Below are 72,089 nucleotides of genomic sequence, written 5' to 3'. Positions count from 1 at the left end.
GCTCATGATCCTATCCTCACTTTGACCATTCGGAATCACCTCACTACCAAACTTCTTCCCGCCCTTGCATTGTTACACGAGATGAAGGGTATTTCGGAGAGATTTATTGCTCCAAAACAAGGGGGAGAGGGTGCTCCTCAACCGAAGGTTAAGACTGAAACCGAAACTGCTCAACCGAAGGTCAAAGTTACAACCGAACTGAAGGATAATGTAGCTTCAGGTTCTGGTCGACAAGAAAAGCAAAAGGAGATTGATGATAATAGCAGTAACGAATCTGGTGAAACTATTGCTGAGGCTCTTAAGCGAAAGAAGAGAGATAAAGAGCTTGATGAAACCTTGAAGGTTGCAAGGGACGTAGAGGAGAGGGAAAGGAGAAACAAGGAAGAAGAAGATGCCTTGAACTGCAAGAAGGCCTTGTTTCCCTTATAGACTAAAGAGACACTTATCAATCAAGCTATAGAGTTTCCAAGTGTTTATTGGTTGGAACCTGTTGCTTCGTTTGACTGTGATAATTCTAAGGACTCGCAGTTCGATATGCCGATAACAAGAAAGGCGTTCACGTTTCACTGTTTCGATTCGACTGCTGAGGTTCCTTTTCCTCATCCAAAGGTTGACCGAGAGCTTATTGATTTCTATATGAAGTATGGACAACCGCAGTACTTGACATGGAGCACACAGAAGATAATCACTGCCAAGGTACTGAAACCTACATCTGCTGGGAGGTTTATAAATGTCAATTTTAAAATCACACGAGGCTCTGCAAACTCGGTGTCGATTATTTCCCTAGCAGACCTTCCAAATCTAAATCCTCATGATTGGATTTTATTATTCAATATTCTGCTTACAAATCCGAGGGAATATGAACCGATTTTGGAGCACTTGAAGAGGATGTTGGCTTCTTACATCCATGAGGTTGCAGCTATGGATCAAGAGATAGAGAAAGTAATGAACAAGAAACCGACCATCAAGCCTACACCGAAACCAGGAGATGTAAATAAAATGAAGATGGGGCAAATAGATTCAACACATCTTACTGTGATGTTTACAAAAGGCGAAGCTCACAGATTTTTATTCGCTCTTGTTGATAAACATTTATTCTCAACTGACTGCTTGGAGCACATCATTAACATTGTTCATCGGTGCAAGCAGAATTCAGAAGCAGACAAAAAGAACTTCACGGACATGCTTCGGTGGTACATAACGTTCTGTCATCATTTGCTGGCTATCATACCGAAGGTGTTCAAAACAATAAAGAAGTCTTCTGCAGCTCAGCCGAAGTGAGCTTTCGGTTCCATTGACGCAAAGGGGGAGATTGTTGAGTTTAATTGTGTTGCGTCATGGGCTTTTTTGTATCCGGATTGGGCCTGCCAATCCGTGATTATCTAGTAGGGTTATACTATAAATATGCATGCATGTATGCATTAGTTAAGGTTGATAATTACGTTCATTGTTTTGTAACCCTAAACACCTCTACAGTTGAAGTTCTTAATCGAGCTCTTCTGAGGTGTTGAAGTATTAATCATTCGACATATTCAAAGCCATTCTTGTGTTCTTGATTATGTTCTTAATTGTTTTCTTGCATAGAATCTAACGATCCTAAAGTAACTTTGTTCTAACACAGCAGGTGTGTGACTGGCTGCGGGTGGCGCAGAGTCGTCAGAAAAGTTATGCCGACCTGCGACGATCGGATCTTGAGTTCCAGGTAGGGGACTTTTTGCTACTAAAGGTGTCACAATGGAAGGGAGTCATCAGGTTTCAGAAGAGGGGAAGGCTAGGGCCCCGATATATTGGACCGTTCAGGATCACAGCCCGGGTGGGCAAGGTGGCCTATCACATGGATCTGCCGGATGAGTTAACCATATTCACAACACCTTCCATGTGTCTCAGCTCCGGAAGTGTGAGACAGACGAGGCCACAGTCGTTTCTTTGGATGACATTCAGGTGGACGAGAGCCTGAACTACATTGGGAGGCCCGTTGTGATTTTGGATAGGAAGACCAAGGCTCTTCGGAACAAGGAAGTGAAGCTTGTAAAGGTGCAATGGCAGCACCGAAGGGGCTCCGAATGGACATGGGAGCCAGAGGATGAAATGTGGTAGCATTACCCCGATCTATTTGCGTCTACAAACTTCGATGGCGAAGTCTAGTCCAAGTGGGGGAGAGCTGTAACACTCCGATTCAGGTATTACCATAAAATCCCTTGAAGTTTTAACTATTGCATATTTAGTCCATTAAGTACATTGGGCATACTTCATGAGTACGCTTAGCGTACCATGCATAGATGATCGCGGAGGGCCAGCACGTACGTTGGGCGTACCAAGAGTACGCGGGGCGTACGTGACGGATTTCCAAACCCTAAAATCCGGACTTGAGGCCTATATAAGCATCCTTATCTAATTTGAGCTCCACCCTAATCAGTCTCCTTCACCTTCAAACGTCCCTAAAAACCCTACAATTATTAGAGAGTGTGTTTTGAGCTTAAGGAGTGCATTTGTGGCCATTTTAGTGTGCATTCAAGAAGGAGGAGTTGCTAAGCAAGCTTGGAGTGATATTGGGCTTCAAGAATCTGCATCTAGCTCACCTTGAAGAGCTTCTGGAGGTATAAAGCTTTGATCTTGCCACCTTATTCACTAGATCTAGCTAGGGTTTTCTATTTTGTCCCTTTAGTAGGTTTTGGACCTCCTCTTGAGATTTGAGCAACTCCAGAGGCTGAAGTCGTTATATATGAAGTCCTTTGGTCCATTCATAGCAAAGAAATGAAGTCTTGATGGGTGTTTTGACCTCATGCATGGATTAAGAGCCTTGGAAAGGTCTTAATGGGTTGTTGGGAATATATGGGACATGCAAAGGCATAAAGTTGCCAAGTTTATGCCCTAGGACGTCTTAATGAGCTCAGATCTGATTATTGGACGTTAGAAAATTGAGTATTAAGCACTTAACGGAAGAAAGTGCTTAATTTGTTAGCACGGTGGGCGTAACTTAGTGTACGCAACGCATACGACTCAGGGACTCAGTACGCTGTGCGTACCAGGCTGCTACGCAAGGCATACACACAACAGATGGACTTGGACTTGTTTTGGGCTTGTAAGCCTTTTGGGCCTTGATTAGTCATTGGGCCTGGTCACCTTTTGAATTAGTAGGCCAACTTATCTATTTTGGGGCATGGTTTCTATGGTTGGGCTTTATTGGGCCTTGAGTCCCATCAACTATTTGTACATGGACTTTGGGCCCATTATCAAAAGAAGACTTTTGGGACATTGTAAAAAGGACTAGGGGCTTGGGCTCTTTAAATTGGATTGTGTATGACTTTAGCTTGGGTTAATCGTTCAGAAGGGTGGTCACGGACTGTTAGGAGAGCAGCTTTCGGATTCAGCTGTCATAGGTGAGTCTTCTCACCATACCAATGGGTCTAAGGCACCAAGGCCGGCCCATTCTATGATATGTGGTATACATGTTGTGTAGATATATGTTACTTGTTGTGTGGAGATATGTGGTATGATTGCTAGATTATGCTTGGTATTATGCTAGTTATATGTGTGATACTTGCAGGGAAGACCATGGGGGAGCGCATGACACTTGGATGTAAGACCATGTGGGGGAGACCATGGCTTTCCAGCTGAAGACCATGGGGGTGCCCTTGGCACTCAAGTGTAAGAACATGTGGGGGGGCCCATGGCATCCTGGGGTAAGACCTTGGGGGGAGCTCATGGCATCCTTATATGTTTCTATGCATGGCTTATGTGGTAGAGATAGCTTTTACAGCTAATATGATATGTATTATATGGATTGCGTGTGGGGTATGCTCTGGGGGACTCACTAAGAATTAACTTACAGTTTGTGGATTTTTTTCAGGTACATCTGAGCCCAAGGGCAAGGGAAAGGCTTGATGGCACGACGTGCACTCTCTCAGGCACTTTATGGGACACTCTGATATTTTGAAATAAAAATTGTAATTGATATGGGTTTTGAAAACAATTGTATTTGGATTTTGTGGTTGATGAACATGTGTTTTGGTTAATCAAAAATGAAAATGTTCTTTTGAAAAATTGGATCGTTACATTGGGCCTTCGTGGATTAGGCCCATTGATGGATTTATGGACGCTATAGTGTTGGCCTTTTGTTTGGGCTTGGGCCTCAGTCTTGAATCATACTGGGCCAAGGGTAGAATGGTCATTTTACCCCATGTATGGATTAGGGATTATATTATGGAACCCAATTTGCTAATTGGGTGTATTGATTGGTATTGATAGCTCGGGAAGCCGGCGGGGAAGCAGCTAAGGATGTCATTAGGGAAGCTTCTTCATTCGAGGTGAGTCTCCTCACCATAACAATGGGTCTAAGGCACCATGGCCGGCCCATTTTATGATATGTGGTATCCTAGCTGAAGTTGTATTATGTGGCATGTTAGTTGGTATGAGCTAGGAAGTATGCTAGTGGTATATGTAGTATGCTTGTATGGAAGACCATGGTAGAGCCCATGGCACTTGGATGTAAGTCCATGTGGAGAGCCCATGGCTTTCCTATTATATTGTAGTGTTTATAGTAGATTCACTACTGATATTTATGGTATGCATGTATATGTGGTATGCTAGTTGTCTTTGTGATACTTGCATGGAAGACCATGGGGGAGCCCATGGCACCTGGATGTAAGACCATGTGGAGAGCGCATGGTTTTCCTACTAAAGACCATGGGAGAACCCATGCCACCTGGATGTAAGACCATGTTGAGAGCCCATGGCTTTCCTACTAAAGACCATGGGAGATCCCATGGAACTTAGGTGTAAGACCATGTGGGGAGCCCATGGCTTCCTGGAGTAAGACCCAGGGGATGAGCCCACAGCATCCCTATATGTTGTATGCATGGCTTATGTGGTTTATGTAGCTTTTATAGCTAATATGATTATGTGATTATGTGGATTGTGCGAGGTATGCTCTGGGGAACTCACTAAGCTTCGTGCTTACAGTTTTGTTTATTGTTTCAAGTATCATCGGTTTTGAAAGGAAGGTTCCAACTTGATCACACTGCACACACCTATGTTTTCTGCAATGAATGAATTTGGGATGAACTCTGATAAATGTTTTACTTAGCGATGTTTTGGAATGTTGGAATAAATGGTATCAATGTTTTTGCTATATTATAAATGAAATTTTTACCCTTCATTTTTGGGTCGTTAAAACAACCACCCGCCACCACCACCCCACCCATCACCCACCAAAACCACCATACACCATCACCACTCTCACCACCAACCACCACCCACCCACCCACCACCACTACCTATCACTTTCACCCGTCTCCACCACCCATCACCACCACTCGCCACTGCCACCTGCCACCCACTATAATCACCACCCCATATGTCACCCCCACCACACTTCACCACCACCACCACCTACCACCTACCACCACCAAAATCACTACACACCACCCATCACCACAACCCGTGATTATATGTATATAATCACATGTGATTATTTGTATTTAATCACATATGATTTATATGGACAATATTCTTTTTTGTCCATATAAATCATGTGATTAGATACATATAATCATATGTGATTAGATATATTTAATCAAATGTAATTAGATATATTTAATCATATATGTCATTATCGTATTCTCAATTCAATAATTATTTTTTGTCAATTTTAATCATATGTGATTAGATACATATAATCACATGTGATTATATGTATCCAATCACATATGATTTATATGTACAATATTCATTTTTGGGTTTTCGTTTCAATATTTTTCTCATATATTTAATCACATGTGATTATAAGTATTCAATCACATATGATTAATGTGGACATAAATTTGTTTTAATGTTCTTGATTAAATAGTTGTTCTCGTGTATATAATTACATGTGATTATATATATTTCATCACATGTGAACAAGAACGTGAAAACAAATCTTTTTCATATAAATCGTATGTGATTAAATACACAAGACCAACTATTGAATTAAAAACGCAAAAATAAATATTGTCCACATAAATCATATGTGATTAAATACATATAATCACATGTGATTATATGTACCTAATAACATATGATATATGCGGACAAGATTCATTATTTCATTCTCAATTCAATAGTTGTACTCATGTACTTAATCATGTGTGATTATATGTTTGAAATCACATATGATTTATATTGATAATATTTGCTTTTGCATTTTTGATTCAATATTTTTTCTTATGTATTTAATCATATGTGATTGTATGTATTTAATCACATATGATTAATGTGGAAAAAGAAAAAATATTGAATCGAAAATGCGAAAATGAATCTTGTGTACAGAAATCATATGTGACTAAACAAGAATGCGAAAACGAATATTGTACATATAAAAATATTAATTACTTAAATTAAATAATACCTCGAGAGACAGATGTTACAATTCTCCCCCACTTATTTTAGACTTCGTCCTCGAAGTCTGCTGCTGCGTCTGGAAAAAGCTCGGGGTAGTGCTCTCTCATCTCGTCCCCGGGCTCCCACGTCCACTCTGAGCCCTTGCGGTGCTGCCACTGCACCTTCACCAGCTCGACTTCCTTGTTCCTCAGCGCCTTCGTCTTCCTATCTAGAATGGATACCGGTCGCTCGATTTAGTTCAGGCTGTCATCCACCTGAATATCCTCAAGAGGCACCACTACATAGTCGTCTACCAGGCATTTCCGCAGCTGGGAGACGTGAAAAGTACTGTGAATCTGGCTAAGGTCGGCTGGCATATCCATCCTATATGCCACCTTGCCCACCCGAGCTGCAACCCTAAAGGGATCGACGTACCTGGGGCCCAACTTGCCCCGCTTCCTGAATCAGATGACACATTTCCAAGGTGACATCTTCAGGAGGACCATATCCCTGACTTGGAATTCCAGGTCCGAATGGCGCTTGTCGGCATAACTTTTCTGCCGACTCTGAGCAGTCTGAAGCCTAATCCGGACCTGTTGGATCCTCTCTGGCGTCCTGAGTACACTTCGGTACTCCCCATGACCCTCTGCCCAACCTCACCCCATAATATCGTGGTCCTACACTTCCTCCCGTACAACATCTTGAAGGGAGGACAATCGATACTCGCGTGGTAGCTCTTGTTGTAGGAGAACTCAGCCAATCGAAGATAGATATCCCAGCTACCACCGAAGTCTAAGACACATGCCCACAGCATATCCTCCAAAGTCTGGATGGTCCGCTCGCTCTGACCATCCGTCTGCGAATGAAAAGTTGTGCTAAAGTGCAGACGAGTACCCAACTCGTCATGAAATTTCTTCCAGAATCTGGAAGTGAACCGCACATCTCTGGCAGAAATCACAGAGACTGGCACTCCATGTCGAGCTACAACCTCTCGAATATAGATGTCGGCCAGCTTCTCGGCCGAAATGCTCTCCTGGATCGGTATGAAATGGGCACTCTTTATCAACCGATCCACGATGACCCATATGGAATCCACTCCCCACGCAGTCTTGGGAACTTTGGTGATTTAATCCATGGTAATATCTTCCGATTTCCACATGGAACTATCTAGCAGTTGCATCTTTCCGTGTGGCCTCTTGTGCTCGTCCTTGACCTTCCTGCAGGTCCAGCACCGCTCTACATACCATGCTACATCCCGCTTCATGCAGGGCCACCAGTAATCAGGGCGAAGATCTCTGTACATCTTCATCGCCCCGGGATGAATGGAAAATCGAGATGTGTGCGCCTCCTCCATTAGAACCTGGCGCACACCTCCATGATATTAAACCCACACCCTGTGGTGTAGTGTCAACAACCCTTGGCTATCGTAGTCGCAGGAGGAAACCTGACCCACAACACACTCGCTCTTCCGATGTTCCTCCTTCATAGCCTCTTGTTGGGCCTCTCGGATCTGCTCCAACAGTGGAGTCACCACTGTCATACGCAGGAAAATGTCTCTGATCGGGGGTTCCTTGTGGCTAAGAGCATCGGCCACAACATTGGATACCCCGGGTAGTAGAGGATCTCACAGTCGTAATCCTTCACCACGTCTAGCCACCGACACTGCCTTACGTTCAGATTCGGCTGATCCATGAGGTACTTCAGACTCTTGTGATCCGTGTAAATGGTACAATAGACCCTATAGAGGTAATGTCGCCAAATATTGAGGGCAACGACGACCACCCCCAACTCCAAATCATGCATTGGGTAGTTCGCCTCATGAGGCTTCAGCTGCCTCGAGGCGTAGGCGATGACATGCCCTCTCTGCATCAATACTATACCCAAACCCGAAATAGACACATCGCAGTATACTAAAAATCCTCCACGCCCTCTGGCAGGGCGAGGATCAGCGCCTCGCATAGTCTCTGTCTCAGTGTCTCAAACATTGCCTGCTGCTCAGCCACCCAGCGAAATACAACGACTTTCTTCGTCAGCCGGGTCAAGGGTACGACTATCTTGGAGAAATCCTGAATGAATCTCTAGTAATAGCCCGCCAATCCCAGGAAAATCTGAATCTCAGATGGAGACTTCGGAACCTCCCATCTCATCGCGGCCTCTACTTTGGCCGGATCGACCAAAATCCCATTCCGGTTGACAAGGTGCCCTAGAAACTGCACCTCGCGCAACCAGAACTCGCACTTGGAGAACTTGGCATACAAGCTCCCCCTCCTCAGGGTATCCAACACCTCCCGCAAGTGCTCCTCATGCTCCTCCTGCGTCTTGGAGTAAACCAAGGTGTTATCGATGAAAACTATCACAGACCGATCCAGCATCGGTCTGCATACGCGGTTCATGAGATCTATGAACGCGGCAGGAGAATTGGTGAGCCCGAAGGGCATCACCATGAACTCGTAGTGGCCATAGCGAGTCCAAAACGCAGTCTTCTATACATCCTCGTCTCTGACCCTCATCTGATGGTAGTCTGAACGTAAATGTATCTTGGAAAATCAAGATGCCCCCTGTAGTTGGTCGAAAGATCATCAATCCTCGGGAGTGGGTAACGGTTCTACACCGTTACCTTGTTCAGCTCCAGGTAATCTATACACATCCAATGCGACCCGTCCTTCTTCTTCACGAACAGAATCGGGGCTCCCCTGGGTGAACTGTTCGGTCTGATGAATCCCTTGTCTAACAGCTCCTGCAGCTGTGTGGACAACTCCTGCATCTCGGGAGGAGCCAACTGATATGGTGCCTTGGCTATCGGGGCCGCACCAGGAACCAGGTCGATCCTAAACTCCACCTGCTTCTCCGGAGGTATCCCAGGTAACTCCTCTGGAAACATATCCGGGTACTCTCGCAGCACTGGCACATCACTCACGGTCGCCTTACCCTCCTCCCGGGTATCCATGACGTAGGCAACATATTCGGCGCAACCCTGCTGAAGGTAGCGCCTAGCCCTCGCTGCTGAACATAAAGCTGGTCCACGCTGTGGCCACTCACCCTGAATCACCAGCTCTCCCCCACTTGGGGTCCTGACACGTACCAACTGATGTGCGCAGTCAATCACAGCCCCATTAGGTCTCAACCAGTCCATACCGATGATGACCTTATTCCCACGCAAAGGTATGGGAACCAAGTCTACCAGGTAGCGCTCCTCGAATAGCCTCAAAACACAATCTCTGAAAACCTCTGATGCTCGAACTGATCGGTCGTCAGCAATCTCGACCTCTAGTGGGAATTCCAACATGCCCGAAAACTCAGGGAACTTCTTGCTAAGTGCAAGAGAGACAAATGATTGGGTAGCACCCGAATCGAACAACACCTGAACTGGAATACCATTCACATGGAATGATCCTAAACAAAACACATAACATAGCACATAAATATCATAAACAACATACAATAAAAGCTAAGGAAAAGAAATCATACCCGTCACCACATCGGGTGCGGCACGTGCCTCCTCGGTAGTCAACTGGAAGGCTCGGCACCTCACCACTGGAGCCTCTGACTTGCCCTGCCGGCCATCAGTGATCCGCAGGGTCGTTGGAGCTGGGGCTGCCACTATCGCTGCTGTTGTTGTCAATTTAGGTCAGTTGGCCTTTTTATGGCCCTTCTGATTGCAATGAAAGCAAATAAGGTCTTATGTCTGAAAGGTGGGTGCAGGGGCATTACAATCCCTACCAAAGTGCACAATCTTGTCGCACTTATAGCAGCTTGATCCCGACCCAATGCGGAAAACCCCCTCATGTGACCTGCCGCATTTCCCACAGTGGCTCCGGCCCTGCTGGCCCTTCGACCTAGATTCGAATCCCTTGGGCTTCTTCCCCGAAGCCCCAGTAACCTATCCCTCCTCCGCCTTCCTCTTCGTGATGTGCTCCAAGTCTATCTCCCTCTCCCTCGCCCTGGAAATCATAGAATCCAGCATCAGGAACACTGAATAGCTGACATGCTCCCGGATATCAACTCTCAACATATCATAATTGCGGGTCTTCCGCATCTCCTCATCTCCTGCATACTGAGGCACCAGTAAGGCCTTCTCCCGAAACTAGGCGGTAATCTCCGCCACCGTCTCAGTAGTCTGTCTCATGTCAAGAAACTCCCTGGCCAACTGCTGAAGCTCCACAGCCGGCGCAAACTCAGCCCTAAACCTGGTCACAAAGTCAGACCAGGCCATAGCCTCAACGGATGAGGCTCCCAAAGAATCACCAACTGACTCCCACCAATCTCTAGCCCTGTCCCTCAAACATCCAGCAGCATACCGAACCTTCGACCCCGCAGGGCAGAAGCTAGTCAACTGAGCAGACTCCATGTCTAAAATCCATCTCCTGGAAACAATGGGGTCCTTCACCCTGTGGAAGTCTGGCGCACTACATCCCCTGAAGTCCTTAAAGGACAGTGTGTGTGCCCCTGACTATCTAGCCGCCTAGTCAATCCTAAACGCCCTGAGGTGATCCTCCATCAGCTCAATAATTCCTTCCTTGATCGACCCGAAAATCACCGGGGTCAACTCGAGGATGCCTCTAGTGATCTCAGAAGCAATGAACTCACGTAACCTCTCATCAACTGGCTCGACACCTGATCCCGAACCCGATCCTGATCCTAATCCCGATCCTGAACCTCCTCCTCCATAACGCGTAATCATCACCATTCTGAAACAAAACACATAACTGTCAGGGTCATACATAACTTCAGGATGTATCACATACTACAAGTTTCCTGGTTCTATCTTGGCCCTCCTTGAGTCGAGTACGGATCCTCTGCTTTCAGTAGTATGGGTCCATACTACCTTCCACATCTATTCGTACTTTCCTCAAGGATTGCCTTGACTTCACCAAGTCCCTTTCACTACTACTGCTTGCTACACTAATCTCATCCTAGGCTTACCCTAGGGTAACTCTCCGACCTACTCTCCGCCATCAGCTGCATAGGGAATCCCTGGTACCTTTACCTAACTAGCTCACGAATAGCATTATCACTAAGGCCAAATAATTCTTCGAATGAGAGGCCCTACCCTACAACGGTTGGATTCAGACAAGAGCTGTGAAATAGGTCTAGACCTAACCTTCTGAAATTATTTAGTCCTCGCAATATGTAACTTAACGTATTCGTTTACTAGTTAGTTAAAGATAACTAGAACTCCTAAAAGTACAAAGTAAGCAACATTCGAGCATTGAGTAACCATACCAAGCATGTCCTATTCAGGCCATCATATTACTGACTAATCAGTTCTAGCATATAACTCAATAGGCACATATAACAGGCACATAAGGCATCTTCCTAGATCCTTAGCCCTAATCTAGCATGCAGTTCTTATACACATATAATAGGCATACAAGACATCCTTCCTAGATCCTTAGCCCTAATCTAGCATGCAATTCTCATAATCATATCACATCATAACATAGCATGTATGGGTATCTTGGGGAAAACTTACTTGAGCTCGGCCGGTCGCACGCATCACACACCTTGTTCTTTCTCAACACTCCTTATTTTAAACTTTTAGAAAACTATTTTCTTGTAAAAATATTTCCTACCCTCGATTTGAGTTCAGACAACCCCGAAGGTGTGCCCGAATCCCTCAAACCAGGGCTCTGATACCAACTTGTAACATCCCAATTTTCAAGACCAAAAATTTCGTTTTTGATTAAATAATTTATTAAAACCATTTACTGAAAAACAACATCAATATCATATCAAACTCATAACCCATAGGTCAAATGTCATAAAAACATGTCATGTAATAATAATAATGTCAGAGTACAATCCCAAGGACATCATAGTGCGGAAATCGAGTGTGTGTGCGATGCGCTGCTACCGTGCCGACTCTTTCCCTTTCGATGAAGAGGTACCTGAAAACAAAACTGTAAATTGTAGGCACGAAGCTCAGTGAGTCCCCCCCCCCATCATACCACACACTATAAACATATACTGCCTATCCATCGATATCTTTCAACTGGTATCTGATTGACATAACCGGAAGCTGGACTTCCCTTCGGTATCTTTCAACCGGTATCCGGGAACTGACCTTCCCTTCGGTATCTTTCAACCGGTATCCGGGAACTGACCTCCCTTTCGGTATCTTTCAACCGGTATACGGGGACTATTTCACCCCTACCACTACCACATAAGAACATATCATGAACATACTACTAGACATGCATGGGTTCTGATGACCCCTTCGGTATCTTTCAACTGGTAACCGGGACTAATCCCCCTACTACCACTATCACATTTATCATAACATACCAATCACATAAAACATATCAGGTAGTAGCAAACCTAGATAATTATCACAAAGACAATCATCTATCAACCAACTCCTACTAGTGGGCCAACATTGTGGTCGTAGACCCACTGCTACTGGAAGGTAACTCACCTGGTAAAGCTGAGTGTCGAATCTCACGGGAAGTAACCTCTAACAGCTGCTCCGATGACCCTTGGATATCATAATCATAATAATACTCAATCAGAATCTATAATACTACTTAGGGTAAAATGACCATTTTACCCCCTTGGCCCAACTCGAACCATTCCTAAGGCCCAATTCTAATTTATTAACCCAGTGCACCCATGGCCCATCAAAAGCCCCCTAAGGCCCACTAATGGAAAATTGGGCCCAACACTTCAAATGGGCCTTTTCACAAGTCCAATAAGTCCTTAGCCCAAAATGAATAATCTTGAATGGCCCAATACTTCTAATTCCAAGTTCCTGGGCCCAGAATTATACTCCACAGTGGGCCACAAGGCCCAATAGTCCAGACCCAGCCCTCTAAGGCCCAAAATCCAAGCTATGGGCCAAACCGAGGCCCAAAACATGCCAAGCCCATATCTGTTGAGTACGCGAGGCGTACTCCTCTGTACGCTAAGCATACTGACTAAATGGCGTGTACGTTGCGCGTACCTACATGTACGCCCAACATACTTCCCTGTTAAGTCACTATTCCCATTAAGTGCTTAATGCTCTAATACAAAGGGTATAGTTACAGATCCAAGTCCCCGTTAATGTCTTAATCCATAAAGTCAATCACTTGGTGGCTTGCAACCCACCAAATGAGCCCAAACATTGAATAATAGCAACTAACTCCATAGAAATGGCTAGATCTCATGCATGGTTGCATAAAGGCCTTAAAGGTTGAAACTTTACTGCTTAAGGAAGGCTTTGAGCTCCAAGGGTGGCAACCCTAAGCTCAAAAACGAAGTTGCATGATAAAGATCCAACCTTTGGACCTAAAAAGGTCCAAATCTCCATAATCCTATATCTAAGCTTCTAAGAGGAAAGTTAAGAGTTTTATACCTCCTTTGAGTGCCAAAAGATGAAATAGTCCCAGATCCTTGAGCTCAACATACTCATGTTCTTCTTCTTCAACTCTTCTTCTCTTCTTCCAAGCTTTTCTTCACTAAAAATGAGCTCAAAAGGTCAAACACACACAACAATGTAGTATGAGGGAGTATTAGGGTTTTCTGAGGGTAAGGGCGGGTAAGGAGGCCAGGGGGGCTATAATGGGGTATTTATATGTCTTAAACCCTAAAAATTAGGGTTTTGGCATCTGCTCACGTACACTGTACGTACGTGTGCGTGTCCCCCGCGTACACTGAGGCTACACCCAACGTACGTCTTATGGGCAGCCCAAGTTCTCGGCCCACTTGCTTATGGTTCATTCCAAAAATCCACTTGTCCCATCATTAGTCCAATTAACAATATTAATTACATAAATTAAATAATACTTCGAGAGACGGATGTTACAAGTTGTGCTCATGTACTCAATCTCATATGATTATACATATAATCACATGTGATAAAATACATGAAAACAACTATTGAATCGACAAAGCGAAAATGAATTGTGTCCACATAAATCATATGTGATTAGATGCATATAATCACATGTGATTCGATGTTTTTAATCAAATATGATTAATTTGGATAAATATTTGTTTTCGTGTTCTTGGTTCAATATTTGTTATCGTGTATATAATCACATGTGGTTGTATGTATCTAATCACATATGATTTATATATAGACAATGTTTGTTTTTTCCAAATAAAATCATATGTGATTAGGAAAATATAATCACATCCCTTATGTTCTTACTCATTTGTTCTACCCTATTTCTATTTCTCCACTTCTTTATCAATTAAATCTCCACACTTGCTAGCCTCCCCAACGATCTGAGAACTCGTTGGTTTATAACGAAAAAGATATATTGACTCACCCCTGCATCTTTTAACCTGAATTTTAACAGGATAAAGAAAAAGGGTTTTTTTAATGTAGAAAAAGATAGTTTATTTCTAGAAAATTTTTAAATATCTGATATAAAAAGTTCAAAAAGAAAAAATGTAATGAACTAAGCCCAACACTAGTCCCTTCTTACATTGCTCACTAAGTTAAAACTGATGAATATTGTGAGATTTGATTTTTAGAATGTAAGGACAAAATGGTCATTTTGACGTTTATTAGAAAAGACACAATTTTTTTATATATACAAAACTTTATCCATACAAAGGAGAGAAAGAAACAACCCCTTATGCCCTAAAACACCATTGTTGGGTGTATCGGGAAAATTAGGGTTTTATGGATGACTATTATTTCAAGATTTTAAGGCTTCTAATGTTTTTCTTTGGTGTTTAGAAACATACTGGTAAAATAAATTGCATTTTTGTGATTTCCTATAGGTTTGGTCACATATTGATTAAGTTATAAGAAATGAGTAGCATCAAATGTAGAGCTTATGTTTCTCTAAAGCATCAGAAAGAAAGTTCTATAGTAAGAGCTTATGTATGTTAAATTCTCTAGTAACTAAAAAGTTCATTCACTATACAAAAAACTATTTGCAGATAAGTTCTGTATTTTATCAATGGAATTGATATTAAACCTTTTATCAAGGTAAGATTCATAGCATCATATATTTTAAAATGTCATTTTTTTTATAATTGCAATTAATAACTAACCTCTCATGCTCTTTGCTTCTCTGTCTGAATTCCTCCTTGGAACCAGATAACCTCAATCCATGCTTCCTCAAGTATGCTTTACCCTCTACAAGACTTAACTCCTTTATGCCATTACTTCCTGAAAAAGATAAAATAAAATTAAGGAATGTTTTGTGCACTTAAAAATGCACTTTTGTTTCTTTCTTTTAAATTTTTTTTTTCCATCTTCTCTTCCCTTTTGGGAGCACATAGTTGTTCGGAAGGATTCAAGCTCAAAAATGCAAAATAGAACCATGTGAAGGAAACAGAAAGGAAATGTACTTCTTTTTTTCTGTAATCATCATAGAAAGAACAGTTCTCAAATCTATAATATCTTCACAGTGAAGTGTGATGCCAAACAAGATGATCAGACCTAGGTCTTATCAGTAATAGAATGCCCATGAACTAAATGATGTGTTATTTGGTTATATCACTAAAATTCACTCTCATATCATAATGTTAATGCCAATCACAATTAATATACACCAGCATTTGAGCATGTTGCTAAGTGCATAATCCAAAAAATTAGGTCAAAATAAACAGATATTACCATACCTAGCATAAAAAATAATGCAGTAAGCAATTTGGCTAAAACAAAATCGAGTCCATATCAACTCTGAAAGTGTAAAGAACTTGTGTAACGCATAAATTGAAGTGTTAGCACTTTTGCTGGAATGGAGGGATTGGGAATTCTGATTTAGCAGTCAAGAACAGATACTAGTCGCATTATTCTTGGTGCCACAGTTCAACCATCAACCAAAATATTACAATTTTTGCAATTAGTTACCAATACGATTGATTACACCAATCTACCGATAGAAGTAATTCAATTGAAATAAATAGTTGGTACAATTTATTCTCAATTTTAAAAACTTGATCATATCAGAGCCAGTCATATACTTGCGCATTTCTAATAAGACGAACAAGAAAACAAACCTTGATTACCAGAACATTCTTCTTCATCCGACTCAACATCGTTTTCTTCCTCGTCATACTCTTGATCGTCTGATTCGCTATAATCCCCGTCGTCTTGTGAAACTCGGTCACCGACGTTGGTGATGGTTCAAGAAGAACAAAGGTCGGGAGGTTGTTTCTAACGGTGGGAGGCGGAAGAAGGTGGCGGACAAGCAGATCCAAAGAGAGTGAAGAGGTGTCGTCCGATGGTTCCGTCGACGTTTCGGTGGTTCTAGTGGTTCCGGCAACGTTTTGGTGGTTCTAGTGACATTTTGGAGGTTCCAGCAACCTTTCGGTGGTTCTGACGGTGTCAGGGCGGTTCCGGTGATCTTGTTGGTGGTCCTTCAAGACGAGAGAGATATGTAGGTAGAGAGAGTAGAGAGAGTGTGGGTGAGGGCTTTTGTATTAGTCTAATATATATATATATATATATATATATATATATATATATATATATATATATATAAGGGAAATACGAAAATACCAAATTGGTAACATTTAAACCTAAACTAACACATCACAAATAATAAATCAAATCTCTGCTAACCAAATACTTAAGATCCTCATCTCTTAGGAAGCAAAAAAAAAGTATAAATTTCTAAAACTAACACCCCGTTTCCGAGTTCAACTTAACAAGAGAAAATGAAGGAAATATGTGAAACTGAGAAGAAAGTAAAAGAAATTGGTGTTCCTTCCTAACTTTCCTTCCGATTCAGAAGGATTTGAAAAGAAACAACAAAATGTTTAACATTCCTTTCATTTCTCTCCGACTCAGGCACACAAAAGACAATTTTTTTTCCTTTTTTCTCTCTTATTTTCTCTTCCTATTTTCTTCTCTTTTCTTTATTTTTTCTATGACTTTATTAATTATATTACTTGGATGCTTGTTATGTAGTTATTTATAGTATCTATAAATTGTAATACAATTTTTTTTATCTTTTGTTTCTATCGAAGTTTGTTATTTTATGTAGGTAGTTAATTTAATAAACACATCATTATTTACAAGTTAATTATAAAATTTAGGATAGCTAATATTGTTGTATTCGTGTTATGTATTGTTAATTTCGTTATATATATATATATATATATATATATATATATATATATATATATATATATATATATATATATATATATATATATATAACGTCCCAAAAAATTATAAGGTAAAATTTTCATTTTTAATTCAACCATAAACACAATTTATCAATTCAATTATTCCAATGTATATCACAGTAAAAATAGTTATCAGAGTACAATTTCAAAATCATAAAGTGCGGAAATATGGGTGGATGCGTTGCGATCAAGTCGGACCCTTCCCTCTCGAACCGGAAGTACCTGAAAATATTTTAAACATAAACTGTAAGCACAAAGTTTAGTGAGTTCCCCAAAATATCGCATACCATACATATCTGTTAGCTCAAGGTTGTGCCGAGTCTATTTCACCCCCGAGTCTTATTCAACTCATGCATCGTCCCAAAACTGTATCGGTTCTATTTCACCCCCGAGTCTATTTCACCCTCGAATCTATTTCAACTCATATGTTAGCACCAGGCTGTACTGGGTCTATTTCACCCCCGAGTGTATTTCACCGCACATACATATAGCAAACAGACACACGCGCATACAACACACACAACATGAGTCACAAAGACTACAAGCACATAACTTATCCTAGTATCCTACAGTATAGTGAGCAAACTCACCTCAATCCGCTGACAATCCAACTTATGCTCGGGCTACTGGATCGGAAAATCCCCGCACTAACCAATCAAATACAATCATAATCAATAATCAAGTCATAACCATAATCGGGACTTAATTCACTAATCCTGATTCTTAGGGTAAAAGACTATTTTACACTTCCCCTCAATTGGCCTAAAAACCGAGGCCCAAACTCAATGGAACTAAAAGCCCAATAATCGGCCCAAATCCAGAAGACACCCAAAGCCCAATATGGGCCCAATTCCATAAAGGCCCAAGTCCTAAAAATGACCCAACTCAACAATACTTATGGCCCAACAAAAGCCCAAAACCCTAAAGTCCAAAAAGGTGGCCCAAAATCAAGAAAGGCCCATGCATAGTACGCCCAGCGTACGACCCTTCGATGAACAATGTATAACGCGTCATTGCATAAACTCGAGGGATCCATGCATTACGATGAGCGTACTCCTACGTACACCCATCGTAATCACCAGGTGACCAAAATTTCTCATTAAGCACTTAATGCTTAAGACCAAACGTCCAAACTTCATATCTATCTTCATTTTAAGGTCTTAACATGTAAAGTTGGCAACTTTACACCTTTTTATGTCTTAATGGGACCCAAAACCCATTTTTACCCAACTAAGTCCATAACATTAACACCAATTCTCACATGGTTCATCCAAACTCATCAAGATAACATTTTTATGCACTAGAAACTTCAAAAATGCTAAGATCCAACATTCTAAGTTCTTGGAGTTGCTCATACTCACAAGAATGACTCAAGGGACCATAATATGCCCAAAAAAATCCCTAGACTAGATCTAACATATAGAGTTACCAAGATAGAAACTTTATACCTTCAAATGCTACCTAAATGGATGAAGACTATGGATCTATGAGCTCCACTCCAACCAATGCTTTAACACCAAACTCCTTCTTCTTCAAAGTGAGCAAAAACACCAAAGATTAACCACCAAAGCTCAAGAACACTCAACAATAAGCTAGGGTTTCGTATTTAGGGTGTAATGGATGGAGGCTGGAGATAATAAGGTTTGAAGATGAGTTAAGACCATTAAATAGCATCGAAGACCCTAAATTAGGGTTTGCATTTGACTGGAATACGCCCAGTGTACTCCTGGTATGCCCAACATACTCCATGATGCATCCGCGATCACCCAACCTAGTGCGCTCAGCGTACTCCCTATATGTATCGCGTACTAGACCTAGCCCTAATACCTCCAAACATCCTAAGGACATAACTTCTTCGTTCTAAATCCGATTTTGGTGATCCTTATATCCACAAAAGGTAGTGAGAAGCTCTACAATCCTATCAACTCTCCTTTGACTTAAAACCTTCCGAACTTAAATCCAAAATTCATGAAGAACTCGCACCTTCACTTTTCCGTTATACCCCTGGGCTCCAAAAGCACAAACCGAACACTCGGTATCGACAACCTACATTATCCACCACCTAATGGGTCTAAGCCTCTCTTTCCCAAGGCCTGAAGCCTTATGATACTTGTGTTGGATAAAGTGTCTAAGTCCATAACTATAATTGGTATGTACTTGACCCGAAAATAGCATGGTCAATTTGGGTTGCATTTCACCGGAACAATTTGAAAGGATGGACTTTTGAGCAGAGGTTGTTTATGATTTATTAATATATTATAAGTTCTAATATATTAATATGAAATCATATTATTTAATTAGTATTGATCAAGAATTAATTTGGAATTAATTTAGTGATCAAAAGAGACTAATTAAATGTACGGGGATTGATTTGGTAAATCAATGATTTTTATAGTGTGGGCCTATGGTTATTTAGGATGGGCTAAACCAATGGTAGTCCATGGATAGTCCATGGAGGTTTAACCCATGGAGCCTAATTAATATGAAAGGTCATGTCCATTAGGGTTTACATGGATGAAACTCTAGACTTTGTCACACTATAAAAGGAGCCCCTTAGCTCCTAAAATCGGCACCTAGTTGTTCTTGGATATCATAACAGCCGATTTTTTGTGCAAGTCATTCTCTCTCAAGTCCTCCATTGTTGGTGGTGTTTTGTGAAGCATTTGAGGCATCACATTTGCGGTGCTAGGCTATTAAAGGTTCAAGTTAACAAGCTACAAAAAAAGGTAAGTTATCTAACTAGTTTTTATTGTACAAGCACCAATGATTTGTATGATAGTTAGGATAATGCTTTGGAAAAACAAATTACATGTATAATTAGAGAAAACATAGATTCAAAGCATTTATGGTTGTATGTGCACCATAAGGTTGTTAGAGTGCTCAAAACCATTCAGTGGTATCAGAGCCTAGGATTGTTTTCTGTTATACTTGATGCTTATTGGTTTTCCAAGTTGAAAAAATCGATTTTTTTGCATCTGACTGGTGAACTAGCCGAGTCCATTGGCTGACTCGCCGAGTCCACTCAGTAACAGACCAACTCGACGAGTCCAGTTCATGTACTCGCCGAGTTGGTGCTCATGTGTGCAGAATTTCGAGTTTTTTTTTGCCAGAATTGGATTAGGATCATTACTCCCAAACTGTTTTTTGAACCATGAAATATGTTTTTTGATATGGTAGTGATCATGCTTGTCCAATTAAAAGATATTGTCATAATTTCAAATTTTGTATTAGTTTATATGATTAGGCTAATTTCTTGAAGATTGTTAATGTGAATTATCTTGTTCTTATGAGTGTAACTAGTTCATGCATAAATTATTTGATTATTGTGTTAATTAAAATATTAATCTAAATGCTTTTAATTAACTCCATAACTTGTCCTCAAGTTATGGAAAATGAAAAGTATTTTCTTTAAAAAGTCATTAAACTCATAAGTTATGGAAATGAAAAGTTTTGAAGAGTTTCAAAACTTGCCCTCAAGTTTTGAAATTTGTAAAGTCACACTTATGAACACTTTAATTCCAAACCCTAGAATTTTAAAAGTTTAAAATTCAACCCTTATACTATTATAGTATTATACGTTTAATATATATATATATATATATATATATATATATATATATATATATATATATATGTATAAGAAAAGTCAGTCTTACCGTTAGTAGGCCTCATTCACGAAGCCGGGCTATAAGGGGGGTATAAGGTTACTGCATATAAAATGACAGTTTAATGGGTGTCCACTCTCACCCACCGCTTCCTTGACTGGTGGAGGGTCGTTAGCCGAACGGGTACGATAGGACATTAATTCTCATTAAAAGTATAATGATAGTTGTAAAGTAACTGAACTTTTATTAAATTCCCAATCTTAGTTACTTTAGGAAAAATGTGAATTTGATGCTAATCCATGAAATTGCACTTTGCACCTTGCCAACTCGTTCGTGGAGCGTGTGTGGTTAACCGACACACTAACATGGACTAGTAAGGGTGGAAAAGGGTAGCTTGATGTTTGTCATAGATCAATGGAGCGTGTGTGGTTGACCAGCACATTGATTAGTTGATAAATGACTTCAAGTGTACAAAGTAAATTGCGTGGTTATTCACACCTTGTTTGTGATCCTCGGTATCCCAGTCACAAACTTGAAGGGAATAATCGAGATTTAAACATGCCATTGAAAAGTTCAATGAATCTCAAGAGAATCTAGGAATTTCAATCCAATTAAAACTTAATAATCAATTTCCTTTTTCATGGTGGAAATTGGTAAATCATCATTTACCTACCTTCAAATATTTTTCAAGTTGGATTACGTCATCCCTCTTCCAAATTGTAAAATATTGTGTTGGTCCTAGCCTTAATATTTCATTTTGGGTGATATATTAGGGATTATTATCTAATCTAAACTTTGTCTTTCTTTTTCAGATGTCTTCCAACACTGCTTCTGGCTCAAACCCTACTGGCTCCTCCTCTCTCATGAACTTGTGTGGGAGAGTCATCTTTGACGGTACCAACTTCAATGGCTGCATTAGGAACATCAGGATGGTCACTCGTTATGAGGATAAGGAATATGTCCTCGATAAGGAGCTTAAGGAAATTGATGAGTCTTTTGTTACTCCTGAAGAGATCGCTGAGTTTAGGAATCATGAGAAGGATGCCACCAAGGTGTCCTGTATCATGTTGGCTACTATGACAGTTGAACTCCAAAAGTCCTATGAGGACTTCTACCCTTTTGATATGCACCAAGACCTAATGAAAAGATACCATCAGAGTGCTCGTCAAGAGAGGTATGAAATCATCGCCTCCATGATAACAACAAAGATGAAGGATGATGAATCCATCACGGCCCACTTGCAGAAAATGCAAAGGTTTGTGGACCGCTTGGTGAAGTTGAATGTGAACTTCGATGAGGAGTTGGCCATAGATATCATTCTACACTCCATACCTCCATGTTATGATTAGTTCCGTATGACCTATCATATGAATAAGGAGGAGGTCACTCTTAGCAAGCTTCAAGGCCTTTTGAGGACTGCTGAAAGTAGTCTCAAAGGTAAAATTGTTGTTCCTACTCCTACAGCTATTGCCCCTGTCTTGGCAATTGGACATGGGAAAGGGAAGAAGAGGAAGGCTCCCTCCAAGAGCCGCAAGGCAAAGTCTCTTGATGGATCCTCTTCTAGTGGGACCAAAGTTGGTTCTGCTGCTCCCTCTTCCATTCCTAAGGAAGCAGAGTGTTTCTACTATCATGATAAAGGGCACGGGAAGTGAAGCTGCCCCAAATACTTGCAGGATGTGAAGGATGGGAAGGTTAAACCCACCCATGCAGGTATTTATACTATTCTATCTAACAACTCATCACATTCTTGTTCTTGTGTCCTTGATACAAGTTGTGGAATTCACATTTGTTCTGATTTGCAAGGAATAAAAATAATTAAGGATGTGGAGCACGGGAAGATGAACTTGATCATGGGGAATAGGAAGGTTTCACCTGTCACCAAGATTGGAGTTTATTCTTTATTGCTTAGTAGTGGGATAGAATTAGATTTGAATTATTATTGCTACTCGTCTGAAATGGCGAGAAATGTTATTTCCTTTCACGGTTTGTACAAAGAAGGTTTTAGTTTTTCATTTGATAATGAAATTTGTGCTATTAATGCTTTTTATAATGGTGTATTTTATTTTAAAGCATTACCTTGTAATGGTGTATATGAAACTGTGATGATTGTAGAAGACATAGGAAATAAAGTGTTGCATACTGATTCTTCCAATGATCTGGATAAAGCATGTGTGTGGCATTGTCGTCTTGGACATGTCAACAAGAAGCGCATAGGCCAACTCCAAAAGGCTGGAGTCTTGGAGTCATTCGACTTAAGGTCGGATGACACTTGCGAATCTTGTTTGCTTGGAAAGATGACTATATCACCTTTCACTGGTACTTGTGAAAAGGGTGAAGGTTTGTTAGATCTCATACACACCGATGTGTGTGGACCTTTCAGAACCGCCACAAAGGATGCTAACCGCTTCTATGTGACTTTTACTGATGATTATAGCAGATATGGCTATATCTATTTAATCAAACATAAGTCAGAAACCTTTGAAAGATTTAAATAGTTTAAACAAGAAATGGAGAATCAGTTGGGCAGGAAGATAAAGATGCTCTGATCCGATCGAGGTGGTGAGTATCTTAGTATCGAGTTCCTAGACTATCTTAAGGAATGTGCGATTGTTTCACAATTGACGCCACCTAGGACACCACAGCTTAATGGTGTGGCTGAGAGGCGCAATCGAACCTTCTTGGACATGGTTCGTTCCATGATGAGTCGAGCTTCGTAACCTATATCATTTTTGGGGTATGCCTTAGAGACTGCCGCCCATATCCTTAATCTAGTCCCTACCAAAAAGGTTTCCAAAAAACTTCACGAGATGTGGACAGGGAAGGTTCCCTCATTAGCACAGATCAAGGTTTGGGGCTGTGAAGCTTTTGTGAGACGCGAGACTCACGACAAGCTCGAACCTCGCAGTGAGCATTGTATTTTCATCGGCTACCCGCAAAAGTCCTTTGGATATCTCTTCTACAAACCGAATGAAAATGTTGTCTTCGTTGCAAGGAGAGGAGTCTTTCGAGAGAGAGAAATCATAGGCCAAGGAAACAGTAGGAGGAAATTTGACCTTAAAGAGCTTCAAGATTCAAGCGGTGAAGCAACCTCAAACACTAGCAATCAACCTGAGGAGGAAACTCCTATTGATCCAGTTGACGAGTCTATAACTCTGAGGCGCTCTAGTAGAGTTAGTATTCCACCTGTGTTATATGGTTTCCATATAACATCTGAGGGTGATACATTTATCAGTGATAGCATAATGGTAAATTAGGATGAACCTAACAATTACAAGGAAGCCATGGCAGGCCCCGAGTCTGCTAAATGGAAAGAGGCTACGGATAGCGAGATTCAGTCCATGTATGGCAATCAAGTTTGGAACTTGGTTGACAATGTACCGGGTCGTAAGACAGTCGGGTGCAAATGGATCTTCAAGAAGAAGACCGGCATAGATGGTAAAGTACACACATATAAGGCGCGACTAGTTGCGAATTATCTTGTTCTTATGAGTTTAACTAGTTCATGCATAAATTATTTGATTATTGTGTTGATTAAAATATTAATCTAAATGCTTTTAATGAACTCCATAACTTGTCCTCAAGTTATGGAAAATGAAAAGTCTTTTCTTTAAAAAGTCATTAAACTCATAAGTTATGGAAATGAAAAGGTTTGAAGAGTTTCAAAACTTGCCCTCAAGCTTTGGAATATGTAAAGTCACACTTATAAACACTTTAATTCCAAACCCTAGAATTTTAAAAGCTTAAAATTCAACCATTTAGTAGGTCTCATTCACGAAGCCGGTCTATAAGGCGGTATAAGGTTACTGCCTATAAAATGGCAGTTTAATGGGTGTCCACTCTCACCCACCACTTCCTTGACTGTGGAGGGTCATTAGCCGAACGGGTAGGATAGGACATTAATTCTCATTAAAAGTATAATGATAATTATAAAGTAACTAAACTTTTACTAAATTCCCAATCTTAGTTACTTTAGGAAAATGTGAATTTGATGCTAATCCATGAAATTGCACTTTGCACCTTGTCAAGTCGTTACTGGAGCGTGTGTGGTTAACCGACACACTAAAATAGACAAGTAAGGGTGGAAAAGGGTATCTTGATGTTTTTCATAGATCAATGGAGCATGTGTGGTTGACCAACACATTGATTAGGTGATAAATGACTTCAAGTCTACCAAGTAAATTTGCATGGTTATTCACACCTTTTTTGTGATCTTCAGTATCCCAGTCACAAACTTGAAGGGCGTAATCGAGATTTAAACATGCCATTGAAAAGTTCAATGAATCTCAAAAGAATCTAGGAATTTCAATCCAATTAAAACTTAATAATCAATTTCGTTTTTCATGGTGGAAATTGGTAAATCGTCATTTACCTACCTTCAAATATTTTTCAAGTTGGATTACGTCATCCCTCTTCCAAATTGTAAAATATTGTGTTGGTCCTAGCCTTAATATTTCATTTTGGGTGATATATTAAGGATTATTATCTAATCTAAACTTTGTCTTTCTTTTTCAGATGTCTTCCAACACTGCTTCTGGCTCAAACCCTACTGGCTCCTTCTCTCTCATGAACTTGTGTGGGAGAGTCATCTTTGATGGTACCAACTTCAATGACTAGATTAGGAACATCAGGATGGTCACTCGTTATGACAGACAAACCATTTGAAATTACTGCCAACTCGGCTCCTCTTCGTAATTCAAACCGAGCATAAACCTCTCTTACCATGGGCTATCTTTGTTATTTTCACTGAGTAACAGAATCCCTGACCATTCATCGCTGCCAAAAACCCTTCGCTTGATATCAAGATGATTCCTAATCACGAGTCTCAATCGTGGGTACCATCATTGACTCACCTTGTCGTACCATAACTATAATTCTGATGCAACCAAGACCTCCCTGGTCTCGTACTATCTACCAATTAACCTATATATCGGATTTCCAACTGGTTGCTAAGGCTGATATCCCCACACAGTCGCACCACGTGACTCTTGAACGAGGGTCTAACTAGCAAGAGCTGTCCTAGCTTACTTACCATAACGGTTCCAATAACCCTCCTGATCCAACTAATGGATAATATAACCATCCATTACATCGATGCAGTATAATCCACCATGCTATAAACAAATGATTCATGCCCAGTTGTAGTATTATGTCACCACCAGCCTCACATGGTCCACAACCATCCTTAATTCCTTGAATAATGTGACCTTACCACAATCTCACGACATGCCCTGCCATGGTCTAATCCTACCTAGAGGAAACTACGAGCCTAAACCATAGATTTACCACACTCTCACGACTGCTCAAGAACAAGGTGAATTCTACAGGCCACCCCGAAGTCTTACAACACTACAACACTACCTGCCAACCTAGTGAACGTTACGATCACCCCCACAATTTTACAACACCTCTGTCACTATCTGTCAATCTAGTGAATGCTACGGTCGCCCCGCAGTCTTGCAACACTTCTATACTGCCCGAACCCAACCCATGGTCTTACCATCCATCTACCATACCAGCCATAATCAAACATGGGTCAAAACCATATCGAGTGAATCCCAACCAGGCGTTAGGGTTATGCTTCGAACCCCAAATCCTTAATCGGGCAAGAACATGCAAAGAGGCTCTAACACAAATCCCTCCATCTGTAGCTGCTTACCTTTTCTCTATGTGCCATGATTGATGCTTCAAATATTCTGATTAAATAACCTGAATCCTCATTCCTTGTGCAAATATTAGTCTACACCATAATTAGAATTGGCCCTCTACTTGCCTACGATGTAAAAAATTTTCTTGTTTCGCGCCTGGATTTATTCCCAATAATCCAACAGTTCTCCCCCACTTGGATTCAGTTGCACTTTGCCAATCCCATAATCGTTGGAGTCCCGAACTAGCTCATAATCCCTATCTGATGATAAACTCTTGATCGAAACGGACGGGCCACCCCTTCAACAACTCCCTTGCCGAAGGACCGATGTACTCAAAGTTCGCTAATAGATACCATTTGATTTCTGTTGGCAATCCCAATGGCTAAAACAACCCATGTGAACAACACTTTTCCATTTCTTAAGAGTGATACATTACTACTGCCCATTCCTTATTGATGGTAGCAATCAGCAACCTACGCTTACCATGGCTAGCTTTCCTTGACCAACCAATCCTAGTGCTTATACATTCCAAGACCGGGTGATAATTCCCAATACCTCAACGAATCACAAGATCCTTAAGAACTTTCTATTGAATCCACTATAAATCGTCGACGACTGATCGGTTGACAAAGAACAAAAATCTCAGCTATCGAAATAGGTACCCAACCCGTTCAACGACTTACTTGCACTAGAGCGATTCCCATGCAAACCTATAATTGTCCCTGATTCGACGGTGTGAACTTGAAAACTACCGATCTTACACCCATGACCGAACCAATTCCTTACTACCTCAAAACCATGAACCCCTACACATCCTGCATTCAGTTCTGACATGCCTACCTTGTGGATTCCTTGAATTCTTGATGATACCACCAAAGATCGGACCGCCTGCTGATCTTTTCCTACTTTAATCTTGTTTTGATGATGATAGATTCCTCCCACATTGAAATCTAAAACTGGATCACACGAATATCCCCTAAACACGGCTCTCGGTATGCAAAATGGCAAATGAAGATTCTCAACCTAAAATGTCCATACCATCATGAGAAGAATTCTGATTTCTGGGTGGAGACTTACATAAACCACACATAGTGTCTCATACATAAACACATAATCATAAATACAATTAATAAGATCATGAAGGAAGGAACACAACTTATACCTGCGATGCCTACTGGTGGAACTCGGCCTATGATTGCAACACTCGGCTCCTCCCCATAGGAACCTCCACTCTGCCCTCGCGACTATCAGAAATCCTCAGAGAGACTGGATCAAGTGCCCTCATTGCTCCCCTCATCAACTCCGGACATTCGACCTTCTTGTGGCCCACCTGGCTGCAGTGAAAACACATCGGAACCGATCATCAAGGGCAATCCCTACTGAAATGACCCATTTGTCCGCAACTGAAACATCCCTCCCTGCCTACCGACAGCCTCCTACATGGGTCCTCCCACACTTGGCACAACGGACACAACCATGTTAGCCTCCCAAATGTGAATCCTGAGTCATGGGCCTCTTCGCCTGGCCCGCTGCAGTCTGAATCTGCTTTGACTTCCTCTTCCCAAGTTGTTCCAAATTAATCTCCAGGGCTCCTACAATCACGTTATTCAAGGTCTTGCACCTTGACATGCTCACAAACTCCTTTGCCAGTGGCTGCACTACGATAGCTAGTGCAACCTCCTCCCTAAACCGGATCACAAACTCTTCCCAAGACATATCCTCCAATTCAGTAAGAGTAATAGATTGTACAATCAATTACCAACAACTTGTCGCATGATGCAAGAGGTCCATAGCAAACCAAACCTTAGCTCCTATGGGATAGGGACTAGTGCGGAAGACACCCTCCATCTCCTTAATCCAACGCAAACTCAGAACCCCGGTAGTCCTGGTCACACCCCGCTAAAGCGGAAACACGAGGCGTGGCAGTACAAAGGGTCTCATAGCAAAAGTTTAAAGACAAAACCAACCATAGTATTAAAAATCATTACAAATTTACAATGAGTTTGAACAACTTTTTAAAAGAAATTACAAAGTATTTAAAAGTCAACATATGCAAATGCTCCTACAAGTGTTGTGTCTCTACGTGCCTCTTACTAGATGATTCCTGAAAAAGCATGTAAAACGAGTTTCAACTATAAAATTAGTTGGTGAGTACTCACAAATTAAAAATAATATTGGTTTCAAGAGTCGAAATAAAAGTTTTGATAAAAGTTTCCATAAATAAAAGTATATTGTTAAAATGAGTTTTCAAGAATCGAAATAATTTTCGTTGTTACAAGGAGAAAACAATTTCATTGCTAAAATAAGTATACAAGTGTCGTTGCTAACATGAGAATACAAGTTTGATATGTGCATAAATATTCATATGTGCATCAAGTTTCCATTCATGAGTTTACAACCCAAGCCTAATGACCGAATCGTGCCCTATTGACTACTATGTGTATAGCAAACATAGTGTATAAAATGGTAAAATGCACTCAAGTGAATCGTGCGAGTGAGGAGTTGTCTACCTCCTGATAGTGTTATCCATAATAACCATAGGCTCAAAAGAGTTAATGAGTTGTGTCTAGAGATTCCAGGGACTTAATCGCGATACAGTCCTCATGAATTAAAGTAACATACACATACATACGAAATATAGCAACCAAGTTTCATACGAGTCAAAATAAATACAACGAATCATAAATAGTTTAGGACATGCTTTTCCACCCCAAAACATTTAAAACCAAAAATAGGGGAGTGGTGAATACTCACAATGCATTGAGATGATGCAAAAGGTGCATTGAACTACGTTCCACGTGTACCACTACCGATTCCTACAATAATGGTATTCGCTAGTGAGTCTCTAATCGAAATCTAACACTAGTATACTTACTACTACAATAGAATTATGCTAATATTGTGTCAAAATCTAATATTGATATGTTACAAACATTTTTCCGTGAAAATTAAATTTCAATGAATCAATTGTTATATAGCAATTTAAGTGGAAAATTCTCATTATTGAAATGTTAATATTTAACATTTTAAGAGGTGTTCTAATGATTAAATATTCAAAAACTAAATCAATTTAGTTCTAAATTTCCCAAACTTTGTATTTCAGTTTTAATTGAAGTCAAAGACCTTAAGATAAATTTTCTTGAATTTTTGATTTGTCTAACTATTTTTCATCATTTAATTCCTTGAATAATCATAAAATCATGGAAAAATAGTAAATTATCATGAACAATTCTTATAATTTTTGTGTAACTGTTATACAGTGTACATAATCTGGGAAAAATATTAATATGTGTTTTCAAAAAGTTTAACACAATTTTTCTGATTTTTGTGTATTTATTCTATAAAAATAGAAATAAATAGATAACAGTTTCAAAAATTCACAAAACCTTTTTTACAAGTGTTATTACATATACTTAATCTGGGAAAAATATAAAAATGGATTTCTAAACTGTTTAACCCAATTTTATGATTTTTGTACATTTAAGTGTATTAAATCTTGGGAAAATAGAAGAAAAATAGCATACAGAAGATAACAATCATCAAAAATTTTATGTATCATCCTAACATATTATAAGAGTTTCGGGTACATTTTCATGAATTTTTGATAAGTAAAACTATTTTTCCTGTTTTTAGTCCATTATAAACACAAAAATTCAAGAAAAACAGATATACATTTTGAAAAATTTTAAAAATATTTTTTTGAGTCTTATATATAAGGTACAAGCTACGAAAAATAAGAAATAATATTTTAACACTTCCTAAAGTGGTTTTATGATTTATTGGAGCTAAATAAAAGGAAAATTAAAAACCATACTAAACAGTAACAAAAATTGATGAAACCTCATGAGAGATGTTTATTGACTTAAAGGATCATCCAAAAATATTTTTCCAGAATTTCTTTATAAGTGTAAGTATTTTATATGCTTTAAGACTCTATTTTCTTATTATTTTCATGTAAAAATAAAGAAAATATATATTGAGCTGAAAACTTCCAGAATGCATCTTCAAACAATTTAATAACAATGAAAAATTGTTTTCTTATTTTTGATGTCGAAAAACATGCCTAAAGGCTCAAACAATTATAGAGAAAACTTGATTCTTGTTATTTTGGTCAAGATCATTGATGTTACTTTGAGAATTTTTGCAATATGTTCCAAAGACTTTTGAATCAAGATCTTTTTATACCTCTTAATACATGATGTTAAGTGCTCAAATTAATTTTCCATGATTTTTAGTGATGAATAAGACCTTTGAACATGCAATACAAAACTAGTATTCACAAAAAGGTGCTGATTGAGCAACAGTTTTGTAAATATTGCTAAAAGTCAAAATTTTGAAATTTTATAGTAAGGTCAGAGGGGTTTGAAAGCTAACTCAAAATATTATATTTCAGAAAAATAATCTCGAATTTTGGTTAAGAAATGAGTGAGATATGACAGTTTAAAGTTAGGTAAAGAAATCTGGCAGATTGCATGCATGATGATTGGTTAGAAAAGTGAGTTTTCATCATTTCTTTGAGTAAATCTTTTGAAATATTTTAAAGTATCATGATAAAATTATATTATAGTCATGTTTCCAGAGATAAAAAGATTAAAACTTATCAAAATGTATACATGCATTTATGAACAAAATTGTGTTTCTCAAAAACTCTTAACTTGAGTTTGATGTTTTAATCCTTAAAATCGATTTTTGCACTAAGATCATGAACATGCAACCTTGTTTATCATACATGCATGGTGTTAAAACACATCCATGATGTTCTAAAAACCATTTTAACAAAAAGAAAACAAGTTTGAAGAAGATAAAGAAGTAGAAGTCGGTTTTTGAAGTAAAATGCACATGCATGGCTTAAATCATTGTTGTGGATCTTCAAGAGATGTATGTTCTTTACCTTAAATTTATTTGTGGCTTGAAAAAACCTTATGAATCTCCATAATTTCGTGGTTAAGAGTCTGTGGTTGTGGTGTTTGGAGAAAAAAAATAGAGAGAAGGTAGAGAGAGTTTTCTAAAGAGAGAAAGAAGAGAGATGTGTGTGTGTTGGAGAATGAGAGTGTGAGAGAGAGATATGGGAAGAGAGAGGTCCGAAATTTTGAGTATAATACCCCTTTCTCATTCATTTTGTTTTATAAAATTTAAGTTCTTTTATAAAATATCTAAATTTTTATATAAAATGTGCATTAAAATCAAGTTTTTATTCATAAAACCTTGATTTTTGATTTATAAATTAAGGGTAAATGTTAATGAGTTAAATTTTATTTTCCTTGAATGAATTTTTATAATTTTAATTATTATAAGATCATATTATGAGGCTCATAACTATTTTTATAGAATTTTTAAGGTTAAATTTCATAAATTTAGGTTTTTAGGGCATTTAGGGTTTTTGAGATTTGTAAATCTTTGGATATCAAAATCAATAGAATCTTTGAGACTTAAATTTATCTTATGGTTTATAACTCTTTTCATAGTTATAAATAATATTTGTAACTTATTTTATCGGTTTATTGGCATTCTATGTAGTGGTTTCGAGATTCAAGCGAAATTGAGGAATCAAGTATACTACTCCTAGTTTTCAACTTTGACTTAAGTTTCTATGAGGCTCCAACCTAATTTATACTACTAGGTCAAGTGCATAATGTGTGTATATGATTCATGAAAAGGTGTTCGAGTCAAAGAGTGACCCGAATATGGATAGTCTCTATAGTTAAGTAGTTATAGAATTCACATATCAATGTGAAATCTAAGTACACCATCCATTGTTTCTATCTGTTTCCAAGTTTCTACTAGGTTATAACTTAGCTTCTAATTACTAAGTCTAATATGTGTTGTGCCTATATGTGCAACTAAGTCTAGTCAAATCTATAACCGACTCGAATTTTGACAGTTGTCACAGTCTCCCCCGGTTGAAAGAATTTCGTCCCGAAATTCAATTCATGACGAATTCTATTAGAACTCAACCGGATGCAATTGTACAATTGGAGAGGTGGTGACTTGGAGAAATCTTTGATTATTTTGGGTTAATTCTCCAAGGGAAGAGCCCAATTCTTTAGCTATATTTAAAGTAATGTTTCCTTAATTCGAGTTCTACAGTCTAGATTGCGAGAAATTAGGATCATGGAAATCATGATCCGACCATGGCGACGTAGTTGAAAAGATTATTTAGTTAGATATTATCTAACTTAAAAGAACGTTATAAGTTTTGCTGAAGCACCAACTGCATTGAGCGTTAAATCCGCATTGATCCTCAAGTCGCATTCTAAATTAGCACTAAGTGTAAATTCGCCGCCTAATAAAGAAGATATTAGGAACAATTTGTTCACTTCCGGGTTGGCTACTATATCTGGAAAATATATATTCCGAAATAAGAAGGGGTAACACGAATGAAAGGGAAGTGATCGAGGGTAAGTTCCTAAAAAAAACGTACTAAGGGTAGGCAACGAAGTTTTGGTACATCTCCAATGTAAAGGCTATTTAAGTGTCGTCTACAAAATAAATTACGAAATGATTGAGGATCTCTGAGGCTATAATTACTACTACGGTTACTCTTACAATAATAGAATTATATTCGAAGAATATATATATTTAGAGAGTCAATGTTGCAAATGGAGGCGATTAAATCGTATTGTGTAGATAACATTTTAAGTGTTTAGAAGTGATAAAAATCTCACTGTTATCAAAATGTGTGTTTAGAAATGATAATTAATCTCACTATTATCAAAATATGTAATAATTCCAAGATAATGAAAATACATGTGTGGCGATCAAACGAAGTAGTAAAATAATATAAAGATTAATTAAGGTTACAGGTTTAAGTCATCAATAAGGGAATTTACACAAAAATATTTTGACTACTCTTTTGAAAATTTGTCTAATTGTCTAAGTCAGGACAAATTGAAGCTTACGAGACAGAATATTTATGAAAACAAAGTTGAGAGTTTAGGAACTCACTGAAAATTACAAAGTAGAATGCTATTTTAAGAAAGGTGTAAAAATATCGATCATTGAAAATAGTGGATTCTTAATTTAGTGTTTCTACAAAAACAATCGTTTAGAGAATATATAATAGTAAAATTCAAGACTTTTGATGTATTTAAAGAAAAGAAGAAGCATAAGAAAATGTATTCTTTCACATATATTTTATGGATTTAGAAAAATGATAAGAACAATGGTATTCATCTTGTGTATTAATTGTAAGAAAAATACAATGAAAATTACATTTTAAATCAAGTTTCCGAATTTAGAACGAAAGAGCAAATGTAAATAAGGATCACTTGTTTATAGTAGACTTCAAAATAAAAACAAGATGTATATGATAAAAGGCGTAATTGTATATATCAAAGTTGACTAAATCAAAATTATGTCTCACGACTATACACATATTAATCGCTCAAAACGAAAGGGTAGACTTCTAGGCTGTATGTGTATGAACATGATACCACGATAAGCAAAATAGACAGAAACAAAGTTAGACAATGTATTATGTTACTATCATGGCGTGCAAGATCTAAAATCAGAAGGAGAGCGAGAAATCAAGTTCGGGGGAAAGAAAAAGGAAGATAGCGACGGCAATGATTACTATTGTTAAAATTATAAGAACAATACCTATAGGTAGATTTAAAGCTAGGTTGAGATATATTTCAAACTTAAATATTTGATGTATGTTGATGATTAAATAGACATGTGGGAGTTTTAAAGTGTTTCCTAAATGTTTATGAGTTATCTATTAAGTTAAACTCCATTTGTGAATAAGAAGAAACACTAAAACTTGTAATTGAAAAATCTGACAGCTTTGACCTTTTAGACTGAAGTTCAACCGTAGTTAAAACGGATAAGGTAAAGAATCAATATATTTAGAAGATTCATTATACATTGTTGAGAGTGAATCACTAGAAATTTAACATTGAACACTATGTTTTGCAATGCAGTAAAAATCTAGAAACTTTATAGATTATATAAATAATTTGTAATAAAATATACAAATATGGTAAGTTTTAAAATGTAGGCATTAGTGATGTCTTGTAAACAAATTCTGAAGTGAAAGGTTGTAAAAATACCATGTTGGGTTTCAAGAAAACACATTTAAGTAAAGTACAATGCCTAAATGAGAAAGTGACCTAAAGAGCCAAAACAAAACTGGTTTGAAAGATCTGATGAAACTTATTCATATAATATGATCTTCAAGGTCATATGTTTAAGTTTTATAGCATAGAGTTTAAGCACTTTTATAAAAGAAAATGTCTCTAAGTTTTTCGAAAACGTGTCAAAATGGTAAGCAAGGTTTAAAATGGTTTATATGCCCTTAAAAGCACATCTATCCATTGAAATGGATTTGAAATGAAATTGAAATAGCAATGTTAAAACCAATATTGGTTAAATTGAGTTTTGAAGAGAAGTGTTAAGTTAAAGCAAGTTGTCAAAAGATTTTTAGCGAGAATATGGCTTACATTGTTAGGAAAGGTCTAGTAAGTTATATGAAGTGGTTATAAAATATTTTATCGATGATAAGTAAAACCGATGAAGTGAAATAACTTTTCGATGGAAGATTAAGAAGTAAGGAATAAGTATGTTAGTGTGACTGATCGTACCTAAATACTAAGGAGAGTACAAGGCGAGTATTGGTGTCTTTTCCCCAGGATAAAGGACAAGAAAAATTGTTTGAAAAACATTTTATGGTGTCAATGCAGTTTTTTTATAGAGGTCAAAGGGATATCCTATGTTAAGTTTTAAGCTCAAGGTGGGAAACAACCTAGAGCAAAATCGTAGCGTAGTAATAAGGTCTCACATATGGGTTAAACCTCCGTGTCTCCTTGTGAGTCAAATCCGGAATGCCCGCCATTGGTATCCAAGTGATTACTTAGTGGCGACTCATCTACCTCCTTACGCGATGCTCCAATTTTCATCTGTGTCGGTATCAGAACGTTTTCCTAGTTGTAACTCTAGTACGAAGACGATGAAGAGGTATTGAGGAATAATTGGTATATGTTTCGACTTAAGATTATTACTAGTGTATATCTAGCTACTAATCTTACATCTAAAGTCAATAGCTACCGAGGAATACCCATTCTTAGTACTATGTGCATTGCTCCTAGAGTGGCTAGTGATATAACCTAAGTGGTTAACCTAGCACTTGATAAGGGACAAGAATATTTCTAAATAAAGGCATTGTTATAACAGTACACTTAGTTTCTAAGTGTATCTAAATGAATGCCTATAATATGTAATGCCCGTACGCACACCGAAAAATTTTGTTTTTCAAAAGTTTAAGTTGAAAATTGTTTTGAACATAATTCTACTATAACCGTTTCCAGCCTCACATTAACTTTCCTTAATTAAGCATACTTGGCCAGGCTATACTTAATTAAAGTGCAATAATGCATAGTCGAATTAGTTATACCAGTAGTATGTTCAGTATTTTAAAAACATTTTGAAAATTTTTGGCTATAGTTGTGGTTCTCCAAAGGAAAACCGGTATTCTCTATAACCTTTGGCTTTCTGTCACACCCCGCTAAAGCGGAAACACGAGGCGTGGCAGTACAAAGGGTCTCATAGCAAAAATTTAAAGACAAAACCAACCATAGTATTAAAAATCATTACAAATTTACAATGAGTTTGAACAACTTTTTAAAAGAAATTACAAAGTATTTAAAAGTCAACATATGCAAATGCTCCTATAAGTGTTGTGTCTCTACGTGCCTCTTACTAGATGATTCCTGAAAAAGCATGTAAAACGAGTGTCAACTATAAAAATAGTTGGTGAGTACTCACAGATTAAAAATAATATTGGTTTCAAGAGTCGAAATAAAAGTTTTGATAAAAGTTTCCATAAATAAAAGTATATTGCTAAAATGAGTTTTCAAGAATCGAAATAATTTTCGTTGTTACAAGGAGCAAACAATTTCATTGCTAAAAGAAGTATACAAGTGACGTTGCTAACATGAGAATACAAGTTGATATGTGCATAAATATTCATATGTGCATCAAGTTTCCATTCATGAGTTCACAACCCAAGCCTAATGACCGAATCGTGCCCTATTGACTACTATGTGTATCGCAAACATAATGTATAAAATGGTAAAATGCACTCAAGCGAATCGTGCGAGTGAAGAGTTGTCTACCTCCTGATAGCGCTATCCATAATAACCATAGGCTCAAAAGAGTTAATGAGTTGTGTCTAGAGATTCTAGGGACTTAACCGTGATACAGTCCTCATGAATTAAAGTAACATACACATACATACGAAATATAGCAACCAAGTTTCATACGAGTCAAAATAAATACAACGAATCATAAATAGTTTAGGACATGCTTTTCCACCCCAAAACATTTAAAACCAAAAATAGGGGAGTGGTGAATACTCACAATGCATTGAGATGATGCAAAAGGTGCATTGAACTACGTTCCACATGTACCACTACTGATTCCTACAATAATGGTATTCGCTAGTGAGTCTCTAATCGAAATCTAACACTAGTATACTTACTACTACAATAGAATTATGCTAATATTGTGTCAAAATTTAATATTGATATGTTACAAACATTTTTCTGTGAAAATTAAATTTCAATGAATCAATTGTTATATAACAATTTAAGTGGAAAATTCTCATTATTGAAATGTTAATATTTAACATTTTAAGAGGTGTTCTAATGATTAAATATTCAAAAACTAAATCAATTTAGTTCTAAATTTCCCAAACTTTGTATTTCAGTTTTAATTGAAGTCAAAGACCTTAAGATAAATTTTCTTGAATTTTTGATTTGTCTAACTATTTTTCATCATTTAATTCCTTGAATAATCATAAAATCATGGAAAAATAGTAAACTATCATGAACAATTCTTATAATTTTTGTGTAACTGTTATACAGTGTACATAATCTGGGAAAAATATTAATATGTGTTTTCAAAAAGTTTAACACAATTTTTCTGATTTTTGTGTATTTATTCTATAAAAATAGAAATAAATAGATAACAGTTTCAAAAATTCGCAAAACCTTTTTTACAAATGTTATTACAGATACTTAATCTGGGAAAAATATAAAAATGGATTTCTAAACTGTTTAACCCAATTTTATGATTTTTGTACATTAAAGTGTATTAAATCTTGGGAAAACAGAAGAAAAATAGCATACATAAGATAAAAATCATCAAAACATTTATGCATCATCCTAACATATTATAAGAGTTTCGAGTACATTTTCATGAATTTTGGATGAGTAAAACTATTTTTCCTGTTTTTAGTCCATTATAAACACACAAATTCAAGAAAAATAGATATACATTTTGAAAAATTCCCAAAGTATTTTTCTGACTCTTAAATATAAGGTACAAGCTGCGAAAAATAAGAAATAATATTTTAACATTCCCTAAAGTGGTTTTATGATTTATTGGAGCTAAATAAAAGGAAAATTAAAAGTCATACTAAACAGTAACAAAAATCGATGAAACCTCATGAGAGATGTTTATTTACTTAAAGGGTCATCCAAAAATATTTCCAAAATTTATTTACAAGCGTAAGTATTTTATATGCTTTAACGTTCTATTTTCTTATTATTTTCATGTAAAAATAAAGAAAATATATATTGAGCCGAAAATTTCCAGAATGCATCTTCAAACAATTTAATAACAATGAAAAATTGTTTTCTTATTTTTGATGTCGAAAAACATGCCTAAAGGCTCAAACAATTATAGAGAAAACTTGATTCTTGTGATTTTGGTAAAGATCATTGATGTTACTTTGAGAATTTTTGCAACATGTTCCAAAGACTTTTGAATCAAGATCTTTTTATACCTCTTAATACATGATGTTAAGTGCTCAAATTAATTTTCCATGATTTTTAGTGATGAATAAGACCTTTGAACATGCAATACAAAACTAGTATTCACAAAAATTTGCTGATTGAGCAACAGTTTTGTAAAAATGGCTAAAAATCAAAATATTGGAATTTTCTAGTGAGGTCATATGGGTTTGAAAGCTAACTCAAAATATTATATTTCAGAAAGGTAATCTCGAATTTTTGTTAACAAATGAGTGAGATATGGAAGTTTAAAGTTAGGTAAAGAAATCTGGCAGATTGCATGCATGATGATTGGTTAGAAAAGTGAGTTTTCATCATTTATTTGAGTAAATCTTTTGAAATATTTTAAAGTATCATGATAAAATTATATTATAGTCATGTTTCCAGAGATCAAAAGATTAAAACTTATCAAAATGTATACATGCATTTATGAACAAAATTTTGTTTCTCAAAAACTCTTAACTTGAGTTTGATGTTTTAATCCTTAAAATCGATTTTTGCACTAAGATCATGAACATGCAACCTTGTTTATCATACATGCATGGTGTTAAAACACATCCATGATGTTCTAAAAACCATTTTAACAAAAAGAAAACAAGTTTGAAGAAGATGAAGAAGTAGAAGTCGGTTTTTGAAGTAAAATGCACACGCATGGCTTAAATCATTGTTGTGGATCTTCAAGAGATGTATGTTCTTTACCTTAAATTTATTTATGGCTTGAAAAACCCTTATTAATTTCCATGATTTCGTGGTCAAGAGGTTGTGGTTGTGGTGTTTGGAGAAAAAAAAATTAGAGAGAAGGTAGAGAGAGTTTTCTACAGAGAGAAAAAAGAGAGATGTGTGTGTGTTGGAGAATGAGAGTGTGAGAGAGAGATATGGGAAGAGAGGGGTCCGAAATTTTGAGTATAATACCCCTTTCTCATTCATTTTGTTTTATAAAATTTAAGTTCTTTTATAAAATATCTAAATTTTATATAAAATGTGCACTAAAATCAAGTTTTTATTTATAAAACCTTGATTTTTGATTTATAAATTAAGGGTAAATGTTAGTGAGTTAAATTTTTTTTCCTTGAATGAATTTTTATAATTTTAATTATTATAAGATCATATTATGAGGCTCATAACTATTTTTATAGAATTTTTAAGGTTAAATTTCATAAATTTAGGTTTTTAGGGCATTTAGGGTTTTTGAGATTTGAAAATCTTTGGATATCAAAATCAATAGAATCTTTAAGACTTAAATTTATCTTATGGTATTATAACTCTTTTCATAGTTATAAATAATATTTGTAACTTATTTTATCGGTTTATTGGCATTCTATGTAGTGGTTTCGAGATTCAAGCGAAATTGAGGAATCAAGTATACTAGTCCTAGTTTTCCACTTTGACTTAAGTTTCTATGAGGCTCCAACCTAATTTCTACTACTAGGTCAAGTGCATAATGTGTGTATATGATTAATAAAAAGGTGTTCGAGTCAAAGAGTGACCCGAATATGGATAGTCTCTACAGTTAAGTAGTTATAGAATTCACATATCAATGTGAAATCTAAGTACACCATCCATTGTTTCTATCTGTTTCCAAGTTTCTACTAGGTTATAACTTAGCTTCTAGTTACTAAGTCTAATATGTGTTGTGCCTATATGTGCAACTAAGTCTATTCAAATCTAGAACCGACTCGAATTTTGACGGTTGTCACAGTCCTCCCACATATACAGATATCTCAGCAGGTGATGTGAAGGACTCACGCATCCCCCGTCAATTGGCTCAGCACCAGATCCTACACCTGAGTCCGAACCTGAACCTGAATCTCCCCCACGTGTGCCCATTACCCTTCTGAAAAGCAATCATACACATGATCAAAACATACCCAAATAATCCTCATCCCACTAGCTTCCTAGATTCTCCATGACTCTCCTCGATTCGAGTATGGATCCTATGCTTTCAGTAGTACATGCCTAATACTACCTTCCACACCTATCCATACTTTCCTCAATAATTATCCTGAATCCTCTAAGTCACATTCTCAAATGGATACTCCAAATACCTGCTAAACATTGCAGCCAACCCATTATAACACATCCTAGGCTCTTCTAGGTTACCAACCTCACCCTGCCATCAGCTGCTGAAGAACTCCCAATAATGTCAGTCAACTACTTCATGAATATAATCACATGCAACACAACTTAGATAATCTTTCGAGTAAACAACTCATCCTTACAACATCTAGACTCAAACGAGAGCTGCATACTAGGGTCAAATCAGTCACTCTAAGATTGTTTAACCTATGCAACATGTGACTTAACATATTCACTTAATAGTTAATTCACATCATCAAGAGTCCCATATATCACAAAGCAAACAAAATTCATGCACTAACATTCTAAGCCACAGACCAAACAGAGGACATCTCAAGCTCACTTTCTACCAATAAAGATTCCAAATCTAATGTAACATCCAATTCCTTTTAGGCTACAAGGCAACACATATCAGGCCCATCTATCCAATCGTCTAATATCCATACTAGCATGCAAATCTAAAAGCTCTAACAATCAGGCATATAAGGCATCTCTCCTAGCACGCAATCATGAGCAGATCCTTATCCCTAATCTAGCATGCAATACTCGTAACATATAACATAACAAACATGTATGGGTATTCTGGGAATCACTTACTTGAGCTCGGCTGATTGCACGCACCACCCACATTCTTTTATTAGAAATCCTTTTATAAAACATTTCTTTTTATGGAAAATCTACCAAATCCTCAGTTTTAGTTCAGACACACCCAAGAGTATGTCTGAATCCCTCAAACCAAGGCCCTGATACCAACTTGTAACGTCCCGAAAATTATAAGGTCAAATTTTCATTTTTAATTCAACCATAAACACCATATAATCAATTATATCATTCCAAACTATATCAGAGTAAAAATAGTTAGCAGAGTACAATTCCAAAATCATAAAGTGTGGAAACATGGGTGGATGCGCTGCGATCAAGTCGGGCCCTTCCCTCTCGAACTAGAATACTCGATACCGCATACCATACATATCTTCCAGCTCAAGGCTGTGTCGGGTCTATTTCACCCCGAGTCTATTACAACTCAAGCGTCGGCCCAAATCTGTACCGTGTCTATTTCACCCCCGAGTTTAAAATTTCAACCCAACCCAACCTATTCTTTAAATGGGTTGATATTTCCAACCCAACCCAACCTTTTAGATAAATGGGTTGTCACTGGGTTGACGCGTTTATGTAGTTCTCGACCCAACCTAGTTAATAAATGGGTTAAACTTGGGTTAACCCATTTAAAATCACATAAATAAATTACTTAACTAAAGATTATATCACTTAAACTAGTTCCAAACATAAATAAACTTTCAAAGTATGAAAAAAGTATAATCCCAATTCATAAATACAAATATATTGTTCAAATAACATTAAAAATATTAAATTTCAAAGTGATTTTGGAGAGTGTTTAATATTACATGCGCTAAGAAAAATGATGAGAATCAGGTTTGCATGTTTTTTAAAACATCAATAATAATACAATATTATAGTTTATAAATTAATAATTTGATTAATACATGATAATATTCAAAAAAATTATTAAATTCAATATGTATATTAAAGTTAAATGGGTTGGCGGATTGAAAACGGGTTCATAATTTTTACCTAACCTATTTAATTATATGAGTTAGACGGGTTGACCCATTTAACTTAAATGGGTTGAAAATCCCAACCCAGCCCACTATTTTTGGGTTGGGTTGGTGGGTTGGGTCAATTTTTTTCGGTTCTACTTAAAACCTTTCGAACTTAAATCCAAAATTCACGAAAAACCTGGACCATCACTTTATCGTTATACCCTTGGGCTCCAAAAGCACAAACCGAACACTCGATACCCACAACCTACATTATCCACCACATAATGGGTCAAAGCCTCTCTTTCCCAAGGCACGATGCCTTTTGAGACTTGATCCTTGGGTCACTGCCCCGAATTATGAAACGCCCTGAAACAAGATGTTACAATGACTATTAATTTCAAATTCTAATAAATTACAGTTTAAACTTTCGTATTTAACAATTTGTTATAATTAACTCGTTTAGTAGATGGGTCTGACAACTAAACATGTAATTTTAATTTATTTATTTTTCGCATGTTAATTTTTTATTTCTTATTTTTTTCTCATAATTTTTACTTATTTCAATTTTCAATTTCAAATAAATTTCCCGTTTATTTATTTGTATTTAACATTTTGTTTTGATCAATCCGTATAATATACGGGTATCACAACTAATATATATATATATATATATATATATATATATATATATATATATATATATATATATATATATATATTAAAGTTGTGTTAAAAGATGAATAGTGAACTTCTGTTTTTTTGGCAAAAATGGCCCTTTAATTGTGGTTAACGAATTTTAATTTTGGAGACTAATAGTATTGGGTTTTTTTGTACATTTTCTTATAATCTATACACATGTTTTTCATCATGCATGATGTTTACTATTTTCCATGTATATCCATTCTGCTTCGCTATCTGCGGTCGTTGTTCCCGATTTTTGGCTTCCGTCTCTGCTTCTCATTTCAGGTAAGGGTTCCTTCTGCTTATTTACTTTTGGTTCGTTTGTTCTTTTTTTTGTATTTGGGGTTATTTTTATTTTCTTTGTGTGGATATGGGTCCTGGCAAGAATCGTCGTTGGTGTGATGTTGCTTCCTCTTCCAGTTCCCCTTCTGTTACTGAAGTTAGAAATGTTCGGCGTCGGTTGTATCGACGAACGGATGGTTTACGTGCTCTCCCTAAATATGTAGATTGTGGCGACTGTGATGTAGTGTGGTGCTTTTTTCTTGCTTGGAGAAAGATATTTGAAAATGTCTACTCCTCACCATCCGAGATAGCATCGTTGTTGTAGAAGTGGTTCGGTTGTTCTTCCCTATCCTTCTAGAATGTCGGATGAATTTATGGCCCTTTTTGCTAACGACCATTTTTTACGGGACATTAGAGCTTATAACAGTATGTTCTCTATGACATCTTTTGGAGCAGATGTTGATGATCATGTCAATGATAGTCGAGGGCCTTTTGTGTTTAAGATTTCTAGACAAATTAGTCATAAAATTGGTTCCCTGTGTCCAGACCCTCAGAAAGGGCCACAGTTTCTTCAGCTTTACTTATTTGACATAGAAAACGAAGTCGATAACAGGTTGAGGGTTTTTGATGGTCCAACAAAACCAAATCTGGATGAGAGTATAGTGTTGTTTATGGTTTCGTTTTTTTCTCAGAACAATGAATATGTACGAACATTCAAGACTGCAAAAGATGTTGCAGAGCAACAAAACATAAGCTGTTATTCTGTTTGTTTGTTCAGCAATGTTCCGGATCGCAGGTATGATTTCCCTTCACCGGGATCGTTAGGCTGCGTTGTTAGTGGTGATGACAGTAATTGCACTGCCTATGATATTGTAGTCCATTCTAATTATGGTCGGCCACAGCGTATTAGCAAGCTTCATCCCTGTTACATGCCCCTGCAATATCCAAATTTGTTTCCATATGGTGAAGATGGTTGGTCTCCACGGTTGAAATTGAGAAATGAGGTTGGTGTCAATGCTCGGAGTCTTACGGTTAACATGTATTATGCATATCAGATCCATGCTCGACAAGGAATATGATCTCCAATTTTAAGTGCCTCCCGCCTGTTTCAACAATATCTCATGGATGCATATACTTGTATTGAGGCTGCACGGTTGGACTACATTTCTAAACATCAGGACAATCTTCGTTCTGAGTATGTTAGTGGGCTATATGATGCGCTTTCAAAGGGGGACAAGGAGGGTCGGTTTGTAGGCAAACGAGTTTTTTTGCCAACCTCTTTTACAGGAGGCCCCCGGTACATGTATAGTCACTATCAGGACGCACTGGCCATATGTAGAGTTTATGGTAACCCACAATATTTCATAACTTTCACATGCAATGTAAAATGGCCTGAGATAAGACGATACATGGATAGATATGACGAGAAGGATCCAAATAACAGGGCAGATATCATTGCAAGGGTTTTTAAACTGAAGGTTCATGATTTTGTGGACTTCTTGAAACGAGACAAGACTTTTGGTGATGTTGATGCATGTATGTTATTTCCTTTGTCTATGACTTGAAATCTTTTCTTACTTGAGATTATCTTTTATTGAAATATCTTATCAGCTGTTCAATTTTCATGATTATTTTACTTTTTCTTTACTCTTTATTCTGACACCTAAATGAGACGAATATAATTGTATGCCACTGTTGTGTCATCGGAAATTGTTAAGTTGAAAATTTGTTAAGTATAGAAACATTATGCAGGGGCATTTTAGTCCAAAACTGTTAAGATAATTTTTTTTGTAAGTATAAAAGTAGCATGTAGGGGCAATTTGGTACAAAATTCTTAAAATCATTTTTTTTAGTAGCAGGTAGGCGCAATTTGGTCACAATTGTATCCTTGCATTTGTATTCAATTAGATTCCTATATCCTCATTTGTTTTTAAATTGAATGGTTTACAAATACAGATTCTTTTTTCTTTAAATGGATAAGTAGTTTCTATTTTCATGTCATCTCAGATTCTTACAATTCCGTTTTCCATCCATATTAAATTACATTATTTTATTCTTATCTTCCATGTTCCTGTGTTTCGTACATCCTAAATTTGACGTACATATCACTACCATAAAACAAAGCACTTTTTTTTATTTAACAAGTATAATTATGCTGACAGATTTGTATACAATAGAGTTTCAAAAGAGAGGTCTTCCATATTGTCATACATTGTTATGGGTAAATAGTTCATCTAAAATACGGCATGCTGAAGATGTAGATAGATATATAACTGCTGAATTTCCATATCCGGTTGCGGAACCTGCATTGTATAGAACAATTACTGCGTGAATGATTCATGGTCCATGTGGTCCACTAAATGCAAAAGCTCCATGTATGAAGGATGGCAAATGTAGGAAACATTTTCCAAAACCATTTCTTGAATCTACATTCTTTGATACTGATGGTTATGTGCGTTACAAACACTCTTCAGCAGCAAAACACATAACACTACGTGGGATTCCCATAGATAATGGGTATACCGTACCTTATAACAGAAGGTTATGTTCTCGGTTTGATGCACATATTAACGTTGAGTACTGTGGATGGAACATGATGATAAAGTATCTCTTCAAGTACATTTCTAAAGGAGCAGATCGTGTTAGATATGCACTACAAAAAACTGAAACATAAGATAGAGGTGGCCCAAGTGTTGTGACAAATAATAAGGTGGATGGAAAAGAAAAGGAATCCTCTTTCGTAAATGAAATTCAGAATTTCATAGATGGAAGATACATCTGTCCACATGAGGCGGCATGGCGTATTCTTGATTTGCACATACATCACCGGCACCCACCTGTTCAGATTATGTCTGTTCATACAGAAAACACACATCATATTGTGCTTAACGAAGAGAGCACAATAGAAGAAGTTTTGTCCAACCCAAATGCTTCTAGAACAACCCTTCTTGCATGGTTTGAGAGCAATGCAATAGATGAATCTGGTCATGATGTCACATATGTTTACTATCCAAAGTATTACAAATGGGATGTTCCTTCTAAATCATGGGGACGTAGGGCTGATGACTCAATAAAAATGGTTGGTCGGGTGGTCTTTGTTCATCCATCGTCTGGTGAATTGTTTTATCTGAGAATGCTACTTTCTCATCAGAAGGGTTGCAAATCATTTGAAGATCTATGTACCGTTTCCAACATTGTCTATCCAACCTACAGAAGTGCCTGCAATGCATTAGGAATAATTGGAGATGACACCGAGTGGATGAATGCGTTCATTGAAGCTTCAGTCTGGGCGACTTCAGCACAACTGCAATCCCTTTTCTGTCACCTGCTGCTTTTTTGTGAAGTAAGTAATCCACGCCTCTTATGGGAAGTGGCACATGAAAAGATGTGTGATGATTATCTGTACACAATGAAAACCAGAATAATGGATAGGTCTTTGTCTTTCAAGGATGATCTCATAACACAGCAGTTGCTTCACAATTTAGAGGATACACTTTGTTCTTCCGTCCCTTCAAGATCATTACATGATTTTGATTTACCGATGCCATCATCTGATATCCTTGCTGTGATTGATAATCAACTGTTACTTGAAGAAAGACTTACAATAGAGAAGAACTACACGAAGTACTTAATCAATTTCTGCCACGATTAAATGCACATCAGATGTCAATCTATCAAATGATTATTGGGTGCATTGAAGATAAGAAACAGATATTGATGTTTGTCTATGGTCACGGTGGTACAGGAAAAACTTTTCTATGGACTACAATTCTTTCTTATTTTAGATCAATTGGGAAAGTGGTTCTAGCTGTTGCTGCATCTGGAATCGCATCATTACTACTTCCATCTGGAACAACCGCACATTCAAGATTTAAGATTCCAATAGACCTGACAAACAAAAAATCTTGTGATATAAAAAAGAGAACAATGTTAGGTGATCTCATGTGTCATACATCACTTATTGTATGGGATGAAGCACCAATGAGTGACAGAAGATGTTTTGAATTTCTCGATAGGTCACTACGAGATGTTTTAGAATGTAAGGAAAAACCATTTGGTGGTCTTTCTGTCCTCCTTGGTGGTGACTTTCGACAAACACTTCCGGTTGTCCCAAAAAGCACACGTTCTGAGATAATAGCGCTTACACTACCAAAATCATATCTATGGCCTCTTTTTGAAGTTAGAAATGCTTACGGAAAATATGTGTTTGCTTTCAAATACATATGCCGAGACACACACAATATCAACAATAGATTTTGCCAGTTGGCTTCTCAACATTGGAGATGGTTTGCTTGGATGTCCAGATACATATGATCTGGACAACACATCTTGGGTTCAAATTCTAGAATCACTGTTGATCCCACCTGGACCAAATGTGTTACAAGATCTTATACGGTTTGTGTATGGAGATTGTATACTCACCAACCCAACTGCCAAAGACCTTTCAGAAAGAGCAATTGTTTGTCCAACAAATGAAGTGGCAGATAAGATAAACAACATGATCCTAAAAACTATCACAGCTTCCGGTTTAGTATATAACAGTACAGATTCAATGCAGCCAAATGGAAAACACACATCTGATCTAGAAGGCCTATATCCCACAGAGTACCTAAATGAATTAATATTTCCAGGAATCCCACCTCATGCACTTCACTTGAAACAAGGAACACCAATTATGTTATTGAGAAACATAAATCAAAAGGAAGGATTATGTAATGGTACTCGGTTGATTGTTTCACAGCTTCTCCCAACCATAATCGAAGCTACCATAATGAAAGGAACTTATATCGGAACACATGTATACATTCCTCGCATAAAATTCATACACACGCCGTCTGATTTGCCATTCAGTTTTTCACGAAAACAGTTTCCAGTCAAGATCTGTTATGCAATAACAATCAATAAAAGCCATGGACAGTCATTAAAAAAATTGGTGTTTATCTATCTCAACCAATTTTTGCACATGGACAATTGTATGTAGCTTTCTCCAGAGCAACATCACCTCCATCCATAAAAATTATTATAGAAAGAAATGAACATCCGATACCCACAGAGACAAAAAACATTGTGTACAAAGATCTGCTACGCAGTGTAATCCACAATCAGGTCCATAATACCCATAATAACCTAAAATTTAACTTTCATATCACTATTACTTACATAGCTGTAATTATTTTCCAAACAAGCCTCGATGCATACTATATGTAATACCTGACACTTTTACCTCAATTAATCCTTGTTTTCCTAACAGTGAAGACACATTAGTCATGTGTAGTATATCCGATCTGAAGTGCAAAGGTGTTGGAGCTCCTTTACAAGTGAGAATCATCCACAGATGGAAGAACGATATTCGTCGATACGATACATGGTACTTAGCTATTGATAGATTTGTAAGTGAACAAAATATATACACAAAACATAAATATACAAAAAACAGTTACTATGGTTATACTTTAATACTTAATTAATTCTATAGGGAGATGCAATACAAATTCTTGGACAACGTTCCAGTCAGGCTTATATTGAATCAGTATTCAAATTATTCGATTGCTACACGATCTCCGAATACAGCTGCCCAGAACTTGATAGGCACCAGAAGGTATTAGAGAATGATTTCTACATTGAGGTTGGTCTCATTTCAGTAATCAAACCACTTCCAAATACAATGACAATACCAAAACACTGGTTCTGGTTTGTGACAAAATGTCATCTCATGGAACTTGGAGAAAAACCACCTTACTATCCAGGTATACAGATCTCTGTTTCATTCTATATCATACAGATTACTCACATAATAACATTAATTACTTTTTTAGATTTTATTGGTGTTCTATCAAAAATCAAAAACTGCAGAAAACAAAATGATGAGCCATATGTTTTCCTCCTCCTAACAGACAACAGGTAACTGCAATATCATGGAACATATATTAAGTATACATTACACTTCCATCAGGTATTAACATCATACATTAAACATGTATTGCAATGAACTTCCAATAAACCTATGGAATGAATGCATCACAGTCCCAACAAAATTCAACCGCGATCTACTCATCCCGCTGCATGCGATTACAATTGTTGCTGTTACAAACCTAAAACCTTCCACTACTGCAGGTATGGCACTTCCAATTTGAAAGTTACAAAAAAAAAATTACTACTATACAATAATAATTCTTATTAATGAATATAATCTTGTTTTTAATCCTATGAACATTGCGCCATGGATCATCCTCTGCCACCCATCTATCTATACATCTTATAAAGCTAGCATTTTTCCTTGAACCTCATGCATTTGAAACTCCCAAGACTATATAGAATTATTTTTGCTTAAACCACATTCATTTGAAACCCCCATATTTTAACTAATACAACTCAAAAGTCTTCTTAATAATGATTTAACACTCAAAGGTTTTATAACTTATATTATGATTAATAAGTACTTAATGAAACGTTTACTATAAAAGGATCAATCTTTTGGGTAGACATGCATACAAATCACATACAAACTTCATAAAGAAAACAAGCTTAAAGGCTTTTGTGTTGGTTTGAGGTCTTATGACCACTTTTCGAGATATATTATTATGTTATAGCTTTTCATTTGTAAGTTTGTTATATACTAATTGTTTATATGTTTTTCTTGGTTTTGGATTCATTTAATACAATTGTTGTATGTTGTGCTTTAATTGTTAATATATATTAGATCAGATAGATGTTATCGATCATATGCTATATACCGTGATGTAGATAATATTTAATTAGATATGTTAAATATTATCGTTTGTTTTGTACCGCTTCAAAAAGGTAACTAAGTAAAAGTCGTGAATATTTTAAATTTTCCATGTAAATCTGAAAGATATAATTTTCTATTTACCGCATATATTTGAAACTCTCATTACTTTTCAATTTCTTTCTAATAATGAATATACATTGGTTAATTGTTAAATAGGTGTAAAACGCTAATTGTAATCCTAAAATTAACTAAACTTGAATATTAAATTAACATATTTTACTTATATTTAGTTTTGTTATGTTATTTCTTAAATTTTCAGTTTAAAGTCACAACTTTTGAACAATTTTTATAAATTACTTAAATTATTAATTTAAATACATTGTTAAAGTACTAACTTAAATGAAATTTTCAATTAAACTTAAAGAAAATCCAATGACTATTTTGTAAATAGTTATAAGTTATAAATTATAGTGTTAAATGTAAGAACTAAATTGTAATCAAATGTAGTTTTTAAAATAACATTAATTTACGAGTAACATGCTGATAGAGTCCACTGAGACGATTTAGCCTATATAGTTTTAATAGATTTAATATGATCATATAATTCAAAATATTTAATATTTTATACTAAATTAGTATAAGGATTATTATATCAAAGTTAACTATGACATTTTTATATTTAAACAACATATATTTTAAATTTATAATTATATTTTGCGCAACGCGCGAGCATTTACCTAGTGTATACATAAATCCAGAAATACCAAAAACAACAGCACTTCTTGATATGTACGGCACATTTCTCATCTGTAACCATCACATTTCTTGAATAAAACTATTGTTAACAAAATGACTATCTGATTTCAGTTTCCGTGGACCACAAAGACCAATTTCTATTCCATCTGGAATACCAATTACATTGCAGGATATCAAAACAAGAAAACGATCAGACTTACTGGTCATGTTACATGACATCCTCCTATCTAATTTCATTGAATAATACTGACAAAAATCAATACCCTAACAGTACAACCACCTGTTTGCAGGATAAAACCTTTTTGATCAAAGCATCAATCATGGATATTCAGTTTCAAGACACACCTGAATCTACAATGTCTGTCACACGCAACACACGTACTATGTTATACAACACCACTGGTATACACATAAACCAAATTATTACCTATCATACCTTTATGTTTTCTAACACATTCTCTCTTTTGGATACATATGAGCCAACACCATCAACGGACACAAAGCGAAGCCGCAAAAAATAGATGCCATCATCTCTTATTTTGTTTCTCATGAATGTGTCCCGTCTGTTTGTAGTTAGTATCAGATGTTCCATAAACACTTTTACTGCTTTTGTATGTAAACAACATAACACTTTGTACCAATATGTTAACTATGCAACTTTGGATGCTATAAGCTTTATGAAATGTACCACTTATGTATGCTTTGAATAGATAAAAATCAGTCTACTAGAACCATAATTGTGGACCCAACTAAAATACCCATTTCCTATAAATGTATCACCAATATGTACATAAATAATTTACAAAAATTTACCTATTCCAAAACTATTTTACTACAATACCACTTTTACTGCTTTTCGTGGCTTTTTTTTGTTCTTTATGTTCTTACTACACAACACATCCACACCCTCAGAAAGACAAAACGTTTTTTCTGCTTTTGGTTAAATAAGAATCTATCTTGGTTTGTTAGATTTGACATCATATATTTCTTTTAGACAAAATACACATACAACCACTTTTCCCTAATAATACCCATTTTACCCATCTATTTCCTTTTCAAGAATAACAATTATATAAACCTGGAATACCCTAAAATCCAAAAACTACTTGAACTCATAACCAAAACATGCTACTATTTACACACAGTATATAATATTAATGATACATACAGGAGGGCCCAACTTACACACTTACACTTACATGATCTCAATATTGGAAGCTAACAACTTTTTGTCCCCACTTCTCAGTAGTAAAACACAGTCCAAACTCCATTCAACCCATTTTCCAACATTACTCTAAATGAAACTACAACAAGAAACGTACAACAGAATCAGCATTATCCAACCTTTCATACTAAATTCAATAAATACAAAAAATCCATAAACACCAAAACAAAACACATTTCACACAAACATCCTTAATCTATAAATAGTAGATGTAAAGTACTAATTATCACTTCCGTTCCTTGAAACATAAAAGCATTACATTACATATGACCACGACAAATACGGTTGCCAACCCATTACCTATACACAAGAAACCAAAAACCAAAGAAACACCATTTCCAAAACAGACACCATACGACCATACCCATTTACAACCCCAAAAGACCATTTACATTCTAAAACAAAACACCATAACAACTAACTCCATAAAACTATCACCTTAATCCACATAAGGTCGATCATCCTCTGGTAGTGTCTTCAGCTCCTTCCTCAGTTCCTCCATTCTTATCTCTGCTTCCCTCTTCAGCTTATAGATGGTTTGGATAGCTTTCAATGCTTCATATGTGTTATCAATGAGTAGCTTCTCCATCCACAGATAGTTAAGATACGTAGGTCCCTAGTTCATATTTGCCTGTATTTCGGCTTTTGTTTGCTGGTTTAGATAGAAATCGTTTTCAACATTTGCCAATGCAGTTACCTCCTCTTCCGCCTGCTTGATTAGAACTTTGATAATCTTTTCCATTTGTTGCGGCTTCATGTTTCTTCCTGCTCGATTTCTAGCACTGACGTTCAAAAGCAATGTGTACAAAAAATGAGATATCTGGAATAAAGGGTAGTCCCTTTACGGATCTTATAGAAGCCAGATTGCCCTCCATGACGATTGCTTTCCTACACTTAATGCGGTCATCAATACCGTTGACGTAGATGACGTTTCCCTTGCCAACTTCAACCTGTTTACCTACCTAAGTCGGCTGCAACTACGGCACCCATTATTTTTACAATTTTATGCACTAAATTTACCACACATATTAATATATATATATATATATATATATATATATATATATATGTTACAAAAAAATAATATCCATTAAAACATATACCGAAAAAGACAGAAATAACACCACGATCAAAACCGAACCCCGCGGAGCGGGGTACCTTTGTGATAGTTTCTCTTTAGTTTTAATAACATTGTATACGGCAGTCAATTATTTTTTATATTTTACATGTTAACTATATTATGACATTGCTTAAATTATTATAGGTTTCGCCGTCTTTTGATAAAAAAATCTTAATAGTATTAGTTTGTGTAAACACTATATACCTTATATTATTTTTTTAGATCCGCCATCGTATATAAACCAAAAAAAAGCCTATAGGAATTTTTTTTTTTTTAATCATTAATAAATCATAAAAAGTTACCCACTGGGTTATATAAAGAATTTAGAAGTCCAAAAACATACCATGAAACTTAGTGGGTCGACATAACTGTAGAGACACGATTTTGCCATAAAATTTAATAATAATTTAATCCTGCATTTGGGACTAAATTAATAAAGCTTGACTATTTACATTTATGAACTTACTTGATGCTTAATTAAATCCCAACTTAAACGCATGGGAGCTCAATAGGTTCATTCTCTTACTAATGCTACTATGCTAGTCAATAACGTATAACTCCTTGATTTCTTTTACTTTTATTTATTTCAAAATTATATTGTTTTTAATTAAAAGTGTTTTAAAATTTATGTTATTTGCCATAACATTGATCAAATAGCAAACTGTTTAAACGTTTATATATTACGACTATTTAGTTTGGCCAAATAACATTTCGTGAATAAAAATGAGGCGTGTCTTCTAAATGCAGATAAAAATATCTCAAACTAAGGTAAAAAAAAGTGTTAATAAATAAAAAATAAATAACAAAATATAAACACACACACACACACACACACATATATATATATATATATATATATATATATATATATATATATATATAGAGAGAGAGAGAGAGAGAGAGAGAGAGAGAGACTTAGGTTCAAATGTTTCTAGCAACTATTGTGTGCATGAATGCACCAATAGGAATTTAGGAATAATTTAATCATTAAATAAATTAATAAGGGTAATTAGTAAATCATGACTCTAATTTTATTGTAATTGAGATAAATGGGGGATTTGATTTTAAAGTCACCAAAATAAAAGGAGGAAGAACGACTGCATTCATCTTCCGCTCCGCTTCTTCACAACCCAACCCTAAATCATGAAAGTCATCTGACACTACGACCACCACAGCTGCAATAAACCCTAAAATCACCATCTGATTATGAAGATTCTAAGTTCAAACGATTCTGAAGATTGGCTGCTAATCAGAATGAAGGAGATGATGAAGCAGAAGATGATGAATAGGTTTCACAAGCACAATTCCTCTTCAGCATCGTATGTTGATTTTAAATCAGGCGAAAAACTCGATTTCAAGTTCTCTACCCTTCAAGCTCTTCAGGTCTATCTCTTTCGTTTTTCATACACACAACTGTTATCTGTTCCTCTTTGTCACTTTAGATGGATTGTCAAACGATTCTTCAATTGGTGTTGTTTAATTTAGATTTTGTTTTTTTCTTTATTTGTGATTGAAAGCCAAGCCACACTCACAGTACATAGAAATCTTCACTTACTGCATGTTTGTTTTTTTATACTTTGAGCTTTGATTCTCTATTATCTATATATGTTGCACGAAAGGTGTTTGTGGAAATGCCTAAAAGAAAATGTATTCTGTCAAAACTCTTAGAATGTCTATTATTCTGACAAAATTCGATTTCAATCTCTCCTAATTTGTCAAGATACGAAAAGTAAAAAACATTGCAAGATAGGAAAAACGAAATACATTCTATTAGAATCTGGTCATGTGGTATGTATGCTGTCAGAACTCTTAAAATGTCTATTATTCTGACAGAATTCGATTTCAATCTCCTTATTTGTCAAGATAGGAAAAGTAAAAAACATTGCAAGATAGGAAAAATGAAATACATTCTATTAGAATATGCTATCATTCTCTATTATATAGTTTCTATTAAATAAGTAATGCTTGTATTCTGTCAGAATTTATTTGTATAAATGCATTCTGTTAGAATGTTTTTGAGAATGTTTGTTAACAACAAGTACATTAGCTTCACTGGTAATGCTAACGAATAATGCATCTTATTCTTTCAGAATGGCTTGAAGAAGGAATTCAATATTGATCATACAAGAGAAAGATTTGGAATCGAGTTCAACAACAACTATATTTTGCGAAGAATTACATTATTACGATAATATATCACATTTTCATCATAGTTTGAATCAAGTGCATTATTTGGACCATTGATGAAGATCATGTGTATTTGCTTAATAATTGTATATTTAAGAATGTTATTTCTTAATAGTTTTATTCATTTTTGATGATATTCTGTTAAAATATGGATAACTATATTAAATTGTATAAGACTATTAGTTTATAAGAATATGTATGATTTTGTATTCACGTTCTAAGGTATATGAAAAATATATGTTGAATTATTAAATCAGGTTAATTATCAAAAATATATGCATTGGAAATATATTCCGCAAGAATAAAATCGAAAATATCTTTACTAATTAATGTTTGACATTCTGACAGAATAAAATCGGATTTTTAAAGTTGAATTAATTTAAAATATTCAGATTTTAAAAAATAAAGGAATTAATTATCCCTAAAAATCCGAAAATTTCCTTTTTTAATATAGGTTAATTGACTAAAATGCCCTTATGCTGGAATTTGTGTGATTATATGGTACATGTTACCCTATTGTGATATCATAGACCCTCAGATCATGATCTTTGATTTTATTCCATCCGGTGGTCCAGATTTGTGCATTCTGGCAAACAATAGCCAATAAAAACAAAATAACCTAACCCTATATATATATATATATATATATATATATATATATATATATATATATATGAGAGAGAGAGAGAGAGAGAGAGAAAATGAGGTTCAAATGAAAACACCCAAAAAGTTGAAAATATGGAAAGACTTGTGGACCAATCATTTTATCAATGATAAATTAGTATTTTTTTATTTAAAATAAACTTTAGCATATTAATATTAAATCTTGCTCTCCTAAAATCTAGCAACGAATGTAGCTTCCTAAAAAATTAAAAAACAAAAAGTTAATATAATTATTTTTATTTTAGTTAGTGGAATATATAAATAGTTTCTTTTTCATTTTTTATATTAAAAAACAACATTTTTTTCTTCAAAATATGATACAACTCGAATCACAAATGAATACACTTCTATTCATTAACACGTGAAAGGAATCTGATGTCTTTATTTCATTAATGGAAAATAAAAATTGTCTAAATATCATCATTTCTTCTAAAAAAAATACATCTCTAATAAAAAAAATAAATATATTGTTAATCACTGAGTATATCTTTAATCACAAATGTATATACGAAAAGAGAATATAAATTACATTTAAAAAAAGATGAACATGAATATATGTTTTATTCTCATCGATTCAACCAAGAGAAAAACACCTCAAATCACTAATAACTACACTTCATTCATAAATGAGTATACCTCTAATCATATGAATACAATTGAATACACGTTAAATCATAAATGGATACATCAGATGGTTACAAATTACTTATGAATATGAAACATTTCCAGTAGAAAAAGAACTTCTAATATTGCACCATTAAAGTAAAAGTTCATAACGAAATAATCAATGACTATCTTGTGCGTATTCTAAGATACATCTATAAAAATTCAGAATAGTTACACATAACAAAACTCTATCCTTGCTTGTTCTTGCGCATGTGTGAAATACGAAAACATAAAGCCAAGGTCTTTTTATCACCATTTTTCTTTTCATACCAACATGGGAGAGGAGGACTACTCTTCATACTAAAGGCTTAAGCCCTAATTTAATTAGATATATTGATAGAGCTCAGACATGCATAAATTTATTCATATGGGCAGGCTGTGATTTCTATTTTTTTCGATCATACATACACACATGTAATCCATGAAAAAAATCAACACCCACTCTTTTGCTTCTTCCGTGAAGATAATAGTGTATATGGTATATGATTATCGTGATGATAGGATATGTTTATGATGAGGCGGCTGAATGATCATGACCGTGATGGTGTTGTTGTTGGCGGGTTCAACTATCAAGATGGTAGTGGTGGTATTGTTTACGTCATATGCAACAACTATCTTGAAGAAAACACGAAAAATGGGGACATATGCATACAAGGAAAAGAGAAAGATGGAAGATAGGAGACACTGATAAGTGATAACTAAGGATAAGTTAAAGGTGAAATTTCATCTCTACCTTTAATACTTATATATAATTCACAGTTAGATAACATAATTTATATATATATATATATATATATATATATATATATATATATATATATATATATTCAAATATGCATATTTACACTTTTTTTTCTCTGTTTTTTTTTCGAGATTTTGACCTACAATTCTTCTTAATGATGGCTCAGGATCCTGTGGTGGTGTTGCTAGCCACTAATCTTGAAGATCAAAATAATTAAAATAAAAATCTAAAATGCAAAAAAAATAAAAAAAAATATTTTTTTATTATTTTCGTCATTTTTTTTGAAAAATAAAATAAAAAAATAAACAAAAAAAAGTCCACGTGGAGCAGTTATTGAACGGACTAGTTCTTGTTGGAAAGGTTATGCGTTTAGTTGTGACGCCTCGTTTCTGCTTGTGAGAAGAAGAGGAAGAAAGAGGACTTCAAGAGAAGATTGTAGATCCAGGAACAACATCAGCTTCTCTTCACTTTCTGGTAATCAAGCCTCATACTTGACTTGTAGTTTCTTAGATCTCCTTGTGGTCATCTTTATGAGGTTTTGGGTCCAAGGAGCTTGATCCTTGGGACTTGGACGTCCCAATTTACACACAAATCTGGAACCTTGGAGGGTCCTCATGGCATAAAGGTGCCATCTTTATGGGCATGAGAACCCCAAGTATGAAATAAACCCCATTTTTGGCCCTTTGAGCATAAAAGTCCCATGCATGAACGTAAAGTTCATGACTTTACGCGTCATACCGATCTTAGGGGCCTAGATCTACCTTCTGGATGAGTTTTGCACATCAGAAATCAAATTATTAGACTTGGACATGCATGGACTCGGCGAGTCGTTCTTGGGACTCGACGAGTCGTGAGTTGGTTCCCAAAACTGCTATGACTCAGAGGAACCCATTTTAGTTCAGAAGGGATTTGGATGGGTCCAGGGAAGGGACTCAATGAAATGGACAAAGCCATGGATCTAGAAACCATGGGACTCGGCGAGTGCAGGAACGTACTCGGCGAGTCCAAGGCCATCTCCCAACTTATGAAGATGAACTCGACGAGTTGTTCATACAACTTGGCGAGTCACAGACTAGACACATTCTTAAGATAAAGATAAACTCGACGAGTTCAGGAAGAACTCGGTGAGTCAGATCGTCGAGTTTGATGAAGATTGTCTTGATGTTATGATTGAAGGAGAACTCGTCGAGTTCTTGCGAAACTCGACGAGTAGGGTCGGGTTGGGGGTGGATGAGAGTGTTGGGACTCGGCGAGTAGTCGAGCCAACTCAGCGAGTCCGGTCAACTGGAAATTTGACTTGACCAGAATATTATTGTTGACCAAGGGTGAAATGGTCATTTCACCCTGAGTTTAGTTATCAGTTTTTGACTATGTATCATTGTGGGAATTATAGTCGGAGAGTCGCCGGAGCAGCAGCCAGATAATTCTCACCCAGGGTTTCAGCAGCCAGACACACGAGGTGAGTGTCCCTTCAGTAGGAACAGGTCTAAGGCACCAAGGCCGGCCTGCAGTATGAGTTTATTATTAGTTGAGTGTGGGCGGGGCCCGTATCTCTTAGTTAGTTGAGTCTGGGTGGCGCCCGTATCTCCTAGTAGTTTGGTTGCAATATGATTCAGGATTGAATGATATATTTAGTATACTTGTTTCTGTATGATACTTGTATGTTAGAGTAGTAGCTGAGTGTGGGCGGGGCCCGTATCTCATAGTAGCTGAGTGTGGGCGGGGCCTGTAACTCATAGCAGGCGAGTGTGGGCGGGGCCCGTATCTCCATGAGTGTGGGCGGGGCCCGTATCTCCTAGTTAGCAGAGTGTGGGCGGGGCCCGTATCTCCATGAGTGTCGGCAGGGCCCGTATCTCCTAGTTGCATGTTATATGTGTATGGTATGTGGTAGTTTGGGGGAAACTCACTAAGCTTCGTGCTTACAGTTTTCAGTTTTGGTTTCAGGTACTTCCACTAGCAAAGGGAAGGGCTCGGGATGATCGCATGGCACACACCACAGTTTCCACCCTGGGAGTCTCACTTCAATATTTTGTTATGAGATTTATATATGAGACAAATTTTATGATATGTTATGATACATGACTCACGATTTTACTTATGATACTGAAAGGCTTATGATTTTTATTATGATTGAAAAATGAAATTTTTGGGCGGTGTTTTTGGGATGTTTCAAGTTGGTATCAGAGCCTTGGTTTGAGGGATTTGGGCACACTTTCGGGTGTGTCTGAACTCAAACTAAGGAAGTAGTATGAAACTTTCAAAAGAAAATCATGTTTACAAAAAGGATTTATTTTAATAGAAAAGAACTTTGAAAAGAGAAAAGGGTGTGGTGCATGCAATCAGCCGAGCTCAAGTAAGTACTCACAAATTACCCATACAAGTTTATGCTATGTTATGATTATCAGCTTTATTAGAACAATATGCTAGATTAGGACTAAGGATCTAGGAAGGATGCCTTATGTGTCTGTTATATGTTTCCAGCTTTATGAGAACTGCATGCTAGTACAAATTAGTCAGTATGATAGCCAGTGCAGTAAATGCTTGATTATGTGTATTCGATGCTCGAATGCTGCTTGCTTTGTGATTTTAGGAGTCTTAGTTATCTTTCACTAAGTAGTAAACGAATATGTTAGTTAGAAGGTTAAGTCTAGCTCTATTTCGCAGCTCTTGTCTGATTCCAACCGTTGTAGAGTAGGATCTCTCATTCGAAGAATTATCTAGTCTGAGTAATATGTAATAGTATTCGCGAGCTAGTTAGTGAAAGAAAGCAGGGACTTCTTATGCAGCTGATGGTGGAGAGTGGGGTGGTGATTACCCTAGGGCAAGCCTAGGAAGAAGTTTAGTATGAGATCAGTAGTAGTAGAAGGGACTTGGTAGAGTCGAGGTAGTTCTTGAGGAAAGTACGGATAGATGTGAAAGGTAGTATAAGCCCGTACTACTGAAAGCAGAGGATCCGTACTCGAATCAAGGAAGGCTGAGATAAACCAGGGAACTTGTAGTATGTGTGATCCCTCTAGCTATGAGTAGTATTCTGACTTGGTTTTTGATGTATTTTCAGAATGGTGGTTTTACGACCCATACCAGCAGTCGACAGTTCAGGTGCCGGGGAGGGATCAGGCTCGGGCTCTGGAGCCGGGCAGCTAGATGAGCAGACTAGGGAGTTCCTCTCCTCAGAGGTTACTCGCGTTATACTAGAGCAGACTCCTGTGATATTCGGTACGGTCAAGGAGGGTATTCTAGAGCTTCTGGACGAGAAGCTGAGCGCCTTTCGCACCGAGGTGGCGGCCATGATGGGGTCGCGCACGCTCACCTTCAGGGAGTTCAGAGCATGTGGGGCTCCCGATTATCATGGGGCTTGGGACCCCAGTGCCGGTACTAGGTGGTTGGCGGATGTTGCCAACACGTTCTGCACTAGCAGATGTCCCGAGGGGGACAAGGTCAGGTTAGCGTCCTGCCTTCTGAAGGACAGGGCAAGAGATTGGTGGGAGGAGGTCGGACAGGCCGTGGGTGATGACGCAGTATTGGATGCGATGACCTGGGGTGATTTCACGACCAGGTTCAGGGCCGAGTTCGCACATGTCATTGAGGTACATCAGCTTGCTAGGGAGTTCCAGGACCTCCAGCAGACGACGGAGACCGTAGCGGAGATTACCGCCATGTTCCGGGAGAGGGCCCTTCTTGTTCCGCAGTATGTGGCGGACGAGGAGATGAAGAAGGCCCGATATCATGAGATTTTGCGGAGTGATATACGTCAGTTTGTGAGCCGCTCCAGCTGCAAGACGCTAGAGGACATGATTGCGAGGGCTCGTGACAGGGAGATAGATTTAGAGATGGAGAGAAAGAGGAAGCCAGAGTCAGTATCTGGCATGGAGGGTTCGGGAAAGAAGCCCAATACAGATTCCCGAGGGAAGGGCCAGCAGGGCCGAGGCCGCTGCGGCAAGTGTGGCAGGTCGCACGAGGGGACGTGCAGGGCGGGGAGTTCTGGCTGCTTCAAATGCGGCCGAACTGGGCATGTGAGCAGAGATTGTACCGCTACTTCTACCACTACTACCACCACAACATCTGATCTGATTTGCTTCCATTGCAATCAGAGGGGACACAAGAAGTCCCAGTGTCCGAGTCTAGCATCAGCAGGAAAGGTGGTGGCACCCGCTCCTGCTACTATGAGGATTACAGACGGCCTCCAGGGCCGGGCTGAGGCGCCAGTGGCAAAGAGCAGAGCCTTTTAGTTGACAGCAGAGGAGGTGTGAGCGACTCCAGATGTGGTTACTGGTATGTATCTTCTCCATCTTCTTATTATCATTTATTTGATTATTGCTTATGTTATGTTTATGTGCTTAGGGTCGTTCCTAGTGAACGACATTTCAGCTATGGTACTTTTTGATTCGGGGGCTACCCGATCATTTGTGTCGCTTGCACTTAGCAAGCGATTTAGCAGAGCTTCGGGGGAGCTGGATTGCCCACTCGATGTGGAGATAGCAGACGACAGGACCGTCAGGGCCGCGAGAGTTCATAGAGGATGTACACTGCGGTTATTTGATGAGCAGTTCCCAGTAGATTTGGTTCCTATTCCCCTGCGAGGGAACAACGTTATAGTGGGTATGGATTGGCTGAGTTCCAATGGACCAGTGATTGATTATGAGCTATAGTTGTTGAGGGTTCGCACTCCTAGTGGGGGAGAGTTAGTGATTCAGGGCGAGAGGCCACAACGCGGACCGATTCTTTGTTCAGCAGCGAGAGTGAGGCGCTATTTCCAGCAGGGTTGCGCGGGGTACGTCGCCTACGTTGTGGATACCCGGGATAAGGGTAAGACGATGGTTGATGATGTACCGGTGGTACGTGAGTACCCGGATGTATTCCCATAGGATTTGTCCGGGATACCTCCTGAGAGACAGGTTGAGTTTCAGATTAACCTGGTTCCTGGTGCGGCTCCAATAGCCAAGGCACCGTATCGGTTGGCTCCTCCCGAGATGCAGGAGTTGTCTACGCAGCTGCAAGAGCTACTAGACAAGGGTTTTATCAGGCCGAGCAGTTCACTATGGGGAGCCCCGATCCTGTTTGTGAAGAAGAAAGACGGGTCGCACCGTATGTGCATTGATTACCGGTAGCTGAATAAGGTAACGGTGAAGAACCGTTACCCACTCCCGAGGATAGATGATTTGCTCAATCGGCTTCAGGGAGCATCTTGGTTTTCCAAGATTGATCTACGGTCTGGATATCACCAGATGCGGGTCAGAGATGATTATGTGCAGAAGACCGCTTTTAGGACCCGCTATGGTCATTATGATTTTGTGGTGATGCCGTTTGGGCTCACCAATGCTCCAGTCGCATTCATGGACCTCATGAACCGCGTGTCTAGGCCAATGCTGGATCGGTCTGTAATAGTATTCATTGATGACATCTTGGTCTATTCCAAGACAGAGGAGCAGCACGAGGAACACCTCAGGGAGGTGCTTGAGACCTTGAGGAGGGAGAGAATTTTCGCAAAGTTCTCCAAGTGCAAATTCTGGTTGCGTGAGGTGCAGTTTCTAGGGCACCTTGTCAACCAGAAGGGTATATTAGTAGATCCGGTCAAGATTGAGGCCGTGATGCAGCGGAAGGTCCCGAGATCTCCATCCGAGATTCGGAACTTCCTGGGATTGGCAGGGTACTACAGAAGATTCATCCAGGATTTCTCCAAGATAGCAGTACCATTGACCCGACTGACCAAGAAGTCGATAGTGTTTCGCTGGGGTCCTGAGCAGCAGACAACCTTTGAGACACTCAGGCAACGATTGTGCGAGGCGCCAATTCTTACCCTGCCAGAGGGAGTAGATGACTTTGTAGTCTACTGTGACGCTTCGATCACAGGTATGGGAGCAGTGTTGATGCAGCGGGGGCATGTGATAGCTTATGCCTCGAGACAGTTGAAGCCTCACGAGGCTAACTACCCGACACATGATTTGGAGTTGGGGGCTGTAGTGTTCGCCCTCAAGATTTGGCGGCATTACCTCTATGGGGTTCGGTGCACTATTTACACGGACCACAAGAGTTTGAGGTACCTTATGGACCAGTTGAATCTGAACATGAGGCAGCGTCGATGGTTAGACGTGGTAAAGGATTACGATTGTGAGATCCTCTACCACCCGGGCAAGGCCAACGTAGTGGCCGACGCCCTGAGCCGCAAGGCGGTAGAGGCTCCGATTCGAGATATCTGTTTGAGGATGACATTAGTTACTCTACTGTTGGAGAAGATTAGGGAGGCGCAGGTTGAGGGCCTGAAGGAGGAGTGCCAGAAGTACGAGAGGATAGTTGGCCGAGTGGCTTCGTTTGATTATGACAGTCGGGGATTGTTGACCCTGCATGGGAGGGTCTGGGTACCATACTGTGGAGGAGTACGGCACGTGTTGATGGATGAGGCCCACAAGTCTCAGTTCTCCATCCATCCAGGGGCAACGAAGATGTACAGGGATCTTCGCCCGGATTATTGGTGGCCCTGCATGAAGCGGGACGTCGCCTGGTATGTTGAGAGGTGTCTGACCTGCAGGAAGGTCAAGGCGGAGCACTAGAGGCCGCACGACAAGATGCAGCCGTTAGAAATGGGAGGACATCACTATGGATTTTATTACAAAGCTTCCCAGGACCGCACGTGGGGTTGATTCGATATGGGTCATCGTGGATCGATTAACCAAGAGCGCTCATTTTATACCGATCCAGGAGATCATCTCGGCCGAGAAGTTGGCCGAGATTTATGTGCGAGAGGTAGTGGCACGTCATGGAGTGCCTGTCTCGGTGGTGTCAGACCGAGATGTCCGGTTTACTTCCAGATTTTGGAAGCGGTTTCACGACGAGATGGGTACTCGTCTCCATTCCAGCACCGCTTTCCACCCTCAGACGGACGGACAGAGCGAGAGGACGCTTCAGACTCTTGAGGACATGATTCGAGCATGTGTGCTAGATTTTGGTGGCAGTTGGGATACGTATCTTCCGTTAGCGGAATTTTCATATAACAACAGCTACCACACCAGTATAGACCGACCTCCCTTCGAGATGCTCTACGGGAGGAAGTGCAGGACCCCAATCTGCTGGGGTGGGATCGGTCAGAGAGTCATGGGGAGTACGGAGGTAGTACTCAAGACCACGGAGCGAATTCAGCAAGTCCGGAGCAGGCTCCAGACTGCTCAGAGTCAGCAGAAGAGTTACTCTGACAAGCGGCGTTCGGATTTGGAGTTTCAGGTGGGCGATATGGTCCTTCTGAAAGTGTTACCCTGGAAGGGCGTTATCAGATTTCGGAAGCGGGGCAAGCTGGGCCCCAAGTTCATTGGTCTGTTTAGGGTTTTGGCCCGGGTAGGACGGGTTGCTTATCGGTTAGATCTTCCAGAAGAGCTCAGCTAGATCCACAGCACGTTCCATGTCTCTCAGTTGCAGAAGTTCTTAGTGGATGATTCAGCAGTGGTACCCCTGGAGGACATTCAGGTTGACGATAGCCTGAACTATATCGAGAGACCAGTGGTGATTATAGATCGCAAGGTTAAAGAACTGAGGAACAAGAGAGTAGAGTTAGTGAAGGTGCAGTGGCAGCACCGCAAGGGCTCGGAGTGGACATGGGAGCCCGAGGAGGAGATGAGAGAGCACTACCCGGAGTTGTTTCCAGATGCAGCAGACTTCAAGGACGAAGTCTAAGACAAGTGGGGGAGAATTGTAACCCCCCGTTTCTGCTTGTGACAAGAAAAGGAAGAAATAGGACTTCAAGAGAAGATTGTAGATCCAGGAACAACATCAACTTCTCTTCACTTTCTGGTAATCAAGCCTCATACTTGACTTGTAGTTTCTTATATCAACTTATGGTCATCTTTATGAGGTTTTGGGTCCAAGGAGCTTGATCCTTGGGACTTGGACGACCCAAGTCGATTTACACACAGATCTCGAACCTTGGAGGGTCCTCATGGCATAAAGGTGCCATCTTTATGGCCATGAGAACCCCAAGTATGAAATAAACCCCATTTTTGGTCCTTTGAGCATAAAAGTCCCATGCATGAACGTAAAGTTCATGACTTTATGCGTCATACCGATCTTAGGAGCCTAGATCTACCTTCTGGATAAGTTTTGCACATCAGAGATCGAATTATTAGACTTGGACATGCATGTACTCAGCGAGTCGTTCTTGGGACTCGGCGAGTCGTGAGTTGGTTCCCAAAACTGTTATGACTCAGAGGAACCCATTTTAATTCAGAATGGATTTGGATAGGTCCAGGGAAGGGACTCAATGAAATGGATAAATCCATGGATCTAGAAACCATGGGACTCGACGAGTGCAGGAACGTACTCGGCGAGTCTAAGGCCATCCCAACTTATAAAGATGAACTCAACGGGTTGTTCATACAACTCGGTGAGTCACATACTAGACACATTCTTAAGATAAAGATAAATTGACGAGTTCAGGAAGAAATCGGCGAGTCAGATGAAGATTGTCTTGATGTTATGATTGAAGGAGAACTCGTCGAGTTCTTGCTAAACTCGATGAGTAGGGTCGGGTTGGGGTTGGATGAGAGTGTTGGGACTCGGCGAGTTGTCGACCCAACTCGGCGAGTCCGGTCAACTGGAAATGCGACTTGACCAGAATATTATTGTTGACCAAGGGTGAAATGGTCATTTCACCCTGAGTTTAGTTATCAGTTTCTGACTATGTGTCATTGTGGGAATCATAGTCGGAGAGTCGCCGGAGCAGCAGCCAGATAATTCTCACTCAGGGTTTCAGCAGCCAGACACATGAGGTGAGTGTCCCTTCAGTAGGAACGGGTCTAAGGCACCAAGGTCGGCCCACAGTATGAGTTTTTTATTAGTTGAGTGTGGGCGGGGCCCGTATCTCCTAGTAGTTTGGTTGCAATATGATTCAGGATTGAATGATAAATTTAGTATACTTGTTTCTGTGTGATACTTGTATGTTAGAGTAGTAGTTGAGTGTGGGCGGGGCCCGTATCTCATAGTAGCTGAGTGTGGGTGGGGCCCGTAACTCATAGCAGGCGAGTGTAGGTGAGGCCCGTATCTCCATAAGTGTGGGCGGGGCCCGTATCTCAAAGATAGCAGAGTGTGGGCGAGGCCCGTATCTCCTAGTTAACAGAGTGTGGGAGGGGCCCGTATCTCCATGAGTGTGGGCGGGGCCCGTATCTCCTAGTTGCATGTTATATGTGTATGGTATGTGGTAGTTTGGGGGAAACTCACTAAGCTTCGTGCTTACAGTTTTCAGTTTTGGTTTCAGGTACTTCCACTAGCAAAGGGAAAGGCTTAGGATGATCGCATGGCACACACCACAGTTTCCACCCTGGGAGTCTCACTTCGATATTTTGTTATGAGATTTATATATGAGACACATTTTATGATATGTTATGATACATGACTCACAATTTTACTTATGATACTGAAAGGTTATGCTTTTTATTATGATTGAAAAATGAAAATTTTGGGCCGTATTTTTGAGATGTTTCATTAGTCTCAAAGGGGCGACCCCATTACTTGTATTTGGGTTTTCATATTTGTGGACGATAATCACTTTAATCAGATTATTGAAACCGGTTCTTTGAAATCATTGTTTTTTATATGGGCTTAGTTACATTTTTTTGTTTAAATATGCATATCTTTATACATACTTTTCGACCCGAGACCTAACCTTAATCTTTGGAAAACCCTTTTTCTAATTCAAACTCAATGATAGAGCAGTCAGCTGGTAACTGGCTAGTCGGGAATATGTTCGAATCCTATTTGAACAACTTTCCTGGACTTTTTTGACTCTCAGCTTACTCTAGTCGTAACTAAATAGGCCAAAATTATAAACAAAAGAGACAAGAATAGTATATATAATATTCTTTAAAACATTCAAAAATTTCAAAGAAAAATTGTAAATTACAATATTCTAATAGAATAATACACATATAGATACGTATATGAGTAATATTCTAATTAACTATTCTGTTAGAATATTGAATAAATTTCTAAGGTGACGTGGATTTATTTTATTTTATTTTTATTTTTATTTTTTTCCAAGTTTTTGTAGAAACAAAAAATGAAAAATAATAATAATAAATATTTTTTTCACTTTATTTTTTTTTTTATTTTTTTTTGTTGTTGAAATCCGAGATGAGTTATCATGATAGCTTCCCCATGTCTAGTAAGACAAAAATTCTAAACAGGCGAGACTAAAACAATACATGCAATATTTTATTAGAATATTTTAAAATTTTTAAAAATTATAAATTACGGTATTCTTGTGTGTGTGTGTGTATATATATATATATATATATATATATATATATATATATATATATATATTCTGGTAAAATAATTTGTTAGAATATTGAATGAATTTCGAAGGTGACATGGATTTTTTTTTTATATATTTATTTTCATTTTTTGGGAAATAAAAAATGATGAAAATAATAACAAAATATTTTTTTTCAATTTTGTTTTTAATTTTAGATTTTTTTTGTTGAAATCGTAGATGAGTTGCTAGGATCGTGTACTGTAATTATTATGAAAACGCTACTTTTATGTCATTAATCTACAATAAATTTTGTATCTACAACTTTATATCATGATTAAACGGTAAATAAATAAACAATTATACGTTAAAAGTAATATTAGAATTTATTACAATAATGTACATATATGAAATTTATAGTTGAATAAATACATTCTAATTAATATATCAATAATCATACGTTAATATATAAATTACATTGACTACAATACTACATATATACATATTCATTGCAGAATAATAACATAAACAATAGTGTTTTTTATGTTTTCATTTTATTTAGTGTTTTTATTTGAACTTTTATATATATATATATATATATATATATATAAATAAGAACGACCATATCATATTATAGAATAAATATTTTGTAACCCTTCCAAATAGATCATAATAATAAAAAAGTTTTATTAATTTTATAACAATGTAGAAATTAAAATGAGCTTTTATATATATATATATATATATATATATATATATATATATATATATATATATATATATATATATATATATATATATGGGGTATTTGCAAAAATGACCATATCATATTATAGAATAAATATATTGTAACCCTTCATAATAGATCATAATAACTAAAAAGTTTTATTACTTTTATAACAAAGTATTAGATGTAGAAATTAAAAGGAGATTCTAAAATTATCACATTTAAATATGACACAAATTTGGTCATTAAGTGAATTATAACGGATGAAAATCTAAGAGCATGAGAAATATTGTAAAAGGTACCTAGGGAACAATCCTACCATTATACATACAAGTAGAGTTTCAAATAGATGTAACTTTAGGAGTTGTACTAGTTGCTTGAGCGCTTGAAAAATCTCAAAAATACGGTCCAAAAATTTCGTTTTAAATCATTTAAGAAAACCATAATTCATCAACATCATAATAAAATCACAAGTCATGTATCTCCAAAAACATCATATCAAAATACTGTATCAAGATCACGTGTCAAAACATCAGAGTCTAAAACATCCCAGGCTATAAACTATGGTGTGTGTCATGCAGTCATCCGGAGGGAAGCTTCCCCTTGCTAGTGGAAGTACCATAAACCAAAACAGAAAACTATAAGCATGAAGCTTAGTGAGTCTCTCCAACTACCACATACCATACACATAACACATAAACATATCTTGGTCCTCGCCCCTGCTACATCGAGTCAGGCTCGGCATCGGCTTTCCCGGTATCGGGCCCTGCCCGGCATCGAACCCTATTCGGCATCGGGCCCCGCCCGACATCGAGCAGATCTCGGCATACATATGAGCATATCAACTAATACATAACATAAACATATAACACTAACATATAAACATTCCTCGGGCCTCACCCGGTATCAGACCAAAATCCGGAAGCATACTAACATTCCTCGGGAACCACCCCAGCATCGGACCGAAGTCCAGAAACATACAAATACACACACATGCAAGAATCACACAGACATCAAGCATACAAGCATTCCTAGGGACCCCCTCGGCATCGGATCGAAACCCGAAAAAACATATAAACCTACATCGGGCCCTGCCCAGTATCGGACTGTAGCCCAGAACTACTACTATCTAAACGAGCCGGCCTTGGTGCCTTAGACTCGTTCCTAGAGGAGAAAACTCACCTCGTACGCTAACTGTGAAATCTCGTATGAAGGAATCTTTGACGGCTGCTCCAACGACTCCCCGACTATCAATTTCATAATAACACTTAGTCAAAATCTGATAATCCTTCTTAGGGTAAAATGACCATTTTAACCCTGGTTAAAGTCAACATCCTGGTCAAAGTCAAAGTCAAGGACAACTCCCAGTCGACTCAACTAGTCGAGTTACCTCCTAACTCGACGAGTTCCTATACTACTCAGACTCGTGATAAACCGAGTCAACTCGTCGAGTCCCTTTACGGACTCGTCGACTTCTACCTGGTACAAAATCGGGACAACTCGACTCAACTCGTCGAGTCCCTCTCTGGAATCGCCGAGTTCCCCTCTCTGTTTGGGCTATCTTAATAGATTAAGCCCCTACACTTCAGATCCAAGCTTCATACTTTACATAAACCATGAAAATGTCCTTTTAAGGGTAAAGTTTCCAACTTACTCGTTAATACCTCTTCTTAAAGGTTTTAGATCAAACCATAATTCCTTGGGACCTAGAACTTGGTCCTTAAGCCATCCATACACCAAACTAAATCTTACAAGCACGGATCTAAACCCCTAACACTACTTGGACACGTAAAGTTCCCACCTTTCTCTACATGCATGGCCTTTTGGGGCTAAAAAGGCCAATATGACACTCTATGGATTGCATGGGGGCTCCAGTGGCATAAAGTTTGCACCTTTATGTCATATCAGCCCTTTAAGGTCCTAGATCTGGAAGATAACCCACTTGGGTCGATCATTCTCCAAAATCTATCATTCTTGGACCAAAAACCTGATGGGTTTTGAGCATTCTAACACTCCTATGGCGTACATGCAACCCTATAAACATTGGATCTATGTTTTCTCTATTATACATGCAAATATTCAATATTCCAAGGTTTCATCCTAACTAGCATAATAAGAAGTAACTATACTACAAGAATCTAGTAGAATGACATACCTTTTTATGGAGCTTGAAGTCTTGAACCTTTAAGAGCCTAGTGCCTCAAGTGTTGCACCTCAAATGGTTCACACAACACCAAGAACCCTTGGAATAACTAGAGAATAAGGATACTTAGGTTCACACTCATGAAATCGGTTTGCCCTCTTTGTATACACACACTAGTGCTTAGCACTCAACCCCATTTCATGAACCATAGCCCTCTTTATCTTGTGTGGAGGATTAGGGTTACATTCATGTAAACCCTAATACCCATGACCTTTCATTTCCATAAAATCCACGGGTTAAACACTCCATGGACTATCCATGAAAGCTTAGCCCAACCTAAATGAACTTGGTCCACCACATATATATATATATATATATATATATATATATATATATATATATATATATATATATATAAGAGTCCATATTTAATTAGCTCCTTTTTTATTACTAAATTAATTCTTGATCAATACTAATTAAATAATATGATTTCATATTAATATATTAGAACTTATAATATATTAATATAAATCATAAGTATCTTTTTTTCTCATTTTGTCTATCCAATTGTTCTGATGCCATGCAACCCAAATGGACCATGCCAAATCGGGTCAAGTGCATACCAATTATAGTTATGGACTTAGACACTAATACAACAGTCTCCCACTTGGATAAGTCTAAAACTATTATTGCGTAAGACTCCAAAACCCGACTAGCAATCGTAGCTCTTAAAGTCGTTGCCGTACTCTGAACAAATCAATGACGCATCCATTAGATAAGGGATCATATATTCCTCCATTCTAGATATCATATGGACTGAGACATGGATTATAATCATTCTCTCTGTCCATTTGTTGTTTTCCCGATTTTCGATTTATGAGGACCGACTAATTGAACAAATCAAATCAGTCCTGGCTTGGCCAAGCACTTCGGAGTGTCATCACTAAATCATCGAGGGGCCCACAGATATCGCTTTTATCCCATCAAGGGTAAAAGGAATGGATAAACTTTGACTCATATGCTTGTTCTACTACTTGTTGAATCATACACAAAGGCACGTTTTATAACATCGAGTTACCAATGCGTTTTTCGTACAATCAACGTATAACCAACTCATAGGCAACAACTCATATCTCTAGTTTTTAAGAATATAAGATATTATCGTCTCATGATCACTCGTGATAAAATCCATGAAGTGATTTAAATGAGCGTGGGTTGAATCCAATACTCAGAACTTATGAGCACTCATGAATGTTGTAGCAACTCTTGCTATGTCCAATACCTTGGACATCTACAAACCAGCTTCATGACAGTCTTGCCTTAATACCTACTTCCAACGTATTATCGACTGTGGATGGTTTGAACAACTTAGTCATTCAGGAAGAATGCCTATTTATTCTAGAAGTCAAAACATGCAAAGTGAAACACAAGAATAATCGAATCCAATATGGTCTCAGAACTTATGAATATAAATAGAACACCTTTTATTTATCACCATATTGATTACACATCATTCATTGTATACTGTTTCAAATTACCAACTTTATACTTGAATTAAAACAATAGTTGTCCCATGCTCCAAGCATGTACACTATGTTTTTCTAAACAATAGTCATGCCATACACCAAGTATGCATATTATGTTTGTCTATGATCTTTACTTTGTGGAATAGATCGATTGAACATAATTCCAATGATTCTCATTTCACAATCCCAAACCCTTACCGCAAATGCATGAATTCCAAATTCCTGCCATTTACCGAAATCTGTTAGATTTTAAACTTATATGCATTGATCCTCTCGTAATGATTATGCACA

At 37.5% G+C, this 72,089-nt stretch overlaps 1 protein-coding gene across 1 annotated transcript; it reads left to right on the top strand.

The window, feature by feature from the left end:
• The first annotated feature begins 44,200 nt into the window (after positions 1 to 44,200).
• On the top strand, positions 44,201 to 50,809 carry LOC145122478 (uncharacterized). The gene is made up of 10 exons (XM_079058079.1): positions 44,201 to 44,615; positions 45,242 to 45,389; positions 45,477 to 45,720; positions 45,835 to 46,703; positions 46,865 to 47,183; positions 47,260 to 47,996; positions 48,331 to 48,469; positions 48,556 to 48,826; positions 48,896 to 48,980; positions 50,677 to 50,809. The coding sequence occupies exons 1-10, from the start codon at positions 44,201 to 44,203 to the stop codon at positions 50,807 to 50,809; spliced, it is 3,360 nt and encodes a 1,119-aa protein (XP_078914205.1).
• The last annotated feature ends 21,280 nt before the right edge of the window (positions 50,810 to 72,089 follow it).

Source organism: Lactuca virosa, chromosome 6 (genome assembly GCF_052849685.1).
Source record: "Lactuca virosa cultivar CGN04683 chromosome 6, Lactuca_virosa_CGN04683_v6, whole genome shotgun sequence".
Taxonomy (NCBI): Eukaryota; Viridiplantae; Streptophyta; class Magnoliopsida; order Asterales; family Asteraceae; genus Lactuca; species Lactuca virosa.
This window is presented reverse-complemented; position numbering and strand designations above follow the sequence as displayed.

Coding starts and splice junctions, on each gene's coding strand:
- LOC145122478 (XM_079058079.1), top strand. CDS start 44,201: ATGGATGCATATACTTGTATTGAGGCTGCACGGTTGGACTACATTTCT. Junction 45,390..45,476: donor CCGGTTGCGGAACCTGCATT/GTATAGAACAAT, acceptor TGGCAAATGTAG/GAAACATTTTCCAAAACCAT. Junction 48,470..48,555: donor ACTTAGCTATTGATAGATTT/GTAAGTGAACAA, acceptor TTAATTCTATAG/GGAGATGCAATACAAATTCT.